Source organism: Nesoenas mayeri (assembly GCF_963082525.1).
Source record: "Nesoenas mayeri genome assembly, chromosome: 15".
NCBI classification, from domain to species: domain Eukaryota; kingdom Metazoa; phylum Chordata; class Aves; order Columbiformes; family Columbidae; genus Nesoenas; species Nesoenas mayeri.
The window spans coordinates 2,761,506-2,832,354 of NC_137559.1; the positions used below are offsets into that span (position 1 = coordinate 2,761,506).

General features: G+C 44.3%; 3 protein-coding genes across 7 annotated transcripts; 2 read left to right on the plus strand and 1 right to left on the minus strand.

Annotated features, from left to right (window-relative positions):
• Positions 1 to 7,126: 7,126 nt before the first annotated feature.
• On the minus strand, positions 7,127 to 30,692 carry IQCE (IQ motif containing E). 5 transcript variants are annotated; one of them, XM_080354047.1, is made up of 23 exons: positions 30,569 to 30,692; positions 29,163 to 29,210; positions 28,467 to 28,509; positions 28,164 to 28,310; positions 27,758 to 27,880; positions 26,710 to 26,780; positions 25,894 to 26,007; positions 25,192 to 25,242; positions 24,595 to 24,665; positions 24,295 to 24,367; positions 23,838 to 23,887; positions 21,060 to 21,217; positions 20,533 to 20,588; positions 20,022 to 20,230; positions 19,155 to 19,259; positions 18,289 to 18,397; positions 15,970 to 16,065; positions 15,234 to 15,257; positions 14,041 to 14,136; positions 12,906 to 13,036; positions 12,076 to 12,209; positions 7,868 to 8,001; positions 7,127 to 7,186 (listed from the first exon to the last, which is right to left on the minus strand). In XM_080354047.1, exons 1-22 carry the CDS (start codon positions 30,608 to 30,610, stop codon positions 7,874 to 7,876), a joined length of 2,079 nt encoding a protein of 692 aa, XP_080210173.1. In that variant the 5' UTR covers positions 30,611 to 30,692; the 3' UTR covers positions 7,127 to 7,186; positions 7,868 to 7,873. The 5 variants fall into 5 exon arrangements, with proteins under 5 accessions (XP_080210173.1, XP_080210171.1, XP_080210170.1 ...); XM_080354045.1 differs by lacking the exon at positions 7,127 to 7,186 and having other exon boundaries at positions 7,369 to 8,001; positions 12,076 to 12,194; positions 28,170 to 28,310; XM_080354044.1 differs by lacking the exon at positions 7,127 to 7,186 and having other exon boundaries at positions 7,369 to 8,001; positions 28,170 to 28,310.
• A 347-nt stretch (positions 30,693 to 31,039) lies between these two features.
• Positions 31,040 to 40,377, plus strand: BRAT1 (BRCA1 associated ATM activator 1). Its single transcript, XM_080354128.1, has 13 exons — positions 31,040 to 31,242; positions 32,025 to 32,179; positions 32,584 to 32,731; positions 33,645 to 34,017; positions 34,112 to 34,231; positions 35,360 to 35,451; positions 35,709 to 35,827; positions 36,322 to 36,508; positions 36,890 to 36,963; positions 37,534 to 37,636; positions 37,920 to 38,018; positions 39,020 to 39,198; positions 39,416 to 40,377. Exons 1-13 carry the CDS (start codon positions 31,065 to 31,067, stop codon positions 40,145 to 40,147), a joined length of 2,559 nt encoding a protein of 852 aa, XP_080210254.1. The 5' UTR covers positions 31,040 to 31,064; the 3' UTR covers positions 40,148 to 40,377.
• Positions 40,378 to 60,528: 20,151 nt separating this feature from the next.
• On the plus strand, positions 60,529 to 68,692 carry AMZ1 (archaelysin family metallopeptidase 1; the record flags this gene model as incomplete). Its single annotated transcript, XM_080354156.1, has 6 exons — positions 60,529 to 60,832; positions 61,464 to 61,631; positions 62,480 to 62,608; positions 62,951 to 63,114; positions 64,376 to 64,552; positions 68,123 to 68,692. 6 exons carry the CDS (start codon positions 60,529 to 60,531, stop codon positions 68,690 to 68,692), a joined length of 1,512 nt encoding a protein of 503 aa, XP_080210282.1.
• Between the last annotated feature and the right edge of the window lie 2,157 nt (positions 68,693 to 70,849).

Sequence of the window (70,849 nt, forward strand, 5' to 3'; positions counted from 1 at the left end):
GCCAAGTGCTGCAGAGACAAATGGATTAAATTACAGCAGAGTGAGGATTTGGGATTACAGAGAAACAGAGGCATCAACAGTTTTAATTTCCCCCCTGCATTTATTCATAATGATGTGGGAAAATACGAAAATGAAGAGTAAAATTAATACAGCAAACTAGGAATAAGAGACAAACCGCAGGATGTGGCACTAGCCGTATTTTCCATGGTAGGGCACTTCAGCCTGTTGTATCACATCAGGAAGCAGTGTTTGCATTTCTTAGATGTCTAGCACCTCTCATTTGATCCTATTCAGGTAATTCTTGATTACATGACAACAAGACAGTTCTCAAGGCTCTCATGTTTAGATTACAGCAGCTTCTTTCCCTCCACACACAAATAGGTACTCTCTGTTTTGCCAAAGCAAAATGAACAAACACACCACTGCTGTGACATCCCAGGAATAAAAACTAACAGTAAATCACCCTTGCATGGAAAGTAGTTCTACGATAACCAAAGCAAACTGTGAATGTCAGCCTGTTAGCTGGTAATCCTGCTAAAAACTAACCCTGAGAGCCATATTAAGTGCTCACTAACTTGCTTCAACTTTGCTAAAGAATCACTGGACAAAACAGGCAAACGAGAGATGCTTCAAATTAAAGACAGCAAAGACAAGACTAGTTTAAACCTCCAAAATAAAGCAGCCAGTGCTGTCTTCTCTCCCCTTGAGACCACCAGACAGTCTGCAAAAGCACCTGTAGAAATGCACCCTTTTTCACTCTTTGCAAGCTTCTCTCTGTCTCCAGACATCCCTACTGCTGACATGCTTTCTGCAATGAGAACACCTTTTAGAGCAGCAATCCCATACCCCTGCCTGGTTTTTATTCACTATGAAATGAAATAATCCAGCTTTTAATATACTGTGAAGCGAGGAGTCTTCTTCCCCCGACTGTCAGACCTAATATGCGTTATGAAAGGTTTCAGCCAACAATACAGATTAAAAAGAAGAAGAAAAAAAAAGAAGACTTTTAACTTAAAGTGCCAGCAGATGGATGAGTTACCCTCTTGAGACAAAGGAGTAAATTACAGGTGGTCAAAGGGAGGTCACCCCGCCGCTGTTGGGCACCGCTCGCCTCCGCCGCTCCATCAGCTCTGCTTTTGGGGCCGTGCTGCCTTCCCGCTCAGCCAGGCCGGGCCTCTGTGAACATTCCCCTTCCTTCAATAGCCACAACTAGGGCCAGCATAAAAAGGTTTAAGCAAAGTCAAAGAAATCATAAGAAAAGGTTAATTCTGGCATTTTCGATCCTGAGGCAATACTCTCTCATGTTCTACCGGTCTTGTCATACTTGGTGAGTTCCAGGGAAATGGGTGGAAGAGGTGGAAATCCTATTGCAAAAGCACCTGCCCGCTCCTTTCCTTTCCCCAGAGAGCAACACGCAGAACATTCTATTATTTAGTTAATTGCAAAGAAACAATTACAAAGGAACTCAGCAAAAACTCTCTAATCGCAGCAAGAGCCATTGCAGTTCAGTGAGTTCAGCAAATTAGCAAATAAGTGAATACAAAAAGGAAAGAATAACACAGCTCAAATTGCACTTTGTTCGTTTGTTTTGTTACTCATAGTTACTGTTTAATTATTTAAGATACCTCTTCATAACATTCTGGTACATTTTGTATAATAATGAAGGTTTACTAGCACAGAAATGCAATATGTGGCTATTAAATATCTGCTGAGAGATGGAAGAAGACTGCCAATTCTGCCTGCAAATTATAGAGGGCCTGTTCAGAAAAAAAGTCCAGGTTAGATAAATAGAAGGTTCTGCCACAATTTGTGTAAGATACAAATAAGGATTATTGCTGGATAATGACAATGCTAAGTAATGTTTGTGCAGAACATTATAACTGGTACTACAGGCATTCAAGGTCCATCCCCTGTTTATTAAAAGCTATTCTTATTTTCTGTGCAAATAACTAGAGGCCATTTAAACATAGCCTTTTTTTTACAACAGCACTGTAATCAAATGATGGATTTGACAGTATTTCCATTCTAAATTCATGTTACAGGAAAGACTCTCAAGCTCTGCTACGTTACCAAAGAAGAGCCTCATCTCTGCAGAGCCGATGGACCGAGGAGCGAGATCCAGGCGTGACGTTATCTGGCTGACAGCACAGGGAGGTCAGACAGCCCTTTACAAACAGGCACCTTGTCCCTCCTGGTTCTTCCCAGACCAAGCACCAAGATTTAAGGACACATCTGTTCGTAATACCAAGAAGAGAAGCCCTAAAAAGGCTTATGTGATACCCAACACAAAGCGTCTTTGAGGCATGCTGGTAAAAATCCTGCCAAACAGAATGGGAGCTGCTATAGTCTGAGCAACATCTTGAGAGGGGAGTGTTGCTTATACCCAGCTCCAGTGAAGGGAACAACAAGAACACTTTCCTGCAGATCAGAAAAGAATGTATACACTCTCAGATCTGAAAAAGGTAATTAGGGCAGCCAGGCAGCGGCAAGAGGAGCAGAGTACAACTTAATCAGTAGACTACAATAGGGTATAGTTAATAAGAACACAGCAACACTCACTGGTCAAGGCTGTTCCTTTGAGCACAGCGAGGACAGAATCAGTGCTAAAGGCCACGTATAAACAGGAGCTGATCTGCCTTACACACATCTAAAAACGGGGCAAACATTCAGGAAATTATGTCAGTGCTGTCTCTACCAGGCAAAGAACCACATCAGCAGATGTTTGAAGGAAATGCCACAGGAACTGATGCAGCACCAGCCTGCCCGCCAATCCTCCCTCAATAACCTAGAGCCCAACACAGATATTTTGCTCTTTGCAGGTCTTAATGATGCCCATAGAATGAATAAAACTTCTTTTTCCCTTAGAAGTTCAAGTGGGGAAGGCAATTAGTTAGCTGACAAACCTGCCATAAACAGATGCTGCAAATCTTGCGAGAGTCAAGGGCACTCTGACTTCAGATGAAGCCAAAGTATGGCTTAATATAACTAGTGTGACTGCTTAATTGCTTTCAACTGAATTCAAGACCAGTCTGCTCCAAGAAATCACATAGAACTTTTCCGTTGGAGCTGCATGGCTTACCTCCAGTGGAAGATTTCAAACTGAAGTTTCTGCAGAGAAATTCAGAGCATATGTCAACGGAGCAGAGAAGAACAAAAACGTTAAATTTAGATAATATATTCACCAAACACAGATTGTTTCACCTTGTACTCCTACAGTTGTTTTAGTCCTACAACAAGGACTCTGCTTGATAGAAAGATGGCTATGGGATTCCCATGTCTTCACAGCAGTTTGCAGGATCTTCTGTGTACATAAAGCAGCACAAGGCTTGTTCTTCCTGGGAGTCCCTAAAGGCTTTTTCAGTGGACCTGGAAAGCAATGCATACATACATCCCAGTTCCTTCCATCAGAGCTTCATCAACAGCGACAATAACCCAGGTAGGAGGTTACACTTTAACTGTAAGCAAACTGTAGACTCCCATTCTCCCCATGGGTGACATCAGAGCAGTGTCACCCCATCCTTTACACATCTACAGCACCACCAAACTCCAGACAGGGAGAGCTCTGTGGCCTTACCGAGTTCAAACACGGGTTATCTGTTCTGCAGCCCTCCTGCAACACGTTTCTGAGAAGCATCCATCGATAACATATTTAGGCAATGACTTCTTTTGAATCTTTTCTCTGAATTTCACTGGTTTGGTGACGGATCAGCACGACTGTTGCCACCAGCAAGCAAGAAGCACAACAATAGATGAAAAGGCATAAATGAAACTTGCTGTACTCAGCACAAAGGCAGATATGTCTGAGGCAGTGGCATGGCTTTTAGTTACAGAACCACTTGACAGGATTTCTCTTCTGAATAAAACGAAGAAACGAAGACTGAAAGCTAAAGCCCATCACCTCTGTCAGTTCCACTAAGCTTGGCTCAAGAACACTGCAATCCTGATAGGACAATCTGGAATGTGTGCAGAAGAAGAAATTTCACACCCTACATGTTTAAGAGTTGTCTCCTCACTCTCGGCTCTGCAAAAGAGCCAGAGGTAAAAGGTCAGTCTTGGTGCAAAGTAAAAATAGAACACGTGGCAGAGGCCAGAGGAGAAATGCGGATACAGCAACAGCAGCAGAGATGCACCAACAATTAATTTACAACCTTGAACTTTATTTGAAAGTTCAACAATTAAGAGAAAACATGTTGCAATTGTTTTAGCTTTCAGAAGACCCCAAAATAAATTACATAAAAGACATGCACAGTTCTAAATACTAAAAGATCATAGAAATTAATGGCTCTCTTATATGCCAAGATCAATGCTTTTCCATTTAGACTGTATTTAAAGTTGCCTGTGCAGGGATTATTTTTACAGCTATGCAGAAAAAAATACAGTATTCAGGTCCTGATGCCTCAGTGAAGGTGTACAGGCATAGGCACTTACGGGCAAAAAGAGATCAAGAGAGATAATACCCCATGAAAGTGAGATCTCTGTGGTCACACACAATCTCTAACACTACTGTAAATTGCATAAGGTTTTAAGTAGGCAACATTATCCCCTATCAGTAGAATGGAAAGTGTGCTGCTAGATTACACAGGTTACACTGGAGTTCAATTTTCATTCAAGACCTTGACGCCCCCACAAGGTTAGCAGTGCTTTCTACAGAAGACGTATTTTTCAGAAACTGACTATGTTTGTATTGGGCCACACCGATTTTTACCGTCCTCAGATCCCTGTTAAGGAAAAACATCATTTATTGGAAAAATTAACTTTTTCTTCCTTCATTGTTCCCCACTTCTTCCCAGATTTACAGGTGCTGGCATTCAGACAGATAACCACAGTATGAAAGCTAATGTCAATTACTACTCCTTTCAACACATTCCATTACAGTATATAACAAAACAACATTAAAGGCTACTAATACAGTGGAGGTTTCTCTTTCTACTCTACCATGTCAAACTTTTGATGTGCAGTGACCACATAGTTATCTGCCAAACTAAGACAGGAGTTTGAAGGCTGACTCCAGTTCTCAGATTTTTGATGGCTATGAGATAGCAGACTCAAATTTAGGAAGCTCTAGACACATTTTCATTCATCCCAGAAAACATCTGCTCTTTTTCACCCTGATTTCTGTCTGTGCCTTTGGGTCACACCAAGATACCATCTCTGCTCTATCCCAGAACTTGTCTGCTGACAGCACTACTGCTCAGTTTGCATGCAAGTCTTTCTACTCTGTATCTACTTCCTAATAATTTAATATTGGTTATTATAGCACAGTAAAGTAAAAGAATGTAATCTTCATTATATTTGCTACCCACATATTTCCCTATAGGGTAACAGCTAGGTGGTATTTTCTATCAGCTCCAGTTACTCTCTGGAGGTATCGGTGACAGAGGCAAAGTTACAGACCTGAAACGTTATACATAAGCAACTCAATATAGTCCCACTCCTATTTAGCAAAATGACTCTTTTTCATAATATGACTTCCAGAAAAAGAGGGCAACAGGTCACAGCTTCTGCCAAGAGGATTCTATCCCTTTTATTCATTTTTATATATATATATATATTTAAATATTTTCTGCAGATGACAGTCATGTGACTGAAGTAGAAGCAGGAAAAATTTGCCCAACAGGAGAATGCCATTCTTCAGACTGCTTTGGGTATGGAGAGCTCCCAAAACTGCCTTTGGAAATAGCACAGGCAGCATTTCCACTGATGGGATTAAATGAAATCAGCTGCATTGTGCTGCACCCATCCAGTTTCCTCTTTGGCTGCAAGTACTGGCATGAACTGTGATAAGCCTCAGATAGTGTTTCATTGAAATCAAAGAACTGAGACAGCTCTGACTTATTAGTATTCTGCAAAACAGCGGTGACTGATTTTTAATTTAAAAAAGAAGAGGGAAAAGGAGATAAAAATCTTAACATTTAAAAGTGTGCTTTCTGTTTACAGGAGGCTTTATTACTCCTTGATGACAAAGACACCATTCGGGTCTCCACAAAAATTCCACTGTATGTTGTAAAATTAAATTCTCCTTCTAGTAAATCTCATATAATTTATCTAGTTCACCTTAAAAAAAAACCAAACTACATGCACATTTTAATGCCTATGAAAGATGTTGGCATGATAGTAGGAACTATAAGGTCCTGCTTCCAGTCAAGAAGTACAGTCTGTATAAAGGATCTGGAAAGACCTACCTGACCGTATTCTCTGCAGCCCATAATGTCTTGGGTCCTTCCATGGACAATGATATTATCAAATGGTGTTATTTCTAGACGCAGTCTTAATTTCTGTCATAATCCAACTGACCACAGAATCACAGAATCGACTGGGTTGGAAAAGACCTCAGAGATCATCCAGTCCAACCCTTGGTCCAACTCCAGTCCATTGACTAGATCACGGCACTAAGTGCCATGTCCAATCTCAGTTTAAAAACCTCCAGGGCCGGTGAGTCCAGCACCTCCCTGGGCAGCCATTCCAATGCCTGATCGCTCTCTCTGTAAATAATTGCTTTCTAATATCCAGCCTAAATTTCCCCTGGCAGAGTTTAAGCCCATGCCCCCTTGTCCTATTGCTGACTGCCTGGGAGAAGAGCCCAATCCTCACCTGGCTAGAACTGCCCTTCAGGTAGTTCTAGAGAGTGCTGAGCTCACCTCTAAGCCTCCTCTTCTCCAGACTAAACAAGCCCAGCTCCCTCAGCCTCTCCCCATAGGTCTTATGTTCACTTACGTCCACTTCTGTTCCTAAACCAAACTGCATGGGTTTTGCATATTATGCTCATCCTAATGCGCACCCCTCAGAACAGAGCGTTTTCAGCAGCCAGCCTTGCAGCTTTACCCGATGGCAGAAGGTGATCCTCCTCCCAGCCTGTGACTGGACTCACTGAGCACTTGCAGTACAAACATACATATATATACACATATATTTATAATGCACACGTGCAAAGTAGTACCGAGAAGACAGATCAAAGCAACATTGGACTCAAAACCCCTTAGTGCTCAGAGTATGAGCAATCTAGTTAGGTGAAAGTGTCAGTCAGTCAAGTGACATAAGTGAAAAACAGGACATAAACCAACTCATCTCCTACGTCAGATGTTTTCATGATTAGAGATGTCCCTGCATAATCCACTCAGTTGTGATAGGGAAGCAGAGAAAGGAGTCACAAGGGCATCCTTCGCAGAACGCTCCTGCTGTTACACACCTTCGCTGACAAATACAAAAATTTATGATACGATTGGACATTTCCAATACAAAATGGTACTACACAGATCATAGCAAGCACACTTGGAAAAAGCAATAAATAAGAAAACCCTGCTGATATAGTAGCCCTAGAATAGCCCTATGACAAGGAAATGGCTTTCTAAAAGCCTTTACAAGGTCTGCGCAGACTGTAAGTGTTCAGTATGAAAATAAACAAAGATATTAAAATACGATACAGTAAAATTTTTAAATAGAGAGGACCTGGTAAGAAACACAAGCTGTTCCCCTTCATGTAGACAGGCTGAAAATTGAAGCCATGTCATTAACAACTTTCCAATTAAATGAATTATTTTAGTCAACCTGAACCAAAACTTTGTTTGACAGGAAATAGCTTAAGGCTTTATTGCTTTCATTTAAATTTGGCAGTTGAATTTATAATCCTCACTGTGAGACAAAACTCTCAAGTGTTCTGTTTTAGTTTTTAAATCCAAACTCTCTGCATACCAGGTTAACAGTCAGTCAGTGGCTTTTAGCCATGAAGTCTGATATATAGCTGAAATAATGACAACTGTCATTAAAAAGGGGCTGATATTCCTTCCCCCTTTGTTCATCTTTGATATGCTTTATCTTGCTACGAATAATTTTGTGAATCAAATAACTCAAGATCACCAGAGTCTGTTACCAAAACTTAAAAGTGGGCGTAGTTTTTCTTCATCTGCAACAACGGCGACACAATAACAATATCATCTGAATCGTCTGAGTGCGCTTCGTCCGCAGACAGAGGAGGGGGCTGCGACCGCTGCTCAGAGGACCTGGCTGAAATAATTACAAAGGAAACAAGGTCATCAATAAACAACATTGACAAAACAACAAGCCCTTGTGAGAAGTGTAATATTCTCTGAGCCATTAAGTTTCCAGAATTACCTACAGTTATGAATAACTCTGCTCTATCTTTTTCTGCATATGACTATTCCCATCCCTCTTTAATGAAAAAGCACACGTGGCAAGCGTTAAGTTGACATACTGACCACGCATGATTTGTCTTATTGTCTTTAAATCTTTGCCAGTGGTTCCGCACCGCAACATAAAGCAATTCGATACTGAAGCCATTTCAGGTCATAAAAAGAAATATTTATTAGATGGCCAGAAAAGGAAAAATTGACTCAAGCAAGCTTAAGCTAAGCAGAAAGGTCATAATGAGAACTTCAGTCAGATATAAATAGAGAAAACGAAAATCAGTGAGGAAAGAAAAGGATACACGCTCTCAGTGATTGTATTTCATACTTTTATCTGTAAAATACTAAAAATATTATTCACATGCTGGACTACCTTACTTTATGACAAGAAAAATGATTCTGGTTTGTTGCAGTTGTTGTGTGGGGGATTTTTGTGTCGTGTTTTGTTTGTTTGTTGGGTGTTTTGTTTTCTTTTGCTTCTTGCCTGTTTTTCTGGATGCATCATTTGATGCAGCTCATTGATTCCACCATTTGAAGAAATGTTCAGGGCACAAATGTATAGAACCCTAACAATTTCAGTAAATACTGGAAGATCAGAAAGCTAAAACCATTACATACAAGGCCCCTAACACCTGATGAGCAGAAGCACCAGCTTGTATCCCCCTCCTCTGCAAGAGATCTATGAACGAAATGATGACAGCTATTAATACCTCCTAGCCCAATATCCTCCCCTCAGCTCCACTTATTTTTCAGTTTAAAATATCAATTCTCTGAAAACACTGTCTGCCAGAGAAGAAAACAAATCAAGAAGACCCAGGGCAGAAAGAGGAAACAGCCAAGTAAGAAGCCTACACTGAGATTGACACTGAAATGGAAAGGAAAACAGACAGCACGATGAGAATATTACCTGGGGAGAAGAACATCCATGCCACGGGTCTCATAGGGAAATAAGAGGGTCCTGACTCAGGAAAAAAACCTTGTGGTATGGAAGAGGAGGCACAGACAGCAGCTGGAATGTGGAATAAAGAAAGGGGGCCGCAGCCAGCCCAGAAATAGAAAAAGATTGACAGACAGACGGCCTGTGAATGGTAAAGAGGAATGCAGGGAGGCCATGACATTGACCTCGATCTACAGAGGCAAAGAAACATGACTTTCTAGTTAAGTGAAATTCTTCTCTGCATCAGTCACCAAATAACGTAAAGAGTTGTTCAGGAAGATTTATGAGCCAGTAATACTGGTGATAAGGATGAGCAAAGAGAACTTCCAGAGGCAGGCATGACAACCAGAAGATGCAACTCCAACTATAAACAGATATTGTATATGAAATAGCTTAATACTGTCTAAGTCACTCTTGATTATATCCTGCTCTTGATGTTGGAGGTTTTCTTGTCCTCATTTTCAGTTTAATATACTTCAATTTGTTCTTGTGAAGGGGCAAGCGCTGATTAGAGTAATGGGTTGTATGTAAATTCATTATGATTTCAAAAAAACCTCAAATGAAGTTAAGAGTTGTATCCAGAGTGGCTAGTGATATGCAGGGAGAAATGCTGCCCTTATTCAAGATTGCTTTGCATGTACAGAACATATTCTTCCTTCCTGCCGCTCACCTGGCAGAAAGAAACAAGATCCCAAGTTTCACAGACTGAATTGTTATTATCTGTTCAATTTCATGGGAAGCAGCAGGAATGGCTTTACAAATCTCCGAATACTGTCCACATTCTGAAGACAAGCAAAGCAGCACTGAATGCTGCACCACTTTAAAAAAACCCACAAACCACCATGACAACAAATAATAACAACAAAAACCAACCAAACAACCAACCCAAACCAAAACAGCAACGAGACATCTAACCTGATGCAAAGAAGGAATTAAAAGGCTGCAATGCTAGGCCAGGATGACATAAATTTACTCTGGCAGATATATAAGGTTCTTTGAAAAACATTTTAATCTTTCCCATTACTCTCAAAATAATGCTGAAAGGCTAGGGAAATTAAATGACTTATTGCAATATATACTTTCAGTGAAAGTTTAAGATCACTGCAAGATGTAAAGGTCATGAAAGGCAAGTTTGGACTTGGGAGAAATGAAGCAAGAGCCTGTTCCACAGCTGGATGATTTAAAGCTAAAGGAATTTGATTGCTTTAAATCACTCAGCTGTTAAACAAGCTCCTTGTCTTGCCTTTCCTACTTGGTACTTGTCTCATGTACTTTCCAAGCTGCAGGATGACCAGTGAAATACATTACATCAAAACCCAATTTTGGTAGTGGATTTTTACATCAGCAAATCCAGTTTGTCTCTTCACAAGCTACTGAGATACATTCTACCCTCATCCCAGATTTTGAAGACGTCTCCCATAATCTTAAAATCAGCAGCAAATATAACCTGGTTGTAACCTCTTTTTTGATATTCACCAGAAGAGGACTGCAAGGAAGAAAGTTTGAATACTTATCGTGTCCTCTCTTTCCTTTCCAATATAAATTCTTCCCAGAACTTCTTCACTCATCACTTTGTCATCATAATCTGCAACAAAATTGAGCTTTGGAGATTTCGTAGCTAGACAGTGACTGTGCTCTATTAGTATTCATACTATTGTGTTTACCAGACCAGTTTCATATTACATCCTTCTTTGGGTCTTAGAAGCACTTCAGAAGCACAAAGCATTATCTTTAAGTGATTCTTTCTCTTTGGGTGGAATTTCACAATAGATTTTCTCTGGGTTTAGACTGACCATACCAACAATGACCACTGCAGTTGAGCCCAGGCAAAACAGGATGCTGCAGCACTTATTTTCCCCCGGATACTGTCACTAGACATAACTAAAAATCACTCAAAACAGTAACATCTTCAGAAGTGAGCGTCACCTACTTGTTCACAAATACGCTCCTGAATATGGAATACAGCAAAGTTTCTTAAACACATTTTCCTTCCCTGAAGGGTAATTCTGTATTCACAACCCTTGCAAATCTGGCTTATTCCCCATCTTGTATCTTAGCGGAACAGCCTCAGCTGCTTACAGCATGTTATTTCTGAGTGACTCTGCAGAGACTGTCAGGTTTTCACTGACAAAAAACAAGTCAATGTTTCTCAGGTCACCCTCAAAGTTGCTCTTTTTTTCTCCAGCTGGTCCATAAAAGCCTAAAAATCTCACTCTGGTTAGAATCAACCTTTTCCAGTTTGTTTTTTAACTCCTTTTAGGCTGCATGTCTAAGGTTGTCTCATCTGCATCATTGTTTTGCCTTTCCTACAAGGTACTTCTAACATCCTCTTAAAAGCCTCTTTGGCTTTCACTCCTCACAAGTAGCGATGAAGAATTCAAGGAGGAAACCAAACGGCCTAAGAGCCATAAAAAAAGAAAGACATTTTCCCAGTTTGTATTATAGTAGCACTAGTTGGCAAGGTTATCTGGGACTTCATTTTTCCTCTTACTGCAGCAACTGAAGACTTCAGTAAAAATGGGACTAAATGCATGTGGCTGACTAGGATGGTTCTTTTTATCAGATGTCTGTCCCCCTCAGGAACTGAGTCAGGATGGTGAAAATGCTCTTGGCTTGTCTATGGCTTTGGGCCCAAAACATAGTGGAAAGTACCGTACTACAGCTACAGGGCCGGGGGGATTGAAAAAGAGTAGAGGGGCAATACAGGAGAACACCGTGTCCCTTAAATAATTACCACTCGCACCAGAGAGAGACCTTCCAATACCACAGTTGTGACAGGCAGGCAAAGCACTGCGGGGAGGCTGGTACTCATACTGTCAAAGCTTTTACTTTATATTTAAGGGACTGCATTTGCCAGCATAAGCAACACAACATCAAATTAAAAGAACACACACAAAGACTAGTATACATTTGCATGTGTGTGTGTATGTGCAGATGTTCTCTATAAAACTGTATGTGTACCCACACAAAACTGAACACAGAGGGAAATGAGATTACCAGGAAGAGATGACGTGAAGATTGAAGGAGGTCTCTGGAGTGCTGCTGAGACCGGTTTCTTCTCGGTAATGTAAACTGCAGAATCTGCTTTCTCACTTGGTGCACTGGACACAGAAGGCCTGCAAAAAGACACACTGCAGAGCGTGAGGCACAGAACAGGAACTGCACTCTGTCTTTAGAGGGCATGCAGAAGAGTTTCTTGTGTTGCTAGCCTCCACGAGGTAAAAGCTTATCACTGCAGGAGTGAACTGGGAACGCTAAAGTGAGGTGACAACTATGTAGGTCTCCTTGTAACTATGCCAGCCAATATTACAGACTTTGGAGCAGTAAACCCTGGAGAGAAAGGAAGTATTTTTCAAGACACAGCCACCAAAATCACTGCATTCCTCCCGAGCTAAGTCACTACTAGACTGTATACAGGACAGTATTCTACCCCTTCTCTGTTCTTCCTCCACATGACCCTTCTCTTTTCCAGGTCAGGGCTTCAGATTCACTAATATTAAGTGAGTGTACTAGCAATCAGTCCGATAGCAACATTTTTTTTTGGCAAATACTAACTATTTTACTTCACTTTTGCCTCATTGCTACAGAAGAGAACATGCAACAGGATATGGGAAGACTACTGCTGCAACAAGAAACCCTTTTAGTTGCGTACCCTTTGCGTTTTCTCAAAAGCAAGCTCTCCCTTGTCTTTCCTGGAACTTGGAGAATGGCCTTGTTCTCCTTCTCTGCCAAGGAACCCACACTAAAATTCTATAAAATATGACCCCTCTCCTGAATAAAAACAAATTTGCTACTGCATATTGTAGAAATACCTATTTTTCACTTACCTCCCCTCAAGCAGCACTGTTCGTGCTAAGTGAGCCCTGAAAATGGACTGGATGAATGTCACAATCTCATCTTCCTCTTCACAATCAGAAGACAAGCTCAAGGAGCTCGACACAGGAGACATGGAGGAGATCTGCAAAGCAATCAGATTAAAAAAACCTGACCTTTTATAGATTGTACAGAAGCTTTCACAACTTTGTTCCTGATCATGAAAGTGGTAGTAGAGCAAATATTCCCATCTTTTGGTCTGCCATCTTTAAGGTTCTATAAGACTAAATCAGCAGGAAATGCAAATCTGATCATCATACAAGCTCTGAAGCATCTGTACTCAATTAATGAAAGAGAAGACACCTGCAAGGAAAGTTCATTTATTTTCCAGGAAGGAAACCTTTTGAAGTCGAAGGAGATAAGGCAGCCTTCATGATGGATGTATCTTCTGCTTGTATCAAGCAGAAGTATTCAGTCCTACTACAGTGGGCCAATTTACTGAAAGAGAAGTGCACATAAAGGACAACCTGGGTGGAGAATTACAAATTAACTCCAGCTTGCTAAAGGTCCAAAGGATGTTCATATAAGTTGGCAAATGATTTACAGAAACTAAATGTATGTTTGGTAAGTGATTTTTTTCATATTCAGAACTGAGTAATCTGGAGTGAGTTTGACATGACAGGACACTAAGTCTTTGGTTGAGCATGTCACACACAAGACTCCTTCACTTTTCAATCCAATCGAAGCTGCCTTCCAAATGTTTATTTCTGAACTTCAGTGACAAAGGTTTGTCTATTACTACAGTGATTCAGTGAACGCTTGAGAGCAAGTGGTTTTCAATAGCATTCTGAATTAAAGAGTTAAAGGCTACATTATTAGCTGATGTGAGAACCAGAAAAAGAGAGGAGACCTAGTTACAGTCCATAATGTAGAGAAGTTACAGCTTTACTTCTGAGAAAAGCTGTAAGCTAAAGATGGAAAGGGAGACCAGAGCACGAGTTCAGTATCTTTCTGCAATTACAGAGGTGCTGCCAACCAGTGCATTAAAACAACATCACTGGGTGATTCAGAGAATTAAATCTGGAATTACAGTACTTTACACAGTAAGCATCATGGCATTCCTGGATACCCATTTGCCCCAACAATTACCTTGTTGTGAGATTTTGCATCATTCATTCTGTTATTCAGTAGCAGTTTCTGTCGAGCTAAATGTCCTCTGAAAGCTGCCTGAAGCGTAACAACTGCCTAGCAGGGAAAGAAAGATGTTAGCTCCTTTGAAAGATGGCCGTTCTAAATCAAAACAGGACTCTAGAGGGAAGAGCCACATGGGGAAAAAGAACTTCTCCCTGTGCAATGGAAACCCTTTAATGTCTTGCCATTTTGTTATGTTTAAAGGATACGCACACATCCCCGTTACTTCACCGGAACTCTGCTGCAATCCAGAGAATGCCCAGCCCATGACAACCAATAGACATACACCTCTCCATGGTTTAAATTCAATTTGGGAGGTGTTCATGATGGATCCTATCAAATGCAGTTAAGTTCTAGCTGCCAACACTAGCCTGTATTTCACAAATAGAGCAACATGGTCCCATTCCCATATTAGATTCTGGCTACCCAGCACACTCTGTGATGCTCTGGTACAATCAGAAACCAAGCCAAGTCCGGCAGACCATTGTGATTACACTGAACATAAGTCTTTCCTCTCTACTTGGAGATTTTCCTAGATCCTTCTCAACAAAAAGCACCTAGATGTAAAACACCATGTTTGCATTATAGAGTTAGAATTTGTTCTAATTTCTGAAAGTAGGATTGTTGATGTTCTGGAAGAAACAAATGTAAGATGCTACATTATGCTATTTGAAAAACAGTTTAATAATCTTTTGTGCAAAACATTTATTGAAAAGCGATAAGTTTGTCAAAGTCAATTTCTTGATAATACTCAGAGACGTTTTTCCCTAGCAAAGGCTTTGAATTCCTACTTTGAATCTTTCTGAACTCTCATCATAGTGAAAATGAAAGCATCATCAGAATTATCCAATATAGAAAAACCTTCCTGTCTGTTTGTAACAGATTTTATTCAAAATTTTCAAAAGGATTTATCTTGCAGAAGGTACCAAGTACAGAAAATCTGAGACTGAAAGAGGAACAATTGGACAAGATATATCCAACAAAACCAGGATGTCAGAAGGAAGATCACGAGCCAGCCCGGAGAACAAACACGATCTTGGTACAACAGCTCATATTACAATATAACCTCTTGAAAAATACAGTTATTTGTTTGTGCTTTCATACAAAGTAAACGTTTTACTGTTTTATTGGGTGTCATAAAACATGCTCACCTCATCCAGAGCAATTTCTTCTTTCTGAAATGAAAAATGTCTAAGTTAATGGCACAAATATATACAAGTTTTATCTAATAAAGATTTTCCAAATTTTTCCCACCAATTAAAACACACAGAAAATACCTGTCCCGCCTCCCTCTGAAAACTCAAACAACAAACTTAAGGAAAAAAAAGCTTTTCATCTTTGAAAGATGTGTGGATAGTTCTTTTTGTCTTTAGTTTTCCAAGAAGCAATTCCAAGGCCCACCTCACACTATATGTCCTATACATGGAAAAATGAGCTTTATGCTGTTGCATATAGAACAAAATTTAAGGTTAACAGATCTTTTTCTAGATCATTTTATCCTAGCTGAGTGTAACTCAATACATGAAACTTCCTGCATTGTTTGAAGGATTTCTGCAAGAGGAATTTAATTTCTTGGTCATACTCCAAGGGGAAAAAGCAGCTGCTTCAAGCACCACAATGCTTCCTTGGTTTCTCTGCTCACCCAGACTCCCTCATTAAGAAACTGGCTTTCCTGCAGCAGAAACAACATGGTATTAAGCAGCAAAGGCAAAAAAAAGCAGTAGGGAGAACTTCAACACAATCAGTGGAAGAGAAGATGGTGGTAAGGAATCATACTGGGAAGCACTGCTGCAGCTCCTGCAGCCCAGCAGCAGGTTACTGAGATGCTAGAACAGGAGCAGGATTCAGAGGAGGATTCCTCACTGCTCCCTGACAGGAGAATCTCACCTTGTTTCGATACATCTTCCACTGTCTCTGGATGATTTTGGCTGCTTGTTCCTTCCTATGATCATCTTTGCCTTTAACCGTGCAGACTGGTAAAGACTGCAAAGGAAAAGCTTTAACTTAGCACACTAAAGACGCAAGTTGGAATTCTATGAGGGAAACAGGTTACAAATGACTCAGAAAAATCAACACCAGAGTCGTTAAATGTTCATCCTGCCTGCAGAGTGGAAGTTAAAGGAGAAACTTGGTTCTGAATATTGCTCATGGTCAAATTCATCATCTAGATGAGCATTAAAGTGAAACACGTTCCTGTTCCCATTTTAGCTGCTAGCTCAGCATGGGAATGGAAAGGTTTTCATTTACACATAATCCTCTTTTTCTATGCACTGCAAGAGCAATAAGAGCTCCAAGAGTGGAACCCACTGATCATAAATGTTGATCACAAATGTTTTGTGTGTTATTGACAGACTGAGTACAAATGTCAGCATAACTCATTCTGCAGCTCTTCTCCAGGAAAGACTGGGGAGCTCTCTCACGTCTTATCCTGGCAAATGTAGCCCCATAATCATCTGTTGAAGCTTACTGATGAGTTGGTCATCATATGACAACAAGACAGACAGCTTGTGTAAATTGGCACGACTCTACTCTTCCATCTTGAAGAAATTAATTAGAGGAAAAAGAAAGAAACCAAGAACAAAACAAGATTTTGTTCGAGTTATTTCTTCTGAGGTATGGTTGCATATTCCACCCCTCACCATCTGATCCTTTTGATCTCTAATTATCCCTTACTAATTGTCATACCTCACTTGCCAAACAAAAGTTAACTGCAATTTTAAAAGACTAATTTAATTTGTTGGTGTAAAATTCTAAGTAGAGGAACAAGAGATTTGATAGACTCAGAAAAAAACCTCTTGATTCTGTGAAAAGGATTTATTTATAACCTAAAAACACTGAGTTACAGGCTTAAGTCTAGCAAATGGATCATGTTATGTTAAAAATGAAAACCTACTATTAAAATGAAAAATTGGTAGGAACTTAGTGATAATTAGAAAGAATTGGAACATTTCAATAAGTGGGTGGTTACTGGCCAAGAATATATATAGCCTGCAGAGAAAAAAAGGAGCAGTTTGCTGGCTGGTTTTAAAGACTCGAGTTATTTGGTACTCGAAACATCATCTAGCATCCATCAGCCTATAAGACACAATAAAGAATCTAAAGAATCGCACAGTGTATTAAAAACCAGCACCCTCTTAAGCTAGTGGACATTTTTATTCCTATTTTTTACTACCTGTATTTCATGGTCTATTTATTTTTAAGTACAAATGATCAAAATCCCCAGTAATAACTTTCAACTATTTTTTAGTGAAATGAGATTAACACAACCACAATGCATGTGAAAGCACGTCTGCCAGTGCCCATTTGTCTCTACTGGGCACTTACAACATTTGGCAGAGGGATGGAAGATGGCAAAGATACCAAATTCAGTCATATTTCATGAAAAACTGACTACAGAGTCCATTTAAGACTGGCCAGGATTAACAGATGCACAAATATATTTATTGGCTATCGGAAAATCCAGAAAGAAGTAGTTATGAACACCTCAACTCTAGAAAAGCTTCAGTTCAAATGGGATAAAGGTTTATTTTATTGTATTGACACGTTAGATAATTCTTTACTCGGATATTGTATCCCATCAGCTGTGGAATAGTGCTCTACATCCCATGAAAAAGCACCCAGCTTCCATCCTCCAAACAGAAAGGCTAAGGAATATTTTCAGACCAGACAGCGCATGTGCCCTGATTACACGACCAGCACAAAAACCATTGAGAAAGGCTTTTTGCCAGTGAGCACACTTACCTGTGTCTCTACCCTTTATTTAACTGTCAACTCCTGCAACACCTCCCTAGCTGTGCAAAATTGGATTGAAATTAGCTAGTGGGTTCAGATGTTATAAGAAGGTATATTTTTTTTTGCCTCTTAAAAAGGCAAAAAGCCCTAAATGTTTAAAAGTGTAAGCTTTCTGCAATGTTCCACTTAATAAGAAAAGAAACAACGGTGGGGCAGATAATCACTAAGAGAACAGCTCCAAAAAATACCACTGCAACGCAGGGTTAATTATTGAAACAATTTATCAAAAAACGCTGGGAACTAACTGCCACTCAAAATCTCTATGACAAGATTTAATGCCTCCCTGAAAAGACAGAGCTAGGAGCTATTTAGACTATTAGCTCAATTTGCAATATTTTAGTTAGATTCAAGGGGAAACAAAACAAAACACAACACACCACAAGTTACCAACCAAACACAAACATATGTCTGTACCTTATTAAGCTTTTCCATTGCATCTTTGGCCATTTGTCTCTTCTCTTCCTCCAATTTTGACTCCAACTTCTCTACTTTTAGTGTCAGGTTCTGGATTTCTTCACTATGCCTGGAAAAGCAAACATGATTATAACTAGAAACTTTCTGTTGCTCCTGCTTTGGATGTACCAGAACTATGTGCTTCGGTTTTTTAAAGGCCAAAGTGGGAAGCTTCTCAGGATAACACATTACATGTTCTCATAAGAACTGATGTTCCATGTCTGTTACTAAGTTGTAATAGTGCAGTTGTGTGTTACCATTTGGAGGGGGAAAGAAACAAAAAGCGCCCAAGGTTACAATGGCACCCTTGATACTATTAAAAATGCATCTAGATCTGATGACTGACAAATACGAAACTGTAGCAGAGTCCTTTCTGACAAAGCAATAATGAAATCATTATATCACTTTTTTTCTTTTTGCCACCTTTGCACGGGATTATTATCAATCCTACAGAATACATGAAGTAAATAGACTGGTATATTGGCAGTGGTCTAGAAGCGCAGGCTAAGGTAAGGTAAAGATACTACAGTATTTTCTTAGACGAAAAAAATGTCTCTGAGCGCAACATGGTAACTTTCTTTTTCCATTTATCTTATTAATTTTTATTATAATCTATACTACTTAGTCTTCCACTTCCTCTAAAACCTATAGAATTCTTCTCTTAGTAACTTACTCCATCCCTCCAAAACAGTTCTGCTTAAATGAATTCCCAGTTTCCTGCTGCTCAGATGGGTTCCTATGGATTTTGAGCCACTTCAAAAGAGAATTATACTTCAACAGGTTTTTTTTTTGGTTCTGAAAGGATCTTCTAATACAAAATCCGATACCTTAAAGTCTGCTCTTCTGTAGTCTTTTCTTCCTTCTTATTCTGCCACTTCTGCAGCTCCAGCTCCAATTCAGCCTTAGCCTGCAGTAACTGCTTGATATCTAATCTATATAGGTATAAGGAAATTAAGCAATACTTAAGACATGCATACTTCAAAGTTATTTTTTGTTTAAACTTCTACACAAAATAGGTTCTCAAATTTGTAAAGTAACCAAACGTTTACTTTTGCCTTTTAAACAAAGCAAAATGCAAGCAGACATCGTTCAGAAGGAAAAGGCCTCTTCCTGTGCTCTCGCTATGCATTTGTGTTCAGAGGTGCGTTGACGCAGGAGGCAGAGCGTCTTCTCAACAGCACATAGTGGTGTGTGCATCTCTGCTCATCATCAGATTAACCTGCTGGCCCTCGTGCACTGACACACCAAACAAGTCCAGGCAACACAAATTGCAGATCAATTGCTTACTGGGGAGAAAAGAAGTCACAGTGCGTCACAGGGCAGAAGGCAGGCTTAGACGGAGGAAGGGGTAGATCAGGACAAAATACTTGCAAGAAGTACTGCGTAAAGTGACATATAACCCTTCCAAGGCTGTTCAGTGTGGTTGGCAAAAAATTACGCCTTGAAAAATGTGTTAAAAACAAGCAGAAATTCTTATTTTCCATCCTCTCACCAGCTTTTTTTCCTGCAATGTAGTTTTACAACACTAGGAGGACTAGAAGAAGCTTTTGAACTGAAAGCTGAAAGGACCCTCAAAACTCATTTTCTTGCTGAAAGCATGAAAGACTTATTATGTTGTTTCATAGTGTGATAGGAAACAATTAAATAATTGACCCCTGCAAAAGAACATCACCTTGGACAAAAGTCGCACTTACTCTTTACTGAGCAGGAGATTTTGAAGCGTCTCCCTATCACTCTTCAGTTTCTTCACCAGCCCTCGGAGGTGCCGACATTCCTCAGCGTGGTCTACCTGTTGAGGGGCTGGATGGTCCAGGTCTACAGAAGGCGAAGATGACGCAGCAAGCGACTGTGACGACTCACTATCTGCTGACGACACCCTGGTGTTCTCCATGGCACAGACTTTCTAAACAGGATAAATTGGCACCAAAAAAAAAGAAGAAAATTAAATTTAGCATAAAATGATTTTATTTAGGCCACAAGAAAAGATCAAATGGAAGTTAATTCTAAAATGTGCATCTATATGTAACGAGTATGAGAAAATAAAAAAGGGAGGAAGGGCACACGGTACAGACATCAGTTTACATGTATGAGCCAGAATGCACAGGGCTGGTACACTGAAGGACTACATGCCATGAGCACAAGCCAGTAGTTCTGCATTTGCTGCTCAAAGACAGGTAAGATGGCCACATAATTATAAATACTTACTTTTTCTAGTTCCAAGATCCGCCTCACCAGCCTCTGTTTGCTCCACTCGCTATAATCTAAATACAATAACAAAGCTTTAAACACGAAACTATATCAGTTAGTCAACATCGTTCTTGCTTTTTGAAACTTCTGAACCCCAACTTTAAATATGCAGAATGAGAATGGTTTTAAAATATCTAACTTCTACAGCAATTAGCACAGAAATCAATACAAACCATTCACATTCATCAGTTTAAAACAACTGAAAACCAGTTTTCTTGCTTAATGTTAAATCTTCAAGCGATTCCAGCGCAGAATTCTCAGGGATGATAATAATAAAGGAAACCCAGGTCTGACTGGAGCAGCATATCCCAAAGTCAGAGAGAGATGCCTGTAAGAAACTTCTCATTCCAACCTTTTACCCTCCTGAATCTTCACCTTTTGCAATAACTCAGTTATTTCTACCATTGTAGGGCCCTCCTCTCAGCCACATCTTTCAAATGTACTTAAATCCCTTGCCTCACGTTCACCAACTTTTCAGCACATACTTTTTGTTTTACTGGAAGGAGAAGAACTGCTCAGTACATGATCTAGATCTTCCTTCAGCCTCCGATTCTCATTCTGCAACTCCGTGATGTTCCTGGATAACCTCAGGACAGCAGCATTCAGTGTCTTGAGTCGTTTTTGGGTATCTCTGCCCTCTGTACTTGGAAACAGGGTCAAAACCAGAAAGTTAACTTAAAAGCAGAGAACAAAGAAGCAACATTAAAAAGAGTGGAACAGCCTCCCTATTCAAGTCAGCTGGCTAATTAACTGTCTCAGCTCACCACAGTAGCGTTTCTCAACATTTTTTACTTGAGGAGTTACCTATTCTTTTAGGAAAAAAAACATGCAAAGAGCATCACGCTCTACACTTTGACAATTATTTTAATTTGCACCAGAGAAAGAAGATACTTAGAAACGTTGAAAGTTCACTTATTACTTCTAATTCCTCCCCTGCTCTGTTGCATTAACACATAAACAAGGGTGCTTCTACGAGTTTTACTTATTTGGTTTTCTATTTGTTTTGTTAACCAGCCTTATAATACTTTACCAGCGCTCTATGGACCACTAATTTAAAAACACTTATCTTCAGTCAATTGGGAGACTCCTCCAAAAAACTGTTTGGCACGGAAAGCTAACCTGCGTGTTCTGAATTGCTTTCTTTCACTTAACAAATAGATTGAAACTGAGAGAGAGAGAGGGGGCTATACATAGATGGAATAACTCTCAAACAAATCTAACACACAAGTGTATTTTCAGATAACTGTGAGTGCTGCTCTAATGTAAAAGAAACTATTCCTGTGAAAGTAAACCCCAGAGGAATTTCCTTCTTCATTTAAGATACATTTCAATCGATGGAGATTTAAAACAGATTTGAACAATACAGTTAATGTTGATGTGATGGGAATAAAAGGCATTGGAAAAGGGAAAGCCTGCTATGTGTTAAAACTGTTTTAAGTATATTACAGTGATTCAGCCTTTTTAATTTTTCTAATAAAAGGGGGAAGAAAACTCAGCTTCTAGACACAGAAAGTTGTAAAGCCTGTTCATGAAATGGATTTCTAGTGAGATGAAATACTTGTTCTTTATTGCTGTGAGAAAATTCTTTAAAAGTTATTTTGGAAACAAATGTCTGAAATAAGTGATGGAACGACTTTTGGACAAATGCCACTGCCAATGACAATCACAGAAGAGTTTGTGAAGGAATCTTACATCTCATCCACTGGAATAATCCCAAGGTACAGGGGAAGACAGTCTACAATTAGCCTATCAGAGCAAAAAATGAATCTAATCTACCTTTTGGAAATTAAAAGGAAATGAGGCCATAAAAAATTACAAATAAGACTGTCCATATGTCATGGGTAACTATTCATACAGCTGGCCCAGGCAGGAGGGGGAAAAAAATAGTAAAAACAAACCCCAAAACACATCACCAAAACCAGCAAGTGACAGAAATGACAGAAATCATAACTTTATCACTGAGTGCCATTACTTTGGGCAGAAAGAATTGCAGACCATTTTGAGGACCTGAAACGCTGCCTAGTTTCATGTAAATAATCATATTTCAGCTTTAACACTGAAAAAGAGGAGCTAAATGCCATTCATTTCAGCCAGAAATAATGGAAACAAGCACCATGAAAGAAACAGTCTCCTACAACTCTTTCTATGTGCCAGAGTCGTGACCTTCAACATCATTTATTATTTCAGTGTTTGGCCTCTCAAGAAGAGACTGACAGTCACATAATGGAGAGAGACTGCCCTGACCACTCTTTTTTGAAGCTATGAATAAATGAGGACAAGGAAGAGACCTGAAGGCTCGTTTTCACCTGTAAATAAATTGGGTGTGATGGCTTACAGCCTCAAGAGGCTAGTCACTGCCTGCATGAGCCTAAAGAGACCTTTGTTTTTAAACACTGACAAAACAAATTGCAGTTTTCAGTCCACAAGAGACAGTGAATTAGAGAAACACAAGTAGTACACATAACGACCCATAAAGAATTCTCACGTGTTTCTATCAATCTAAATAATTACATCCAAAATTAAGATTTAACACTCGGAGGGTGAGCCTATTTTAGAAGTGGTGTAGTAACAAATTTTCCTGTCCCACAAGACTATTATCCTCTTCTCAGTGCAACTAATACTCACTTGCAGAGATGCTTTTGCTTTGCTCTCCTACTGGAGCTTTATCTTTTGCCTTTGATTTTTATTTCCTCTATAGACCTTTTACCACTGGATATACACCCACACACTGGTGACAAGCGCTGGTATGAGCTTCTCTGACAGTGTCTGACTAGTGCCGCTCACTGATAGCTCACAAAAGCTACCCTGAGCTGTGGATCTGTCTCTCTGTACCACAGGAAAATAATGTTTACTCCAAAATACCTTATTTTCCAGCATAAATCCTAGAGCAAAGTGCAGAACTGACTCAAGAGTAATATGCCAAACATCTAGCGAGTTTATTTCAATCACCACTGATGTCAGAATAGGTGTGAAGATGGGATTTTATTTAACAGAGATAAGTTTTCAGAGCTTTCCCGTACTTTTCAAATAGCTCTACCACTCTTCCACATCCACAAAATGATCTATCTACAAGAAAAATAGACATGACTAAAACATATGCCAAGGCTGTGAAGCCAACCAAAGCAGTACCAAAAAAGCAAATCCAGCAATCCAAATGACAAAATAAACTGTTCCCATGTAGCTGTTTTACATCAATTACAGTATATGAGTGATATATCTAGCACATCCTATGCAAACATTTGCCTCAAAAGAATTAAACATACTTTTTCCTCATAGTCTCAGATTTTGCCAGCAGGAGTTGGAGACGATGAACCTGTAAAATATGAAATATAGATTCCATTAAGGAGCTAGCTGTGGAAGCTGGCATTGCTAACGCAACACATTCGTCCATTAGAACGACACTCTCCGGGTAGCAGCAGAGGCAATGATGCCATCACTGAAAATCAGGCTACTGTTGTACTGGCTTTCATCTAGACACTACACTTACAGATGTACATTAGTTTCTTTATTTCCTCTTTTTGGTTAACACACTCAACTTATTGAAGAAAAAGCATTTTTCAGTGTGTATATAGTTGAAGCTATGAGAATATCTATGAAAATCTGATTGCAATGAGAGGTGCAGCTGAGCTGTAAGAAACCTATCCAAAACATTCCATTTATACTTTGACTCAACAACAACTTCCTTTCCTATATGCACACTGAAGGACCTGTCAGACGTACCTCTTCATAGTAGGTTTCCATAGCTATCCTCACTTCTTCCAAATTAGTGGTCTTAATGTCTGCCTGGAATTTGCTGAAAATAGAATAATACAAAAAAAATAAACCAGTCAGACAAGCAAAGACACTGCAATACCTGTTGGTTTATAGTTCCTGGGTGGGGGGGTCCTAATTGCTAACATGTTCTCAGAGTTCATTAAAACACCTTAAGGAACAGAAGAATATGGATGAAAAATAACATAGATTTCACATTCCCTTTATTATCTCATCCAATACAAGCTGCTACCCCTCCCAAAGTCATACTTAATAGTGTTGTCTTTCTCCTTGCACTGTTGTTCTAGCTTGAGAATCTTCTGCTTTAATCCATTAACCACCTACAGAAAGGACAAAGAATTCATGAGCACTGGAATAACCCATCTCTTCACGGAAGTTCTCTTTCTCCATCATCTTGTCCGGTCACCATAAATTGCACCTAATCAGATATACTTACTCCTACTTACTTTGGTACTTGGTAAAGGGTCTGCTACCCTGTGACAAAGAAAACACTCACGAACCCAGATCCCTAACTTATGTCTGTAATAACTTAACTAGCTTAAGAATATTTATACACAATCATTAAATAAAAACAACTCTGTCCATTACCCTACTAAATTCAAAGCAGCAAGTAACAGGGAGAATACTCCATGAACATGTTTGAGACAGTGACAAAGACAGCTAGCTTAAAATAATGTTCATTCCAGATCTTTGTTACTGGTTTCTTATTATAGAAATAATGGTTATGTGATTCCCTAATTGCCTACTCTTTCTTACTTCATTTTATTTATATTAATCAGTAGTGTTTCAGCTCAGTGAGAGGAAAAAAACCAAAAGGATAGCAAAAGGTAATGAAGAAACTATTACCCATCCATTATCAGTCCTCTTTTCTGACAAAGCTCGTGCCAGCTCAGAGCCCTGCAAGATAAAACAAAACAAGTGACCAATCTTGCCACTTTCTTCTACTGCTGGCTCTTTCCACAGAATTTTCTAATCTACTAATTCCACAGTCATGTCACAGTCCAACAGCCTAAGTTCTGAAGTCCCTACATTCATTGTTTTATATTAGCACACTTCTCCCAAGATGTACATCCACATACAGAAAATGACAACCACCAGAAATTCAGGTCTTCTAACTATGACCCTAAATGCTTCTCAGCCTCGTGGGTTTGACAATAAGACTCATCTTTTGCTTCCTAGTTCAGGACCACATGCATCAGGCACCATGCAAGAGGTTAACTCCCTTCTGCTCTCAGGCAGCATATTCAGCAGGTGCACCGCTGAAGAGACAACCGTTTCATTTTACCTTCAGAAATGAAAAGTATCTTTGCTAAATAAACTTATTTGTACGGCATGGCATGATCTTCCTTTGAACTCAGCTGGAACGTTGAGCTGAGATACGTAAAACAGAAATCCCTTAACACCAACCAACCAACCACTTCTCGTATTCAAGCTCATCATTCCTAGTAGCCAACACACTACAGTCCTGAAACCTAGAGAGACAAGGAGAAAAGGATCACACTGCTCAGCATCCTCACCCTATTTTTATCCCCCCCAAGAAATAGTCACCTTGGAAGGATCCAACAGCTGTTCAATCTGTTTATTCTTTCTATTATTCTCTTCTTCTAGTCGACGGAGCTTCGTTTTCATTCGATCTCCCTCGTTTTTCTGAGCTTGTATTGTCTAAAAGAGGGGAGAAAAATCATATCCACATTTCAGAAACAGAAACACACTGAGTTTTCACAGGGAAACATGTTTTGATGTCAATAACAATTCAATTACAATGGTCAGAATGAAGCAAAAGAAATAAAATAAAAAAAAGAGACCATCACGCTGGACCAGGGCTGACAGATACTGACAGATAAGGGAGGTGACAGTGTAAAGATAAAACAAACAGGTTTAACAGAAAGGCAACCTTGCACAAATGATCTACAACAGCCAAGATATCTGTCTGCAGGTATCCCTTACGTTCAACATGCCCAGTCCTCACCTTTCATCCACTGCACTGTTAAATTGTTAAAATGTGATGGGTAACGACCAGGAAAGGAAAATAAAAATTAAAAAATAAAAAAAGGAGGTGGAAGGACAAAGAATCCAAACACAATGAACCTTTTCAGTGTCCAGCTAGGGCCATGGCTGGGGTTCAGGACTGGGTATACTTCAAGGCTTCCACATCCAGTACTCAGAAGTATCTATCACACCATAAGAACAATGAAATTGCCTTTAACAGACACAAGTTTAGTTTAGCCTTACGTTACAAATTCAAAGAAAAGGTGGATGTCGCAATTGTAGAAACCAAAGTATTCTGAACCAATAAGGCCTGGACATCTACAGGTGGATGGAGCGACACTAAGACTTCCTATGTGATTGTCAGAGAGACTGTACCTTCTTCAGTTCTATAATTTCATCATACATATCTTCTTTTTCTTTGTAGTCAGGAGTTCCAGGAACATAGCCTACAAAAAATTGTATGTAAAACAAGCAGATCTGAAGGAGGTATTTTTAATTAACCAGAAAACTTACAGTTAAAAGAACATATCTAGAACAGCACTAAACTGGAAAGTAGGCTCTCTCTTTTTCTTTTTAGAAGAAGAAAAAATCAGCAAGGAAATTAATTTTAGAAATGGAGGTGAAATGGAAATGTCACTGTATGAAACTTCTGCCAGACTTCACAGCAAATTTCTCCTAATTACTTCTCTGGTGCTAGATTAAAATATCAGTCTCAAGAAATACACACTTCACAGAAGACTGTAATCTTCTCATCCCAACAAATCAATTATTTACAAAAGATTTCTAAAAAAAAAATGTCCACAGTACATTTTTCTGTTTACACCTAATGTGTAAAAATCCATCATCTTTTAAAGTTGTCAGAACCTGCATATTACCAACAATAAGTGTAATTTTAAACGGAAGTGGAATTTTTAAGTTTACAGTTCTGCTTTAACAAAAGCAGAATAAAAGTTTTAAATTTTGCTCTTCTCATGAAACTCAATTGATTTTAGTCTCACAACCACATGAAAAAACACATTCTAGAGAAGTAAAAGGAATCAATTACACAGAATTTCAGGCAAGCAGATGGTTTCTATCAATGGTTCCTAAACTATGTTTTGCAAAGTCACAATAAATTGTCTACAGCTGGCCCATTGAACTGTATTATATCTGCAACGTTTTCAGCTGCAAATGCATGTCAATTTGCAAGAAGTTCTGAAAGCTAATAGTGATTCATTGCTCAAAAAAAAAATTGGAAACCCCTGTCTTATCCAATTTAGAAATCTCAAAATGTACCTCAGATCGTATTTTGACACATGTATTTTAATACAAGCTAAGCTGAAATGGTTCTCACTTTACTAAAGCTAAGCTCTTAAACAACGTGTGTTTTTACACAGAAAAAAATATCATTAACTTTGATCTGCCACACCATTACGTAGTTTACCATTACTAGAAGAACGGGAATGTTTTGGCTTCTTCATTCCCAGAGCTTCCTTCAAATATTCTGGGGTGCTACTAGAAACGTTAGTTCGCATGTCAACATCTGATTTTAGAGGATGGCTCATTCCTGCCAAAAAAATGGAATAAAAATGCAGAAATCAGGGATGATTGTGAATTCAATTTGTGGATTTATTCTGAGCAAATGCAACAAAGAAAGCTCCAGCTGCTGTTAATTACTTCCCTCTATAAATTCCAGTGCTGAAGATCAGATGATTCCAACCACCCTAATAAGAGTGAAATGACTTCCTATGTTGCCTATAATCAAATACAAATCTATTTTTTATGATTTTATATGTTAAGCTGTCCACAGCACTGAATTTTATCCATATATGCAGATGAAGTTTCCATACTAATACCTTGTTTCAGTGATCCCAGCCACATCTGCCTTGGGTTTTTTACAGCTGCACTCTCGAGACATGCGCTGCCTGTTCCCTGCAGAGATCGCCAAAGTGCAGCTTTTTTAGGGTACAGTTGTGTGCTAGAGCTGTATGGGGACTCTGTAACAAAAGAAAAGATCTCAGTGTTGCCTTAGCAAGCTCAAGGTCACAAAAATTCAAAAAAACTCTTTTGGTCTCTTATCCAGGTTTTGTTTCCCATAAATCTATCTTGTTCTGCAATAACAGAAGCAGAAGAAAAAACTTTGGAACACTTACTTGGTGATTTTGGAGGCTTGTGAAAAATTTTCTTCTTCAATTTCTGGAAGAAAAAAGGAATTGTTTTATGTATTTACAATATTCCACTCTTCAAAGATTTCAGCATATAATCTTAAAATTGGCTTCAAGCTACATTTTGTATGAGGATCATGTCTTCTAATAACACAAAATAGTCTGTGTAGGAAAGAAAAATAATAGCATTACGTATATGCAGATTTGGCCAGAGCAGTGGTCACGAGAATTAAGTTGGTACCTATCAAAGTTTGACACTACAGATAAAAAGTAGTCTATTCATGCTCTGAACACCAAGATCTTCCCCATCAGGATTAAATATGAGTAGCAGCAAATTCAAGATCATCAGAGAGTAGAAGCTGATCTGTGGAACCATTTAGCTAAAGGAAAGACTTACTCAATTGCATTAAAACTCTCTAAAATGATTACTTAGGTCAGTAACTTGATAGAAAAGCAAAATGAAGCCAAACATAATTTGTATCTCCCAGTGCTGAGAACTCGGAAGCCAGAATTACATCTGGAATTAGAGGAGGCTTTTAAATCAAACTATGTTCAAATAACATTGTTAGTTCTCTGAACGGTGTCTTGTTGATCAGGCAGCATCATGTGGATGTGCAAGAACACGGTGAGGGCCCTTTTATGGTATTCACCAGCAGCGTGCCATTAATCACTAATAAAACTCACCTTTTCCGTATCCGATTCACAGGTTATCACAGACAGGCTGTCATCTCCCTGGGAAACAGAGACATAAACTGTGATATTTGGTGTTAAGTAATTGGTTATAATACACGTCCAGAAAACTTCATATCCTGTTACTATCATAATAAAGTTTGAGCATAATGTATTCAAGTGGTAAATGTGTCACCACTGTTGCAAAAACCACTATCATTTGTTCTAACACAAATGTTCTGTGTGACAGAGTGCAAGTCACTTCAGACTCAAGCCACAGAGACTTTAGTGCACAACATGACAACAGCTGAACCTTCAGGTGCCCCATGTGCCATGGTGCTGGTTCTGCATGAATTCCTCCATCAGTAGGAGTCAGGCAGCAACTCATCTATCTGTCCCCTTCCTCACTCACTTGCTCCTACCCTTGCAATGCTATGGGAATGTTCAGTAAAATCGACTGGATAAGTAATCAAGCTGAGGAAAAAACCCCAAACCAAGGAATCCAAAGTGGTTAATTTTTTCCTCAGAATGAGTTGACAAGTTTCCCTGCTTCTCAAATGTGAGGATATCTACAGCAGAAGGAAAACTTCCATTCTCCTTTCAAATTATCTGAATGTATGCAGCTCTCTCAGGAAGAACATTTTCACTTGTTGCTGACTCCATGGTGCTAACAGCCACAGCACCATCCTTTGGAGAGATGCACCGCACCAGACGGGGTGGGGTGAAGCATTTTGAGGACCCTGGCTGATGGGAGCTGGAATTGACAACAACAGAGCAAGTTAAACAGCTTTTTGCACCGGCTGAGAGCAAGAAGGTTTACACCTCACACACCATGCAATATAGTTTTTAATTTCCTGAGGTAATGTCCCTTGTAGCACACAGATTATTTTTGTTTTGTTATTTAAGGCATTTTTACCACTCTGGGAGATCTCTGTACCTAACTGCAGCTATCGCACAGTAATCAGAGCACGGGGAAGGCACCCAGCCCTGATCGGATATGGGAACAACAAAACATTCACCAGGATATAAATATGTAACAAAAACACCCCAGTCCTGAGAAACCTTCAGAGCACCTTCCCCCCTGCAAAACAGGCCCAACAAGAGCCACCTACAACAGACAAGAGAACATGGTGGCTCCCAGCAAAGGGCCTCAAAACTTTTATCTGGCTGCCCAGGGGAGGGAAGCGACTGCTCCCCTCGCCCCCGAGACACTCCGGTGCTACCGGCCAGGCAAGACACGGGCAGAACCCAGCGAGCTGCAGACAGATCGAAGCCGTCCTCCTCCCCTTCTCAGCCACCGCCTCGCCGGCCTGGCGAGCCCGAGGGGGCCCAGGCTTTGCCCCGCCCCGCGGGAGTGTTTCCCAGGCAGGCCCCGGGCCTCCTCCTCCTTCTCCTTCTCCTCCCCACCGCCTGCTCCTTACCAGATCCCCCTCCGCGGCCGCCTCGCCGGCCCCCCGGGCCATGGCGGGAGGGCGGCGGGGAGGCCCCAGTGAGCAGCGGGGCTGGGGGGCGGCCGCGGCGGCCCGGGCTGAGCACCGGCCTCCACCCCGCGGCACTTCCGGGTTGCGGAAGCCATGGCAACCAGGCGCGCGGCGGCGCGGGGCCCCGACCCTGCTGCAGGGCGCGAGCGCCGCCAAGCGGCCCCGAGGGGCAGGAGATCCCGGTGGGCTGCGGACCCGCCCTTGGAACGAGCCGCCCGGGAGCGCGGGGACAACCTCGGGCAGAGCACGGCCCGGAGAGCAGCCGCCGCAGACACCACAACCCGGGACACCGCGGCGGCGCCCTGCGGGTTGAACATCTCCCGTCGCACCGCCCGCCTGCCCTCTAAGCCACGCCCCCCGCCTTTTGACCACGCCCCCACCTTCGCGACAGTCGCTTTGCGGCCGCGGCCGGTGACGGGGCCGGTCCCCGGTGGCCATGGCGCTCTCCAAACAGTGGTTCATCGAGCGGTCGCGCCGCCGCTTCGCCATGACCCGCGAGTGTGGGGTCCTGCTGCCGGGCGTCTGCGCCACCCTGGCCGACCCACGGCGGCCCGGCTTCGACGACACCTGCCTGGAGAAGCTGCTCGACTGGTTCCGGCGCCTGACGGCGTTCGGTGAGTGCCCGCCGGCCGCGGGCCAACTCCCCGCCCCGGGGCTTCCGAGGGGAGGGCGGCCTGCAGGCCCGGGCCTCGGAGGTGCTGTTCCCCCGCTGAGACGCTGGTTTTAGGGTTTGAGGCCTGTAGAATCAGAATCGTTTTGGTTGAAAAAGACCCTTCAGATCATCGCGCCCAACCGTCAACCCAACCCCCGGCACTGCCCCATGTCCCTGAGAACCTCATCTCCACGTCTGTTCAACCCTCCAGGGCTGGTGACTCCAGCACTGCCCTGGGCAGCCTGTTCCAATGCCCCACAGCCCTCTCAGGGAAGAAATTGTTCCCAAGATCCAATCTGAACCTTCGCAGAATAACAGAGTGGTTGTGGTTGGATTGGGTCTTGAGAGATCATCCAGTGCAATCCACCTGCTGAAGCAGGGTCACCAGAGCAGATCACACAGGGTCATGTCCAGGTGGGTTTGAATGTCTCCAGAGAAGGAGACTCCACAGCCTCTCTGGACAGCCTGTTCCGGGCTCTGGCACCTCAAAGAAGTTTCTCCTCCTTCTCAAATGGAACCTCCTGTGCTTCAGCCTGTGCCTGTTGCCCCTCATCCTGTCGCTGGGCACCACTGAAAAGAGTCTAGTGCCATTCCTTGGCTTAATGTGGACACAGATTTGTCTGTAATGGTTGTGAGGGTTTACACTCAGCTCAGGCGAGCACCTTAGAGTTACAAGACAAGACAGAAATCCTGGCAGTGACCCTCTGTTTTCTGGCCTCTTTTTGGCTCACACCCGGTCGCTAGATCCTTCAGTGGAGCTGCTGCAGAACAACCCCTGTCTGACAGAATTCATCACCTCCGTGCTGGCAATGCCAGAGCCCAATCCGAGCATCCTCTCCTTTACCCTGCGCTTAGCTGGGATACTTGCATCTTCTGAAAGCCGCTTCCAACACTTGCAGGTGAGTTGGCTGCCCAGGTACGTGCTGCCACGTGTCTGTTTCCTCCTTCTATACAGACAACAGCAGAAAGTGTATGTATTCTACTTAAAAAATTTCTGGCATACATCAAACAACTCAGCAAACAGTGATATGGTAATTACGGCTTACAATCATACCGTTCCTTTTCAGTTCTCATCTAAAGCTGCTGTCTTCTTACTTCTGTCTTGCCACAGTAGTACTATGAAGGCTAATATGTAATTGCCCCTAGCATCCTAAAAACAAGCAAATTTGGCTTTAAACGTCTCTATTGCTTAGTCTGGGAAAGAGACAGAGTTAAAGCATAGAATTCTTAAAATTTGGATGACAGAGCAGCCTCTCCACTCCCACCCAGCCCCTCTGCTTACTGTGTTCTCCTCTGGCCACAGCAGGAGAAGCTGCTGGCCAGGCTCTTTGGCACGGATGGGCCTCTCAACAGCACACTGTGGGAAGATGCATCTGTGCGAAGTGGCTGGGTGAAGGGTGTGCACAGGATGGCACAGCACCAGCCTGCCCTCCACTTCCTCTGCAATGGGGGTGAGTACCTCTAGCACTGGGAGCTCCCCAAGTCCTCTATGTCTCTTCCATCCTAGGCTGTTGCTCAGATGTCAAATGAGAAGGAGTTTTCATTTATTTAAGATAAAAATAATCAGTTTGTCAAAAACACAGAAGTCTTTGAAAGATGGTGGGGGTTTTGTTAATTAGTTAGACATTTAATTTTTTTTAATTGTTCTTTTCCCCAAATGCTAAAGATGGTGCCCTTTTTAGAGAGAAAAGAGGCACATCTTATGAAACACATAATAAAACCAGCTTATTAAAAGCCTTCTGTACTCTTATTTGTAACTCTTACTAAAAGGTACATTTCAGTATGATTTTAGAACGGAAAAACTAAGGAGGAGCTCATTTATCTCTTAATACTTGCACATTTGCAGTCCCATTGTTGTTATGCAGGTATGTAAATTCTACTGTTAACACTGACTTTAGATCCTGCGTACAGAGGGGCCTAAAAGACCGGGTTGTTATTAACATGCAGCATGCGCTGCTGTCCTCATAATGGAAATGTAGTAATGTTGCTGTTGCTCGTGTTTTACCTACTGTTTGTGTCCAGAGATGATACAGGCTCCCGCCGTAAACACACAGTGGGTGTGCTGTCAACTCTTCTAATTTTACTAATGTTACATTGAAATCCTCTTCTGTTCCTCAGTTATTAAAACACCTGAGGATCTGAAAACAATTTTACTTTCTTCTTTTGTTTGCTTGTTGTGAAGGACTGGCTGACTTTGAAAGGCTGTAGAGACTACAGAATAAAGTATAAAAACTCCACTGATGCCGTTTAAAGCTGTGTGGTACTTAAATGAGAATGATACATGGTTGAAGTGCAACAAGGCTCCACCTCACAATAGGAAGGCTATTGTTTTTCCCTCCAGTGACTTGTTTTGTTTTCACACAGGAGGCATAGATGTTGTCTTCACTCTGCAAGGGGATCCCAGCCTGTTCGTGGCTTCAGCTGCCAGTAAGCTTCTGGTGCACGTGCTCACCTTCTCTGTGGAGTCTGAAAGTACTAAACCTCTCACTACAAAGGACTGTGACTGGCCAGCGTGTGCCCAAATGATTATAAAGCATATAGAAGATTCCCTTCGGTCCCGCTCTGCCTCTCACATTGAGCAGTCATTAAAACTGTTAACTAGTGTGTTTGACAGTTGTCGTGCTATGTGGACTGCAGTACTTTGGTCGGGTGTAGCAAAGCAAGTTGAATCCTTTTTGACAGAAGAGACTGTTCAAGTACAGCACATGCTGGCGAGGCTTTTGCTTAACGTGGCACGGTAAAGACCTTCTGGGACCTTGGATCCAGTGATGAAATATATCCTTTTTCCGCCATCTGATATGACAAATTACTTATGCTTCTTTTCTTCTCAGGTCTCCCGTGTTTCGTGACACTGAAGGTAGCATTTGGCCATTAGTGACTTCTGCTCTGAAACACTTAACCCCAGTACAAGCGGGTCCTTTGGCAGCGGGACTTCTGAGGTTCTACAAATGGTAGGACTTACTGCAATGGAATTTTAGCAGTGTTTCTGTACTAATATCTCTGATGTCTTTCCAAGAACTGCTTTTTTCCTCACTGCATTTTCCACCGCATTCCTTAATATGTAAGACTGTTTGGCAAGAGCCGTACCAGTAGCTAACAAACTTGAGGCACTGATAGTAAGAATAATACAGTTTCAAAGAGAAAGAAATGAAAGGAGCCAGTATCTCATTTGTACGTGTATACTTGCATCTTGCCTATAGCCAGCCTATTTCAGGAAGAAATAGCAAACTCCTTTAACTTTATACTGCCACGGTTGATTAAGATGGACACAATTTGACTACCTGTCCAATCCAGTAGCCTCTGTTCAGTTTTCACTTCTACAAAAACACTGGCTAGTGTAAGAGCTTCCACTGCTGTCCAGCAGAACTGTGCATCTGGAGACTCTGTCAACATTTGTAGACTAACTTCGGTTAGAAGGAGCCTGTAGAACTGATTGAATTCAGTCTCTTGCTCAGTGCAGGGCTGACTTCAAAGGCAGGTCAGGTTGCTCAGGGCCTTCGCCATTCAAGTTTTAAATATCCCCGGGGATGAGGATTCCACAGCTTTTCTGGGCAACCTGTTCCAGTGCTTAATTATTTTCTTTTCACTATGAAAAGTATTTTCTGTATATCCAGTTAGAATCTGCCCTGTTGCAATTTAAGATTCTTGTCTTGTGCACCTCTGAGAAATCTGCCTGTATCTTCTCTGTAGCTTCCCATTAGGTAGTAAAAAGCATCAAGAAATCATCAGATGTTAAATTAATACAGCTCATATGGATACTGATTTACAGGCCAAGTAACACTTAGATACAAGGACACCATTTGAACTAGAAATACCTCTCTCTAAACCCCATTCTTACACAAAATCCCACTATTTGCAGAGCTTGTTAGGGCTGCTTATAAATTCCAGAGCCATTTCTCCTCTACTTTCAGTTAGCCAGGGAAGCCTGGAAGAAGGCTTGAATTGTGATACTGCTTTGTCATTGCTGGCTTGTTTAAAAGCCTGTATGAAAAACATTATTCTGCTCAGCATTTAGGGGCAGATGTTTGGGAAGGAATTGAAGTGTTCTCGTTTTGGTAACTGCTGTTTCCTCCTTGAAGCCCACAAGATGTGAGGATTCAGGCACTGACTGTTCTACTTCAGCCAATGGACTGTATTTTGAGAGCAGCCTCCCAGCCTCTGGAACATGCAGGTACAGTTGTGATAGAAAAGTTAGAGAGCAGTCAGCTTGCCAGCATTTTAGGTGACTGGTGCAGACAAAACTGGAGGATGAAGAGTAGAAGAAGTCAAGGACAGTGACAGTGTTTGCGGTAAAGTGCAGCATCCTACTGACAATTGCATTTGAAGGAATATTCAAGCTACATCACCTGCATATCTTGATTAACTTTAGAAATCACAGTCCTTTGTATCCACTAACAACATGAGCTCTTCCCTTCTCTGGTCCTCTAGGTTTGCTGGATGAGTCTGTTAGTGATCCCACCACTCTGGAAAGTCTTCTGTCCTCCAAGTCATCTTGTGTTAGTCTCCTGTGTCAGACCCTCGCTCGTCTGGAGGAGCTGCTTACTCTGGTAACACTCAGAAGGAAAAAAGCCTGGGGGTCAAATTGGGCCTTGAAAGACGGTGTTAAGATTGGTTGCAAACTTTTGCAGTAGAGCTTAACAGAACATGGAGAGGAGTCGAGAGTGAGGGCTTCCATATGTTAAAGAAATCTAGCACAGTAGACTCCAAATAGGAAAATGGAGGAATACTGAGGCTTATGAAGGGGAGCTGCATTAGTTTTACATGTCCTCACAAGTTTTGTTACCAAATCTTACTTCTACTGCAATTATTGATCCAGTGAAAAAAACATAAATTAAACTGCTTTCCCAAGCAGTGAGAAGATTCTTCTTCCATCTGTGTAATAATTCTTGAGAAAGAGGAAGATCATTTGTTGTGGTACCTTGAGAACACACTAGAAATTGCAATTTTTGCTGCCTTCTGAGCAAAAACTCCTGTTCTGTATGCATGCTTGAGATTTTTGCTGGAAATTGGTTTTCCTTTTATCTTTCGCCCCTCCCGTTAGGCTCGTTCGCGAGTGGATTTACCCCATGCATCTTTGCTACGCTCTCTCATGACACTATTACAATTCTGTAATGGCTTCCTGAGTCCAGCTTCTCCTCTGGGCAGCACAATAAGCCGAATCTTGATCAATTGCTTCAGAGTACAGAGATCAGCTCTTGGTGTCCTAGCAGCACTCTCGGAGCGAAAGGGTGAGTTAATATTTGCTTTTTTTTATTTTGGAAATACTTAACTCTTCTGTAGTTGCAGAATTTTTCATTCCCCTTCACTGATCTTTATGAATGAAGACTACCACTTCAGTTTCTGAAACTTGCTCTTTTTTTCCAATTCTTCCTACTGTCTTGGCTAACCTTACTTTCTGTTGATGAGCCAGGGTAGGTAATGTTGTAATTAAAAAGTTTTTAGTGGTTGTGAGATATTGGATGTTTCTCCTTTACTCTGAGGACTGTACTTGCTTTCTTTTCTGAAACAGTTTTATGATCCTGTGCCTTTCTGTATTTCAGCAGTTGAATTTTGATTCACCTGCTCCTTTCCTCAATACTGGTCCTTTAGTTTTGTTTTCTGTGCTTCAGGCTGTGACGCCCTCATAGAAAGTCTCTTTGAGGTCCTTCTGGCATACCTGGAGAGTCCGAACACCAGCCCTACTGTGAGTGCAGAGACATGCGTGTCTATTAGCTTGTCCCACTGGGACGTGATTCTGAGAAACTGGCTGACAGTAGTTTTTCTTAGCACAGTTTGTATTAGAATATGTAGGAGACTTGTCTTGGTTCTGAGTGGCTTGCAGGAAATAGCTCAAATTCTAATGAGCGAGTAAGCCACCAATACATTGAGTGTTCTTGAAAAGACAAGAGCCATCACATCTAAGAGTAGCGCAAACATACTCAACTTGACATGCCCCTTAAGTATTGAATTCTTTGCATTAAGGGGTTTTGTTTTCTTGCTTTGTTTTGTTTGAATGAGACTGATGACAACTGCAAATCAAAAGCTGGAAGTACTAGAACTTTACAATACTAAGCTGAGAACTGGCATCTTCTAAGTGTTTGTTAGAAATGTTGTATAAGCACTATTTACATATGACTTCTTAGTAAAGCAGCGCATGTACTTGTTTACTCTGAGAATTTCTCTGTAAGTTTGAGGCTAAAACAAGTTTTATCTAGCATAAAGACAACACTATCTCCTCCTGTACTAACGTCTCCCCTGCTTTATATTTCTTTAGGTTCTAAAGAAGACGTTTCAAGCTACATCCAAGTGGTTGGTGCATTTGCAGGAGCCATCCTGCTCCAACAGTCAGCAGCAACACACTGAGAAGATTTTGAAAGGTAATGAAGCTGTCCAAGTTGGGACGAACAGCAGGTAGTGGCATATATGAAATCTGCTCTTGCCTGCCTTTCCAGCTCAAAGCGCTTAGGATTCCTTTGTTCACAATTACGCTGAATTTATGTTTAGCTGCCCAAATAGTGCTTTGAAGAACTCTGGGAGAAGCACACAGCAGCGGCAGAAGGGATTGTATGAGATAAAATGCTACAGAGGTTGTACGACAATTGCTTCAGTAAGACTCGTTGCGTTTCACATCCATTCAAGCTTGTAACTTGGCTTTTACAGATGTGTTTCTGGTGCTGCAGAAGCATTTGTGCAGTCCTTGCTGGGAAGTAAGAGATTCTTCTCTCGAGTTCATTGCTGTCGTGATTAATCGCTTGAAAGGTAGGTGCAGAGGTTGAACAGTTCAGGTTGGAGGAGTATTTCTTTTCATGTTATGAAAGTCAGTCAGGCTTGTGAAGCATCCTCTGACCTGTAACTGAAGGGGTAAGAAAAGAAAGAAGTGTCAAGATTTTTACTCTTAGATCATAATCAAAATCTGACAACTCAGATTTGAGTTGAACTCAGATTGCTGCGCCCTCCTTAGTGACATTTTTGGTGCGTTAAACTGGAGGGTGCTGAGAGAGTCAGAGATGTTGAGACGTATGTCAAGGCAGGTGACATTGCTTAATGGCAAATAATACTTGTCCTTTTTTCAGTTTGCAGTGGAATCTGTTTGGTTTCACTCAGCAGGCTGGGGGCTGGGATTTAGTAGGCTAAAAGCCTAGATCTCTTTACATGCTTTGGATTAATTACTGATTTTCCACGTTATTGGTAGCTCAGGCTTTGCAGCAGGTAGCACTAAGGCAAGGTTAATTCTCCAGCAGTAGTTCTGTCATGTTGGAAGAGAGGGGGATGTTGTCGACTACTGTTGTCCCCAGGTCACAAAGGAAGTATCCACCACACTCAGCTACATTAGCAGTTTCCCCCGCAGCCCCTCTCAGTGCTGCGGTTGCATTCTTTTTCTTTGCCATATGCCTTGACAACAAGAAAGGAAGATTATTTCTATTAAGCAAATGCATAAGTTTGATGAGGCTGAAACCATGTCCCTGCTTGCCCGCAGACGGTTTTTTCTTGCCTTTAGAACAACTGTAAATGGATTTTTCCAAGTGTCATGCAGGGCTTGACTGAGAGTCACCAAGCTGCTGGAAAAGGGGGAGCCTGACACAGAGCGTCTGTGCTCTTGTGAGCACCTGCCTGGGCTCTGCGGTGGCTCAGCTCACTGGCAGCTGTCCCTGAAGTCAGTGGGCATCCTTGTATGACGCAAAGAACTGTTTGCATTGGAAATAGCTTCATGCTCCGAGAGAATAAAGCCACACTTCTTTGGATTGCTGTCTTGTTTACAGACCGGGATGAGTTCAGGCAGTCTCTCCTGTCTTCAGCGGTGCCAAGGCTTACAGAAAATCTTCTCGAGGATCCAGAAAGCTATGTGCGAGCAAGTGCTGTGACTGCTGTGGGACGCTTGGCCTTCATTACTCACTTTGCTCCGGAGTCACCTGTCGTAGGGAATCAATATAATAAAGAGGTATGATGACTTTGTGTAGCCCACTGCAGAATCAAGCAGAACTCCACGTCAGTTTACTGCTGTACTACTACTAACTTTATTCACAAGTTATCTGCAGTCTCACGCAGGCAGGTTTCACAACCGGTAGTTAAGAGACTAGATTTTTTACTTCCACAGTTCTTGTTTCTTTGCATATTCCTCCCCTCATTGTGCTTTCTCTTTGTCTTTTTATGTTTAGAACACTGTAGCAAAGCTTCAAGAAATCTTGTCAACTGACACGGAGGCTTTTCCTAGGAGGGCAGTGATCAGCGTCTTCACCGAATGGCTGACGCAAGGCTGCGCAGCTCAGCTGGAAGACACGGAGCAGTTTGTCTCTAGAGTGATCCAAACTGTGGAGCATGACTTAGACTGGGAAGTCAGACTTCGTGGTTTGGAACTGGTTAGCACTTTCTGTAATCAGACAGTTTCCCGGCTTGGCCTTCCTGAATGCCCATACGCTCCTGTCCCATCCAAAGTCACTAAATCCATTCATCCGCTTGAGTTGCTGCAGATATTTTGCCGAGCAAAACTGTTTGGCTTTTTGTTTAGGTCTTTGTGTGACTGTGACAGAGCAGTAGCTCAGAGAGCCTGTGATATTCTGATTATCTTAGAAGGTCATTTCTATCCAATTAGGCACCTGAAGGAGTCACAAATGACTGTGGATTCAGCTGGAGGACAAGGCATTGCCTGGTTACAAAGGACACTCAGGCAGGGTTCTCTTGCCCAGAACTTCCCCACAGATGGTGATAGTGGGGTGGATTTTCAAGATGCAGAGAGCATGATGCTAGCTTTGGGTACAATAGATTTCATAGAGATACATGATGAGGTAAATAAAAGCAGTGCCCATGTGGAGGAAAGTCCTCAGTCTCTCTTACAGGACATCCTTGCTACTGTGGGCACCATAGAGGACAATGAAGTTGACTGTTACTGAAAACATCTTTTGCTGAGGGAGCAGTTCTTAAGCAGTTTTCTTCTGGAGGAGATATTTTGCTACCAGTCAGGAAGTCGTTCTTGAGAGAGGATAAAAAGAAGTGTTATGCTGAATGGAGAAGGGGATAGTTTCATGAGCTGTTATGGGTTAGAAAATCTTTGCTTTAATACTGATGTTTTGTTAAAAAGTGTAGTCTCCAATAAACTGGTTTATTTTTCAAAGCAAACACATTAAGAAGTGCATTTGTTCTTTTTTAAGTCCTGTGTCTGTTAAGAAAGCACCAGACCATGCCTACATAAGGAAACATTTTTAAAAGTGCCGAAGACTGGTTTTAAGGGACACTTGTTTTGACCTTGTCTGTATCCACAGAGTTCTCAAGTTCCCTGTTGCATTTTGAAGTTTAGAGCACAAGGTGGCATTTAAGGAGTCAAAAGCTGATCATCCTTAACATCAGCTTTCTTCCGTAGGTAATATACTTGTTTGACCTCAGCAGTGACACTAAAAAGCTGACTTTGTTTTTAATTGAATAATTCTTGTGATTTTAGGACTGTGCCATTTAGGAGACTCCAAGGAATTATTCAAATATCAGCAAATAGAAAAATGACTAGTTACAGACGGGAGACTTCACTGCTTATTATCAAGGTCTCTTGACTCCCAGACCTATTAATTTTTAATGGAGCTTTTTTTCTTTTTTCTATCAGCTGGGGTGATGGTGACATTGTTAAGTTTATACCATTTGCCTAATTGCAGCCAAAAGTCTTGTTTATACATAGGAGATGGTATAACACTCCAATGTACAACAAACTGGAAGGGCTCCCTATCTTTAGAAGAGGAATTAAGGACTCCTTTCATCTTTCATTAAAAACAGGCCTCCACCTCCAGCAATTAGGTGACTCAGGGCTGATTTTGTACTTCTCTCTCTTCTGAGCTCACTACATTGCCTTTGTTTTCTCTGCCGCTCTAGTTACTGTAGAGTCTTATTAACACTGCGATTCTTGAACTGACATCCTGCACCTGATAATTGGGAGAAACATGAAGGGTCACGAAAGTCTGAGCAGCGCAAGGAACAAATGCCAGGAAATAAGAGAGTTCAAGAGAGATGAAAGCAAAATAAAACCCTCATGGTTCTTTTTTACAGATGATGGCAATGGGATTTGCAAGCTGAAAATTTAGCTACCAAATTTGTAAATGTGCACCGACAGCTACTAAAGTAAATCATCCATTGTGCTGGCATACCCTCTAGGATGCCCATCTTTGCACACTGTTAAGAACTCATGCAAACCCTACCCCACTTATTACTCATTTTCAACCCGCTCCTTACCTACCAAAGCTGCTTTTGTACCTCCACAAGGTTCTGATCCCAGCCGCACAGCTTGGTACCAGATTTACGCCATGTGGTGGTACCTCTTGCCAAGGAGCTGTGGTCGTGGTGCCCCTAGGGATTTAATTCTTAAGAAGCCAGTCCTGAGAAGGAGAGTTGTTACCCTCACATGCATATTGAGCATTCACTTCAAGTGCTATTGCTGCTTACCACTTCACAACATAACAGCTGTCCCTCCGTAAGCTCTGCACACGCAGCTTGCTCCTGTCACCCCCTGAGGACTCCAGTGACACAGAGATGGAGGTGGCTGCCCGGCCTGCTGTTATAGACACAGAAGAAAGTTCAAAGTGGGCTTTTTGGGGTGAGTTTCAGTGAAAACTGCTGCTTTCACACCATCAGCACATGTAGCTGCGTACAGTTCCTGCAGGAGGCAGGCACCACCGAGGGAGTTTTTCACACCCAGACAGACAGACAGACATTGGCCTCGTTCAGCACAAGAGGCACCGAGGCTGAGAACTCGTTTGCTCTGACACAGGTTGTGGGTAGCAGGCAGCAGCAATACAAGTGTCATCAACACAGAACATCACAGACTAGAAAAATTGATGTCTCCGATGGCTGACACTATAAAAAAGATTACAGAGCTCATTTCAGCTCTTCATCCGCACAGGGAAAATGTAAGTTCTGTTGCCCAATCTATACAGAGTTATGAAATTCCTAGACTCGCTTGTAACACATTTCAAAAAAGTTCTGAAGAAAGAATTTATCCTTTAACTGCTCAGACTCAGACACAGTACAGAATAAGCATCTTTTGCTCAGCCCTACACTAGTAACGACTTTATAAAAGCTGCCAAAAGAATGGCTGTTAATTTTCTGGTTTAATACATTGGACATGTAAAATTCAAATAATATTCTTTGAGTAATTATACTAATTGCACACCTTAGTAAAAAGTGGGCCATAAATATCTAAGGCTTTCGCTTTAGCTTAGATATATGTGATGTGTGACTACAGATCACATATATGCATATTTTTGCAATTTCTTTTGTCCATATCTCATAAAAATTTGCTCTACCTTTCAATGCATATTCATCAAGGCTCCTCAAAAACCACCATGTGTTAGAGAGGAAACTCATCAGCGCGCTTCTCTGCTGAAGTTCTCAGCAATTTACAGTCGAAAAATGTATCAGTAGCAACACCTCTGTAGTCTGCATCATTTCCCTTTGGTGCAGTGGTTTTTGTCCTCTGTGGGGAAATAAAGCGTCACCTCGCACGGCCAGACCTCAGCCTGCGTCGGTCGCTCTTCCACAGACAAGACAGATCTCGTCTATAACCTCACAAGCTGGCACACAGAGAAATGGAAGGACTTTCAAAGGAGTTGCGCATCTGTGGGAACAAGGTGGAACAGAGCTGGTACAGCTGTAACGAAAGCGTTCAGGGCTCTGCGAATACACCATTTATAACTCAGCCCCATATGCAAGGGAAAATGAGCAGTCCCTGCAATACTACAGGTGCAATTACACAACCATTTTAGTTAAAGCACAATGAAACTAAAGAAAACAGTAATTTTACCTGTAGTATCAATAGCAAGTCTCTGCTTAGAGCCCAACAGCTTAAAGGACTGTATTATACCACAAACAGAACAGTGCTGGGAAGGTGCCATTCACACGGCTGCCTCCAGAACAAACCCATCCAAACCAAGTTACTCCCCAGCTCGTTCTGCAGTTGCCCAGTTGTTAAACTCTGTGCAAGGGCAGGAACATGATGTCTGGGACTCAGGGTGCACCCATTACCCCATTAGACCAGATCAGGTGTAAAGTAAAACCATGACCATTAACAGCTCCTGTAGAGTGTTAGGGATTGAACCATGGTAGGTCTGCTCTGTTTCACTCCTTTTGAGTGCAAGACAGGTGGGAATTACCCTTAAGAGACAGATAGACTTTCAGGTCTTTGATTCTCACATTTTACCATCTATTGGTCCTCAAATTTCCAGTCTCTGTTGATCCCATATTCCCTGAGCTTTCCGGCTGGGTCAGCAGGAGGGAGCAGGGAGCATCAAGGCTTTGACTCAGCTGGTCCCCAGCACCCCCTGCACAGGGAGGTGACAGTTCAGCCACACTCAGAGCTTTGGCCTCTAACCAGCTTGTGGGCTGTGACCAGCACGAAGGAGCTGCACAGCCTGCTCTAGCAGATGGCAAACCCAGGCTGTACATCTTGAAATGCAACTGGGCCCAGCCAAGCCAGCTCGAAAATAAACCCTTATTAAGCTGTGTTATCCATCACACATGCAATTCCTCTGATTTAGACCTTATATAGGCTGGGCAGGGGCACAGGTGAACCCTGGAGCCCATTGTTCACAAAAACAAACACCCTCCATGGGACTGGTCTCACCACTACAACCCTCATTACATGCCAACAACAAAAAGCTGCAGTTAAAATACAAATGGCACCGGTTGCTAAGTGACAGCATCCATACAGGCTTGTCACAGATGTGAGACAAACAGCTGGGGCTGCACAGCGATCCCATCTTGTGCATGTAATTGAGGATAAAAGTGCTGTTTTCATTACCGTCTAGTAACCTTAACTTTGACCTGTCAGAATCTTTTATGCTTTATGCTTTGACAAAGAGCCCCATGAAAAACAGGCTGAAGCCTACACTGAAACCAGTGGAAGTGAGTTTCATTCAAAATACCTTTAACATTGCATGCTTTTTCAACATTTTTTTTTCCAGTGAGCTTGTACACAAGACACCACCACAGCTTTCTTGGCTAAATGGTCCGTTTCTGAAAAACAGAGAGCTACATGACAGTATTTTCAATGAGGGTCATTTAAAAAAACAACAAACAACTCAACACCCACCTGTCAGCTTCTGCAGGAAACCTGTGGGCTCTGTTCAACTCTGACGGTTTCTGCAATATCTGGAAAACATGGCAACTTTTTCAGAGCTGAAAACAACATATGTCCTTATGAATAAAGTATCTAAACTGAAACTTTAAAATTACATAAAGTGATGGTTGAGTTGTTAAGGAATCTGGGGTTCAGCAAGGTATGAAGGGGTCACTTGCTCCAGTGCAACAAGGGTGGGAAGAAGCTGCAATAGGTACTTAAGCACCATTTTGCCAGCATGGAGCATTGTAAATCCCTAAAGTAGAGACCCTATTTAGCACAACTGGAAGCTCAATGCATTAAAGGAAGATGCATTTTTTAAAAAGGAGAAAAAATATAGTATTGCACAAGGCTGTGTACAACAGCTTGCTCTACCCTACGTACTCTTATACGCTGCAGAAAAACCTGTCTGAAGCCACGTTGGCGGCTCAGACAGAGGATCTGTCAACATCCTGTGAGCAGATCAGAAGTGACCAGGAAAAGCCACCACCCGGCTGCTAAACGGAGCGAGAAACGCACAAGCAGGCGTGCACAGCTCAGCACGCCGGGCAGGACACAAGTACATGAGCTGCAAGGACTCAGACACGAGGGATCATCTTCAGCTCTCAGTGCCGCGCATCTTGCCGTGAAACATCCTACCAGAGTGCGTGTGACCATTGGCTCCAAGCAGCAGTTCTCAGCAAACACTGAAGCCAGTTATCCCCTCTCCTAACGAATTCTCTTCTGGCTCCATCCACAGAAGCCTCAATTTCCAGCGCCAGGAGCAACAGCCCTGATCCTGCCGACAGCTCTAACAACACATGAGTCACCGGTGCAGTCAAAGCTCATCCACGTGGATAAAGCCAACTTGACTGTTGCCTTTGGTCACTATCTCTACGTCAGCATATTGAACACTTCTATTTTGCACATTGTGCCAGAGTAAAATATGCTTTGGGGTTTTTCCTCTATATTTTATCCATAAATGCAGCCGTTTTCCTATTTGTTCTTATTCCTCGGATTGCGTCACCACAATCAAGAAAACAAGCGTGCATCATGCTGGTGTTAAAACCCTGTGTTGCTGCTCTCTAAACCCCGCAGCGCGGGGTGAATATTGCTGTGCAGACAAAGGTCTGACTTTTCAGCAGCATTAAATTAGCCAGCTCAAAGGTGTAGCACGCCGGCCGGCTGGGTGAAAGGCACGTCCTGCGCGTACGCCGCAGCGCTGGCGGGCACACAGCTCAGCGTCGCCGCCGCTGCAGACATGGCAGCACGGAGGACAAAAGAGAGGCCTCCTGTCTCCCTAATTCCTGGTGAGGACTACTGCCCCGTAGGGATCAGCCTTGCCGTCTCCCTAGTTTGGGAGCATCTTCTCCACCCTTAATGTATTACAACTAGATCAAAGACTCATCTCCATGGAAACGTCTGAGCTCAAAGAGTTTCTGCGCTACGGCTTTACATCTCGCACGTAGGTTTTGGCACTGTTTTCTGAAACAGAAGCTTTGAGACGATCAGCATTCAGGTCTCCACAGAAACAGCTTGATTAGTAATAATCAATAACCTGAGCGGCATGCATATGCGTGTAGATAACACGCACACCGCTGAGCAGAACTGAGGTTGCATTACAGCATCTGCAGTCCACGAAGCTGGACACAGAGACATCCCATGCCCTGGCTCCTATGACTTCCAAGCTGTTTCCATCCTGTCCAGAGTAGATGATGGGCACTGCCACACTTGTTCTTCAGTAGCTGGCACCCCAGCACTTTGTCCCCAGATCTAGAGACCGGAGCCACGTAGGCAGAGCTGCTGGAGCCCATCACCGCCCAATCTGTGCTGCAGCTCCAGCCTCAGAGGATGCAGCTGTGGAGCTGCTTGGACTTACCCGACACAGACAGCAAGTGACCCAACACCCAGTCCAGCAAAGACTTCATTAATCCTGCTTTCAAACCGTCACCTGGCTGGGACACCGATGCTGGGTCATTCCCTTCCAGTACCGCTGAGCTCCGGTTCATTCAGAACAGTGACTTCTGCAACTGATTCCCAGGAGAGGGAAAATAAAGCAAAACAGAGGTGGTTTGTGATATTTTTGTTCCCTACTCAGCTCACCACATGGCCACACAAACTGTTGAACTGTCGTACTGGGGGCAGGAGCGACCAACTGGGAGAAAAGCCATTCAAACAGCCATTGCAGCTGCTGCCAACAGAAAGTGGAGCTGCGGCCTCACAGGAAACCCAGGATTTGGCTTAAACCTCTTATGAAGAAAATCCAGGACAAGAAGGAGTGAAAAAACTCATATGCAAGACCCACTTTTTCATGGACGGGTCCCAAGGAGGGTGAGCAGGGAGTGGAGAGCACACTGGGCTGTGTCAGCACCAAAGCACCAACCTGGAGAGCACCTGGGGCAGGAGGAAACCTCATCTCACAGCACTGCTGGGGAAAAATCCCGCTCCCAAGGAATTCAGACCATGTGTCACTACTGCTTGTGGCAATGGCAAGCCCCAAGTTGCCCGTATGCACGCAGAATGTGATTTTTATAATCATATTAAAAATCAGAATAGCAACTGTGCAGAGAACAATCCAGCTGCCAGCATTTAGCCTTATCTCAGGGCATGGGCAGAATTTGCCAGGCATGAATTAATACTGCATAAGATGCACCATGCTGAGTTTTATAGCTTAATTATAAAAGAGAAAGCAATAATCAAGGGATCTGTGAGGCTAATAAGGGTTCTGAGAACACCGAATGTGACACAAGAGCCATAGCTAGTGTGACAGGACATGAATGCATTTAAAAAGCACATTCATCACACACCCCCTATTAATTCGCAGCTGGTTTCCAATGACAGCCCTTAGCTTTTAGCCACCTTCATAGCATCACTGGGCACAAGCGGATCACCCCCTAGCCCAGAGCAAAGTGGGCTGTAGTCAACCCACAAGGAAAAGTTATTACAGCCGTGCATCAGCCCAATGAGACACAGACATTAGGTCTGGCTTAAAGCTCGGCAGCCCTGTGACTGGTTTATGCCTAAGCTCAGTTTAGAGCTCGCACCTGTATCGGCATTTGGAGGTTTCTGGGTCAGCGGTGGTGTCCATCAGGCTGCACAGTGCGATTCACCTGGCGAAGGGCAGCGCAAGGAGCAAATCAGGCCCCTGGCAAATTCTCCCATCATCTCTGCAGTAAAATACTGGAAAGTGCTTATTTTTCTCAGCACCTCCAAATATCTCTCTTGTCCATCTCATATTTCATCTCCCTGCAGGTTTTTAGTTAAGCAGACAGCTCATTACAGGGCTTTGCTTCCATTCTTCTGTATGGAGCACGTGTTTCTACAGAGGGTGCTGTCTCCAATTAGGTTATTGCCTGCGTGAAGCTGAATGTCTATATGTCCCTGTCTTAGGGAAAACTCTGATAAAACTTAAAATGGAAACACCATCAAACAGAACCCCCCACGTGAGCTATCACACCGTGATCCCTGATTTTTGCTAGACCAAGAACATGACCCAGCTCTTTACCAGTTGCTGATATCAGTGAGATCCTTCCTGGGTTGAAATGCTGCAGGACTGGGTGTCAGTGAGGGCTGCACATATAGAAACTTGAAACACTCCTGAACATTCACTTCTGCCCAATAATTTACTGCATCAGAGACAGTTTCCTTGCTACAAATGCCTCATGCTCTGGCACTCCGCAAAGGGCAGCTCTTTGCAGTTCTCTGCCCAAAGAAAGTTCTATTATCAAACCAAAGCATAAAAAAACCCCCAAACCACACACAAAACCAGCCTTACCTTTCTTCCTTTACTAATAATCCCAAATTTAACTATGTCCTACTTAACACCTCCTCTGAAACAAGGAAGCAGATGCTATTTCTGTTGGCCTCAATAAGTGGACTCTGCTGAACTCCAGAGAACGTGCAGACCAGGTACCAGACTGAGTTTACAGCCTGGGGTGGATTGTTCAGGCAGCAGCTTCCTTCATCGTTCCTAAATCTTAGTCAAGGGCCAGGAGGTAGAAACCATTAAAATTTTCAATAGGAAAATAAAAACAAAATTGAGAATCACTCTGTACCATCCCCAGATATTCCATCCCAGGCCAAATCTATACACTGAAGCTCATTCTCCTTGCTGTGAAAACATATCTCTGCTCCCTCCTCTACCTCTGCAGCCATATGGGGACCTGAAATCACATTTCCTCATGGGAATGAATCATGGAGCTTCCACACTGACTTCCTACAGGGAAACTTCAGACACAGTGTCAGTGGTAAAAAGGGAAGATGACTCTGCATATATGGGACAAAATAAATCTTGGACCAGCTATTGCCTAGATCTGTGGGGCGACAGCCTCTTCTCATTGGTAAGAAGTCTAAACTCTGAATAAAGCCACAGTATTAGAGGTTTGATCTAGCAACTTATTTGCAAATAAATGGTTTCCTTTCCCTCCCCCGCAGAACTTCTGCCCAGTGTTTTCATCTTCACTCTATAGCTGTTCTCTTTTTCTCTCTCTTTTCTTCCAGCATCAGCTTGTAACAGCAGATTGCACCCACTAATCGAGGAGAAGCTGGGATCTTTTTGTTTGTTTCTTAACAAATTAATGCTCATTAATGTTCCCCCCTAATGCTGCCAATAGAGCCAGGACTGTGCCAGGACACAGCAGAGAGGGACAAGTTTGCTGGTCTGGTGTGTTTCCAGACCAAGGACGAGCATCGCCTTGGGGACACCAATGTCATCACTCCACCACCTACCAGAAGGCGCCTGATGCTTTCTTCTCTTCTACCACCTCCTGCTCAGGGAACCTGTCCTTCGCTGCTGCCGGTCCAAGCTGTTTTGCTTGGATTTCTCAAGGGAATCACAGGAAAACCCAAGTACCACACTCACACACCTCCACAAGGGTCATCCATGGGGCTGTTTTGGGAAGGGTGATGGATGGGGTGCAAGACAGCATCTCAGAGCGTGTCCTGGCACACAGGTGGGGACCACTTGGGTAACACCCAGGGCAGCAGTGGGGTCTTTGCACCATTCACTGTATTTTTAAGGGTATCGTGGGTGAATGGAAGAGATAAGGAAAATTTAATCTCACTTTCATACCCTCTGATGCATATATACAGAGACAAACCAACGAATTTCAGTGAGGGAGCACAAAGCTCCTATGGCCTTGTTGGATGAGGTCCCTCAGACCTTCCTGTTCAAGTTGAACATCTGCTTTAATAATCCTATTTCAGACCCTCTGTCTACCATCAGACACACGACCAGATCTTCAGTTTGCAAAGGAAGTGACCCTGTCCCGGGAAGGGCCGTCCATGCCACATCCTACCAGTAACTCCCAGGAAGGTAAATCTCAGTCTCCATCACAAACCAGTCAGTCCTGTTTCTCCTCTTCCTTTCCATCACCATTAATATGTAGCAGATATTGGCTTTTGTGCCTCTCCCTGCTAGCAAATTTCACAGCCATCTCACTCTTTTGTAGAAACAGCAACATGAGACTAGGTTATTTTTGTGTGTGTATTCCCTAATTCTCCTTGTGAGCAGCACAGTCCAAAGGTGAGATTGCTCCTTGCCCAGCTGTGGCTGCAATTGCATTAAGACCAACAGCAAAGTAGTTGCTGATAGTTCTGCAGTGCTGCCCTATTGTAGGTCAGAGCTTTGGGGTTGACCAGCAGAGAGAACAAGAGCTGAACCTCCACTGCTTTCTCTAGAATGATACCAATAACCAATCTTCAAGCTTATGTGTATTTACACTTTGTGATGGCAGCACAGCCCCTTCAAAACTGCCTCAAGATTAGAAAGATACAGAATTAACACTCTGACTCTTGAATAGCCAGAACTCAATCACAAGAGAATAATCCACACCTGCAGCAAGCAGTTTGCTTTCTGAAAAGTAACTGCACAGATATTCAGAGTGCAATCCCACCAGGAGAGAGCCCCAGCAGAACCGCTGGGTCACACTGGAAGTGCAAGCAAGGCTGGAAAAGAAACCCCAAGCCAGAAAGAAAATTATTTGCCCCAGTCACACTGCAAGTCAGTGGCACAAACAGAAATGTCCCAACCGCCACCACAGAGCTCGCTCTTCATCAACTTGGGGCAGCCAACTGATGCTGCCTGGGGGTCACCGACCTCCAGCTGGGCATCCAGTAGCCTCATGGCAACCAGGGGTGGTAACACAGAGGGACTTGACAAAGGTTCACATCACCAGTCACGTACACACCCAACACCCAGCTCAGCTGGCAGGACAGGGCACAAAAACCCACCAGGCAGGCTGGGTCTGAGCAATCTCCTGGCTGCCTTTGCCCAGCTGCTTTTCAGAAGGGGACAACCCAGTGCAGCACCATCACAGCTCTCCAGGAGGGATTTAGAAATATGCGCCAAGAGTCTTCAATTCACTTCCTAAAAGCCAGGTGGGACCATGAGGTCACCACTTCACATAGATGGGAGGCCACTACATTTCATCCCATCGTTGCTCTGCTGAACCCAGGAACAAGTGCTTGGCTGAAGCCCATATTGTAGAAAGGCATCTTATCTTGATTGGAAAACACTACCACATGGAAAGAGTTTCACTTTCCCCAGTAATTTGTTCCAGCAGCTAATCAACTTCATTCTTAAAAAATTAACGCCTGATTTCTCATTTCAATTTGTCTGGCTTCAGCTTGCAGCTGTGAGTTTGGGTCATGTCTTTTCTCTCTGGCTTTAACAGCTCTTGGGTACCTGCCTTTTCTCCTTGTGCAGCTATTTATGTATCCCTATACAATTTTCTTCAGCTCAGCAACTACAGATGCTTAAGTTGTAGTTGTAGGCATTGGTTTTGGCATTTTTTTTCATTCTGTATTCCCCTGAGGATGTGCTGCTCCATGAGTTTCCTACACTTACCTACCCAAGGCATGTGTCTCTGTATTTACATCCTTCTACGTGGAGGCAATGGATCGTGCCCTCTCTAGGAAACGCAACTCGGCATAAACAATTGAGTTTAGAAGCAGAATAATGATTGCTGCTGCTCACTGCAGATAAAGGCCACTTGTGGTGAGCATCACATCTCTGCTGTGACCAGCTTTAATCACAGCTGAGCTAATGCTGAGCACAACCATCCCGGCGCTCTTCCACTCCCTCCCCAGCCTCAAATCTCCATCCCTCCGATTTACTGCACGTCTGCCCTCTCTAATTCCCGGCTGTCTTCTCCTCTGATTTTTGACCACCTCCTCCTCTCTTTTCCCTTTCTCATTGTACCAACCTTCTCTTAATAAAACCACTCGCCTCCTAAAAAGTCACAGAGTGAACGTGTGGCTGTTTCCCCACCATTCGCTCTGTTCCTGCTCTCCATCTCCACCCCTGTAAGCTCTCTGGGGCACAGACTGCCCGGTTCCTCCCGGGTCTGCCCAGGATAAATGCATCTTTATAAACATTCAATAACACCACCAGTACCGGTTACCTGTGCTGATCAGTCAGCGGCCTGACAGCTAAGCCAAGTATTAATTATTACGTTTAAATGCAATAGGTTTCTCAGAGCACTCTGTACCATGACAGTGTTTTCGTGTGGTTCAGCTCATGGCTTCCTTTGAGCAGGACCTGGCTCTTTGGGGCCTGTATTGTTCTAAATACGTTGATGGTGCACTACGAGCAACTCACAAATAGGTGATTTCAGTTAATTAATACAAATAAACTCTAATTACGAGCAGCAACCAGTTAAAACAGCACAGAGGGCATGTCCTGTGTTTGGGGTAGCAGCCAAAGGGGAAGATGATGCTATTGCAAGGCTTCAGGACTCCCTCCCACCCTCCCTGCTCTTTGAATCTCAGGAAGGTTTCCCACAAAGAGGCTTCACGAGCAGCTGTCGCTGCCAGGGGAAGCTGCCGCTTCGTTTCTTGGCCTGATTATGATAGCAGCAAATTAGGGCAATTTTTCACTGGTGATGCTGTCGGTGTCTTAAGAGCAATGCAGTTGCAGGGCCAGCAGGCTGCAGCACACAGTGCTGGTCTTGCTCTGGCACTTGCCAACCCCTCAGGATGGCACATGGTCATTTGTCCACTTCTGTGGCCACCTTGGCTCCGGTGGGGCATTTCGGCTGGCCTTTGGTGTGCAGATGGGGCATTTGGGCAGCCAGGACCACTACAGCTGTAACATTTTTCTTTCATTTTTCCCCTAAATTCAACTTATGTCACATAGGGACATGCCTGGGTCCTAGCCAGGGTATTACTTTTTCCTTCAATCTAGGGATGGCAGAAATGAGGGATCAAAGCACTGGAGGAATCAAAACATGAAAGCCAGAATAAATGAAGCCATGAAGAAATGGGAATGGAGACCTACTCCCCTAACATAATTAACCTTCCTGTTAAAGAAGAACGGATAATATTCCCAAATTAAAGGGCACCCTGGGATGCAGAAATGCATCCAGGTCATGTGGGAGCGACATACTGAGCGAGGCAAATCAAGGCAAATAAATGCAAACAGAGTTCCCATGGAGGAGGTGGCATCAGTTGCCAGCATAACCACATAACTACTGCTCTGGTCTCCAGACACCCACTCTTTCATTCATTTCTTATTAAGAGCAGAGATTAAAGGGCTTTCAGTCCTTGTAGCGCTGTCATGTTGCTCAGCCCCAGGCTCTTTTTGGGGAAGGCGCTTCCCAAAATCAGCTCTGACTTTGCTCTCGCTCCTCTCTCCCAGGCTCCAGCGAGCCAGGAAGGACCTGCCGCTGCCACCAGCCTGTGGGCACCCGGGGACACCTTCACCCCACGCCCGTCCCAGGCTCGTCCTGCTGCCCCCAGAGCACCCCAGTAACCTCCCCCCTCCCTACTCTGCACGGGGAGGTGCCGCTGTCCCCCGCCTTGTGCTGCAAACCCGCCCCCCAGCACCGGGACCTGCCCCCCCGGCAGCCCCGCCCCGAGGGCGCCCCCGGCGGTTGCCCCGCGCAGCGGCGGGAGGCGGCTCCGGGCGGCTCGGCGAATCCCGCGGGCTCTCGGCGGAGGGGCCGAGCTCCCCCTTTGCTCCCCCTTTTCTCTTCCTTCTCCTCCTCCTGCTCCTCCTGCCGCCGCCGCCGCTGCCGGGCTCCGCTCCGCCTCGCCAGCCCCGAGCCGGGTGCCCCGGCCCTCCCGCACCTCCCCGGCCTCTGCAGCCCCGGCCCGGCGGGCGGTGAGTCCTGCCCTCCCGGGCAGCTCGGGTGGGCACGGGGGGAGCGCGGGGTCGCCATCGTGGCGGGGAGGGCACAGCCCGGCGCGGCGGGAGCGGGGTCCGGCTGGTCCCGGGGTGCGGGGGTGGGTCTCACAGGTTTCGGGGCATGTCCCCGGTTGATGGGCATCGCTCCCCGGGTGCTGGTGGCCACGCTCGGCGCATCCTTCCCCGGTGATGGAGGATCGTGCTAAGGGCATCCCCTCCGCCGGGATGCAGCGGGCTGTGCTTGGGGCATCTCCCCTCCCGCGCCGGGGTGATGGGGGGTCCTACTTGGGGCGTCCCCCGCCGGGGGCTGGGGCATCATCCCTCGGGGCGCTGGGGGTCCAGCTCCGGGCACTCTCCTGGAGTGCCGGGACCGTCCTTGGTGCATCCTCCCGGGGGCTTGGGGTGCCGGGGGCTGAGTTCGGGGCATCGTCCCAGGGTGCTGGGGGACTTGGTCCTTTCCCACCAACCCACCCGTGCGATCCCCATCCCGAGGATCAGCCTCAACTGCCCCGTTGCCAAATCAGCAGGGCCGGGGGATCAGATGTCCCAGGAGCGGGACCTGCTTCTGCAGCGTTTCCAGAACATGTCCCTTACCCAGCAAACCTCTGGGCTGGCAGCTGGGGTAGAGCTGGCCACTAAGAAACCTTGGATTTGGGATCTGTCATTGTGCCCCCTCCTTCTCCTTGGCTGTAAAATGCACATAAACATCCCCTACCCGGCGGCACCACTTAAAGAGCACTTGATTTCTTGGGAGGAGGCACAGCATTACAGTGCATTTATACTGCATGATGAACCACTTTTATAATGCCTGTGCTCAAGGGAATATCTACCCATAGCCATACCTGTTTGAGCGTTCATCTGTGTGGAAAATGCAGCCTCTTTCCTGGCGAACACTGGGGTTGTCTTGCAGAAACCATTTAGTCTGTCTAGACAAGTATGATGAAGAGCAAAGTGTCTGGAGCTGTGAATTATTAGAGCTCGGGTATCTCCGCAATGTTAGGTTTGTCGTACAGCACTGATGGGTGTTGCTCTCTGCTTTTGGGTGCTTTTGGGTCTTTGGTTAGCAGATACAGAGGAAACAGGCAGTGGATTGTAGAGGTTATTTCATGTTAGAGCACGGGAAGAAGAACGCAGCCAGTTCTTCATCATACATGTGCATGGGAGAGGCATCACAAACCACTTAACCAGACTAGACTGAACAGAGAACTGGAAATGATGAATAAATGGGTGATGAGGGGGAGCAGGGTGAGAGGCATATACTGTCCACCTACTTTCTGGAGGGTTGCACTGAGAAGCTCATGAGAAGGCACTTAGAGAGCCTCAAATAGCAGGCACCAAAAAATCAGTGTCAATATGCATGAGAATAAAACAAATAAAATCCTTAGGACAGAAGACTGAAACTAGAGATAATGTATGTCCTTAATACATATTCATATGAAGAAAAGTGCATTGAAGAAAGCAGGCTTTATCATAAAACAAAACCAAGGCAAAAGCGGATCTGCAGGTGTTCTCAAAAATTTAGAACACTTAAAGAAGAATACTTCAATAAGGACAGATGGAAGCATCTGTCTCCATCTCAGGTATTTAATGACATTTATAAATCTAGTCTTTAATCCTGCAAACCTTTCTGCATATGAGTTGTCCATCTGACTTGTCCAAGTAAATTAATGAGGAAGATTCATGTGAGGATAAACTTCCAGGACTGAGCCTTGCAGCAGTAACGTATCAATCACAGATCCGATATGACAGGTAGATTCTCCTCCCAGTAAAAGCACATGTGAATCCCTGAAGGTTTCCACAGCACCAGGAGTGACTCATTTTCAGAAAGACCACACAGAGCATCAGTTTCTGTGTCACAAATGTATTCTAGAGACATTACACACAAATGTAATTGGGATCTGGCATTAGGCCAGAAGGTTTTATCTAACTTTACGATCTGGAACACACACAGGTCTGACTCAGTGTTTTGCTGCCATTTAATGCAAAGTGAACAGAAGATGCTGCAGTTTCATGTGGGTACACATTTGGGGACCATCAGGTACAGAGTCTGTTGTATCCATGAGCAGAGAAGATCAATTCTCATAAGTGCTGAGCATCTTGAAATTCAGCCCCCCGGCGCTGGGAGTTGCCCCATTTCAGGCCTGAACCTGGCAAAACAGATTGGGTCTGACCCCCGCAGCTGAGCTTATTGAGCTCGCAAAGCCCGGCTTTGTGCACGGGGCTGGGTGGAGATCCCCGAGGAAGGAGCTGGACTAGCGAGAACTGTGTTTGGACCAGAGTTAAATGCTCTCACACTTTGGTGTCCTCTCTCTGTCCCATCACGCTGGACTTTTTTACCCATTGACAGTCCAGCTTCTCAGCCAAGAAAAGTCTCTTTCTATACCTGTCAACAAATAAACTGAGAAAATGGCTTTCAGGCTGATCCTAGAGCAGCAATAGCAAACACCAACTGCACATCTCAGGAAAAGAGCTATTAAGCAGCTAGGGCATGTGTTGATAATTAGTTAATGCTTGTTATGTTTGCTCTGGGCTTTTCATTTATGTTGACTGGCTATGAATTTTCCGCGCTATCACTGCTTGTTTACAGTACAGCACCTAATTTAGGCAATTAATCAGTTTTAAGAGACTCTGCTAATGTCCCTCTGACATCTGAAGAGCCCGGTTAAGTGACTCTCTCTCTAAATACTACAAAAGAGCTGAGAGGGGAAGGAAGCAGAATGAATCTCCTTCTGTGCATCTGCAGCATGTGTGAGGGAGTCAGCGTTAGAAATTACAAGCTGATTTATAAAATACACAATCTCAGAATAACCAGCTTAGAAACAAAACCAAAAATACGTATACATGCAATGTGTAAAATGTTAGGGGCAAGTTCCATAAAACACCAAACAAATCTATTATGTACTGCGTGCTCTTCTCTAGACCTGTACACACAGATTTTCTGCTCACAAGACGATTTCTATCTTGTCAGAATATCCTGAACGAACTCACACCCTGTGATATTGCCTTGGCTTTTGAGAATTACACTGTTACTCTCAGCCCCAGGCATATCCATCCAAGAAAGCAATGTCAATATAATAAAGAATAAATGCCATCTCTGTGACTTTCAAAAAGAATAATTCATAGGTAATCTTCAATTACAGAGCATAATTTATAGGTGCCTGATTTGCAAAGAGAATAATTTATGAGTAACCTGAATTGCATATAAAGCGTGTTTGCAGGTTACTGTAAGAAAGGAGTATACTGATTGTCATGTCCTGACACTAGATTTTGGGGGCATTTTTTGTGAAAACACTCACCGTGAAAAAATCTGTCAAATTCTGTAGTAAAAAGATTTGTGTAATATTCCCAAATCTAATCTGAGATCTCTATATGTTACCAAAAGCCAGATGTATGGCCCACAAGCAGAAGGACCACAACCAGATTCCTACAATGTCAGCGTTGGAAAAGGCTGTTCCCAAAAGCAGACAAGGAGCCACGTGCCAAAACCTTTGGGTTATGTGTGTCTCCAGGGCCCTGCGTGGGTGTGCTGATGAATAATATGAAGTAAATAAATAGGAGAAAAGAGGGGAGGTCTCCATAAACTGGATCGGGGTTCTCAGCATGGGCTGACTCCTTCTCTGCCCTGTGGGGGACACTGGGTGCCAGGAGGGCACAGGCTCCTTGTTTCGTGCTGCACACATGGGCATCGCTCCTTCCTATGATCCAATACATGTGCTCCTTGTTTTGGAAAAAATACAAATAGCCGTAAAATGACAAAATTCAGGTTGGGAATAGGATGCTTTTCTCTACTGACAGTAGAGAATGGCACACCAGGGGATGTGCTGAGTGTCTCCGCTTGTAGCAGAGCTTTAAATTAATATTTTGCTTAAAGCATTTCCTTGAGTGCAACTATAAGTTGCTTTTTAAATAGAGTTGTTCTACTTTCTCCTCCTTGGGACTTGCTAGTCAAGCCCTCCGGCTTGTCAGTAAACAAGAGGCCAAATTAGCTGCTTTTTAAAGATATGATGTCTCCTTCCTATAGACCTGAAGGGCATTTGGATGCATCAGTGCTTCCACTTCTGCATCACCACCTTGGCATCTTAAAAACTGATGGGAAAAAGAATATCCAAGCTAAAGTGCCATTCCCTACTGGAGGACTGCACCAGGAGTTACAGGAGGCACCCTCGACACAAGAACTAAAAATTGCAACGCCATTTTGCACTACTTCAGTTAATGAAACGCTATATTCATATATTAGACCAAGCACAAATGACATCTACAATAGTCAATGTTGTAAAACATTCAGTTTTTTAAACTGCTAAAGTTGTCCATAAACATTTTTCTGAAGCTTTAATTCTCTCTAATGAAGTATTTTAGAAGAGCTTGGTAAAGAGAAGCAATTATGTTGAATTTGGAGAGCATAATGGGTTGCTGCTATTCTGCTGGAAGCAAAACCAGAGTCTCCAGGAGGAGACACACGTTGCTCCAGACTCTGCATTGCGAGTGAATTCCTGTGCTTGAGCTTTCAAACCACTAAAGCATAATTATGGACATCCTTGGGCATGGTGGGCACCACAAAACACCCATGGTCACAGCTGGGAATGTCTGGAGCTGGGTGAATGTCCCCTTTTACGAAGCCTTGGGAAACAATGTATATCCCGTAGCTTGGGGTACACACTATATTCCATGAGAGAGCCTGGGGGAACACACGCTAAAAGACTGTGCACTCATTGTATCTGCTGTTGCATACATCCACTCTTTGCTGCTTCCCATTAGGAAAAGAAAAATCCATTCATTTGGTAACCAGCTCCTCCTCCTGCAGAGCCGCACTCCGTTTATTGCCAGGAAGCACTGATGAAAGCGGCTCCTGCTTCTCAAAAACCTTCTTGGACCAGATCATTCTCAACCTGGACCAAGCACAAAGTCTGTCCTTGATGTTCCTGGGAGCAACAAGCGGTCACATCCTCAGCAATTTTAACATTGCTAATAGTGTCCAAGTGTAAGTTCTGCATATGACTGGAAAAATGATGCTCGTATTTAAAGTCTGGGCAGAACAAGTGAGATATTGGCACTGGACAAAGGCAAATGTTCTTGTTAGCCCAAGACAAAACTCCTGATGACCTTGGTGGGGTCAGACTTTCACTTTGTCCTCCCAAATCTGGAAGAAAGTCAGATATTTGGGTGACAAAGCACAGAACAATCTCACACGAACGCTTGTTGCTACCTATAAAAACCAGCAGCAGCAATTTGGGCATCTTTTGGGCAATAAGAAGAGGTGGCTGAGAAAGCATCGCAGATTTGATTTCTAAACTTTGAGTGCATTAGGGCCCCCATACCACTTCAGATCGCACCGTGCTGTCCGCCGTCGGCCTTTAGTGCCAGCGAAATACAAAGCTTGCAAAAATAAAAGAACACTGCTTACTCACTCCCTCTCCCAGGCTATATCCCCTTAGCGCCAACAAAGATCATACAAAACGAGTCTTTTTTAAGGACTGCTTATACCTACACATGTGTTCCCAAGGGTTAGATGTAAAGAAATTCCTTGTTCATTTTAATGGGCTGCCACCTTTTTCTTACGGTGCAAACTACCAGAGCCTTCTCTGCATAACTTTGGCTCGTGTTGATATTATTTTTTAAACATTTAATTTTTTCGGTGTTTTGCTGTCCTCAAGGTCCACTTGAATGTCACTTACCTGACAGAGCTAGGCTGTAGACCTACTTAAAATATAGACCTAACTGCTTCCTCCCAAAAATATTATACCTCTTTTTTTTCTACGTAGTGGCGATGGCCAGCAGCTGGTACATTTGCTTATCCCCCCCGAAAACACCTGGTTTCTTTTAATTTAGTATTAACTTGCCTAATAGAAGATACTACTTCCTAGAAGCCCTGTGCTTTTGTGTGTATATACCTGTGTATTTTTCATTCTGTTGTATATAGGTGGATAACTTACCTGCGGCAGGTGGCTTTGCCCAGAGTAATGCTCCAAAATACTCTAGCTCTACTTGGCGTATTCTCCTTACAAAAAATGAAGGTCTTTGGAAAAATCCAGACATAGCGTAGCCATAGGGGTTGTACTTTGTCTCCTCTTTTTCTTCCCTTTTGCCAAGACCTTTACTGGAACCTCCGTAGGTGCATAAACTGCAATGGGAAACAGGTGCCCGATTCCTGCAGCTTTGGAAAACAGTGGCCTTAGGAAGGATGCTGGAGAGGATATTTCTGAGATGCTCAGACTTCATTTCTTTTATTTGCTCTTTGTTTATGACTTTACATCGTTCCCAGTATTCTTGATGATAACACGGTGTGACACGAAGTTATTCATGAAGTGGCGTGATGGCAACGGGGCCGTATGTGTCTTGCTAGAGAGGCAGCAGCAGCAAACACAGGTCTCGCACGGCACGTCCCGCCTGTGGATCAGGTTGGGCAAACCTTCCCACGTCTTGTAGCCTGACAACAGCACTGGGAGCCGGTGGATGCTGCGGGTCAACACCTAAAAGTGAGGTTTTAAAGCTGTTAGAGGAGGTTGTCAACAGCAAACAGGTGTCTGGTAAGTCAGAAGTTTAGGCTTCTGATGGATAAATAAAGATCTACCTTTTCTGTGCTGCCATGGACCTATGCAGTTGAGAGGCTCAAGGAGTGGGGTTTAGCCCAAGCAAAAAGGAACACCACCCTTTGACAGCAGGTGAGGGCCAGGGCAGGCAGTTGTACAACACACAGCGGAGTTTCTCGTGTTACTGGGACTTTGGGATGGAAGACCCAAACAGACAAACAAAAAATCAAACTGATTTAATCCAGATATCTAGTAGCAATAATAGAGCTATGCATTCTTGAGCACCATCTACTGGTACATTGTCCATGAACCACTGACATACGCTCAGATGTGGAGCACCCTATAGCAGCTGCTCTCACATACATGCATAGGAGGCCTGGCCAGTGCTAACCACAGCGTTTATAAGCTCCCAGTCAAACCTTAGAGCAGGGATCTTGGGGCAAACTGCTCTGAGAGCAAAGCGTGAGAAGGTTTCCCGGTCCCTGGCGATGCTGATGGTCGTGTCCCCTCCCGCAGGCAGTGCCACGGCCGCTGGGGTTCTCCGCGATGCTGCAGTGCAAACACGCTCAGGAATTCAGCTTCGGGCCGCGAGCTCTGAAGGACGCGCTGATCTCCACCAACCCAGCCCTGCAGGAGCTCTATGCCAAGGCTTTCTCCAGGGCAGAGAAGCTGTTCCTCTCCGAAGCCTACAACCCCCAGCGAACGCTCTTCTGCACGCTGCTCATCCGGACGGCTTTCGACTGGCTCCTCAGCCACCCCGATGCCCCCGAGGACTTTGAGACGTTCTATCACGCCATGCTGAGGAGGAAGCAGAACTTCTATCGAAAGCACATTTACCTGCAACCTATAGGTAATGTGGGCATCTTCACTGAGCCACCTGGAAAGATACGGGAGGGAGATGGGTGGTGCTGAACACTACTACTATCTTCTTCTAAGGACTAACCTGCAAAATGCAATTGCTGTAGCAAAAATGAGCCTGTAATACTGAAGGCTCTGACAGTCTGGAGCCACCAGCCATGATGACAACCATCAGCAGATCTCCCCTGTAAATGCCATGTTTGCCCCTGGGTGAGACTTGCTAAGAATATATGTATGCATACATATGTATCTATATGTAAAACAATGCTGGATAAAACAGCATCTCTGGAACTCCACCCCTCACGGTCCATTAAAAGCAGCCACCCGTTCCCACATTAATCTTTCTGCACAACTTGAATAGGAGACAACCTTCCTAGCACATCTCTTCTGCTGATGAGAGAGTGTGCCAATTCCTCGAGCCACCTCTCAGAAAGAGCCCCCTCTTCTCCTCCGTATCTGTATAACCATCTAGAGATGTCTGCCACATCCCAGAGTAAGCAATTAACTTGAGAATGAATCAGCCTTCCTCTTCCCCAGCCACTGCGGCCAGCCCCACAAAACCCCTTCAGACCCTGTGGTTCATCCTGGCTTTAAGGAACTGATAATAGAGCTTTTCTTCTTAGACTTAACTGAAGGGCCTGCCGGGCTCTCACTGCTGGATTCCCTCCAGAGCTGTGTCGAGTCCTTCTTCCTGGGTCTCCGTGTGAAGTGCCTTCCCTCCATCCCCATCTCCTCCATTCACTGCTGCTACCGCCACAGCCGGGACTCGGACAGGGTGCAGCTTCACGCAGGTGAGGACCTGGGAGCAGGGACCCTGTAGAGACATCACTATGGGACATGAGCACGAGCCCTCCCCTGGGAAACGCCTGAAATAGCCCTTCATTGCCTGAGCAGGGAGGGGACGAGGAAGGGAGTGAAAAGAGAGAAATCCTGTTCCCATGGAAAACCCAGAACTTTGGGGCTGGAAACAGGAGTGAAAAACAAAGCAACTTTCATCATATTTTCCTCTGCTGTTTGTATTTTTTTGGTGCTATTACGTTTAAGTCCAGCTCTGCAAAGTGATGGGACCGGCTCTGCGGGAAGGCACTGTAGGTTTGGTCCCATCTCTTGTCCAGAGCCAAAGTAAATCAGTGGCCTGGGTGGTGCGGGTGTGGCCTTTCATAATAGGAAATTTGGGTTCAAGTGTCACACAGCTCCACAGGGAAATGGGTTTGTCACCTGCCAGGCTCGCCCTGCACAAACATCCCTCTGGAACAAGCTGTTTGCAGGTACCGCGGGCAGCACGTGCTCAGCACGGACCCAGCGCTGCAGCGACGTGGCTGCTCCAGCTCAGGTCTGAAATACCTGTAGGGAAAGTCTTCTGCTTCCAGGTGCTTATTTCCATGGGTTAGTACTGAATTTACCTGCAGCTCTTCCCTTTGCTTCGTTTTAACTCTGTGCTCAGCACAACTTCAAAAGTCAGCTCTGCTCATACTCCAGTTTGAGGGGATGGTTCTCCACCCGCGGGGCTGAATCCGGCAGCTCTGCCTGTCTGTGCCTTGGGTTATATCCTCCTACGCATGAGCAGCAGAAATTCTGTCTCTTGCATGCCTTCCAGGGATGCTCCATTTTAACGAACATCTCCCTTGTATTTGTCCAGATGGGATCCTGAATTTCCTGAAGAACAACAAGCCCATGGATGCCCTGTGTGTCCTTGGGCTCACTCTGCTGGACCTGTACCCATGTGAGACCTGGAGCTTCACATTCAGCAAATTCCTGCCAGGACAAGGTGGGATTGGTGTCCCATGATCTCCTAGCGCAGCGTGCGAATAAGACAGCACTGCACCAAAAAGACTTCCCTAGGAGACTGGAATAGCCACATCTCATCCTTAACATTTTATTCATTCCCTGATAAGAGGAACTAGGTTTTCTCAATTTAAAGTTAGGGGAGTCAGGGCTCCTGATCCAGACAATGGTAACTGAGGTGCTACAAACCTTTTGGGAAGTGCATCTCATCACACCCTGTGTTCTGAACTGAACTGTGCTACAGCAGCTCTCTTTTCATGCTGCCTAAGCTGAGAGACGGTCATAAGAGAGCGGATGCTTAACTTGTATGCGCTTCTCTTTACAGAAGTGGGAGTCTGCAGCTTTGCCAGATTTTCCGGGGATTTCCCCCAGGCTGGCTGCAGCAGCTTGAATCCAGTCACGCAGAAGGAGCCGTTATGCGAAGTCAGCAAAGAAAGCAGAGACCGGACATTGCCGTTCAGCGCCCAAGAAATGGTCCAGTGCTGTAAGGTAGGATGAGTGACCTCCTGCACCCCGTATTTCTTGCCCCGGAGGGTTAAATATTCCAGGGCTGGACAGAATCCATCTGTCAGCCCAGTGATACAGGCAATCTGTGCTCCCAGAAGACACAGGCAATCAGCTAAGTCCACACACACACAGTCCTAAAGAGCTTATGTTTTGGTACACCACATACACACATTTTTCTCCCCTTACTACTGGAGCAAACTATAGTACCAGCCGTATAGCGATAATACAGATTTGTCTTACGTCACGCAGCAACACTGAGACAAAAGTCATGCCCAGCTCCCAGCTTCACGCTTGGGACATCCCAGTGTTTTGCTTGTCAGGTAAATCATGGGCTGTACGATCTATTAGCTGATGTAGTATTGAGAGATTAATCAGAATAGCCAGTGAAGCTGGGTGTTAACGAAAGTGCAGCTGGGAAGGCGTGACTGTGTATTCCTCAGACATTGGTATCCATAAGGGGAGAGAACCGCTTGCCAGACCCACTCACATGGATGGATGAAAGAAGTACCTCAGAAGCGTTTTCACACATATTTATATGCAGATGCCCTTAAACCCCATCCACGTCCAACACAACTGATTCACTAGTGCTGTCATCCCTCATCCCACCATCTCCCCTCATCCCAGCTCCGCTTGTAGCATTCCTCCCAAAGCGGGCCCACGCGGAGCCATTTCTGTCTGCCCACCCTGGTATTTGCTCAGGATTGTCTAGTTTGAGGTCTCTTCCTGTAGTAATTTCAAATTATGTTAGGTAGCCATGGGAGGAGGAGGAGAAATCCTCCATCCTCAGCCCCTCTGTGGCTGCAGGTTCCCAAGGCTGGTCCAGCTGACTCTGGCTTAATTTTTTGCTTTGACACAAATGTTTAGAGCGTCTGCAGCGGAAGGACCCAGATCTGGTATTGCCAATAGCTTCTTAGAGATTTCTCGCATGGAGTGTGCTGCTCTTTTCAGATCCCTGGGGGACTGGTTTTCTCCTTAACACATAAAGCTGTCCTTGGGGAAGAGAGTGACAGCAGCACTGCCCTCTGGCTCTGAACGTGCTCTCTGCAGGGTGTCCCCATGTCCACCACCCACACATGGATGTTGGGGTACCTGGGAAGAAGGGAGCCACATTCCCATCTCAGAAAAGCCCAGGCAGGAGGTTATGAGCTGGTTAAACTGTCGGCGAGAATGGAACAGCAGAGGAGGAAGGGGCAGCAGAAGCAGGAGTGACCGTGTGCTTCTGTGATATTTGCTTTCCTGCAAGGTGACCTGCCACGAGATCTGCCACCTGATGGGGCTGGGGACCTGCCGCTGGCTGCAGTGCATCATGCAGGGCGCGCTGAGCCTGGACGAAGCGCTCCTGCGGCCCCTGGAGCCGTGTCCCATCTGCCTGCGGAAGCTGCAGCACGTCGTGGGCTTCAAACTCGTGGAACGCTACCGGGTGAGAGACAGACCCGCCCGCAAAGGGGACAGAGCGGGCAGGAGAGCGGCTCCTCACAACCCACGGAGCTAAACGTGCCATAGCAGCGTGTTAAATGCAGACGGTCTCGGTGCAAAGTGCTACGAGAGAATATTTACACTTAAATAAGGCTGGGGCTGTACACACGGTCTGTGATGGTGTAGCGCTTTGCACAAGCTCTGGGGCTTTTGGATGTTCACAACAAGGCACAGTCCAGTCCAACTGCATTTGGCTACCCCCAAAATTGAGGTGGGGAGCGCAGGCAGAATTCAAGTCCCAGCAGCAGTGAGAGTGCAGCGATTCCCACATCTATCCCTTTACTATGTGCCACCGTGGTTTTCTGCCTCTCCGGGGCTGCTGGTAACAGGGGGAAAATATTAGGCAGGTACTTTGCTGCAGTTCCTCTGTTTAAAGATATGTGAAAGAATCCCAGATTATTACTCCCTAATAAGTGGAAGGTCCCAGACTCATCTTTTGCCTCTTCTCTCCCACCCATAGAACTGCTAACATCACATTTAGACATCGGGAATAGTGCTGAGACACCCTTAGGTCTAGAAAGGGTTTTCTACCTCTGCTGTCTAAAAAGCAGGATTCAGTAGCTAAAAGGCTGGTGGGATATAAATAATTTCACCATTTTCACTCAGCACCCTGTCTTCTCCCTGGTTATAATTCCTGTTTAACACACATTGCGTTCAGAGATAGGATTTTCCACAGCTGCCTATTTAAAAATCTGTGGGTTGTATTTGTAGCAAGACACATGCAGAATGAGAACGGGGACGCCTCTAGTTTCATTCAGCTTGGAATGGGACACACGGATGCACAGCAAAGCACGTGGGGGAAAATCACTCTCATACGGTTTTGCTGCTTGTCTGTGTCTGCGGTTGTGTTGGACCCATCACTAGTCCCTACTTTAGTGTGAGAGGTTCCTAAATTGCCCAGAGGAATAAACTCTGGTTTATTCAGCACTTGACCCGTCAGCATTCAGCTTTCTAGAAGACAATTGCCATCCACATTAAGCTTTTCTAGAAACCTTTTTTTCCTTTACACCTGCAGTAAATATGGCAGTTGTCTCAGCATCCCTGGCGGCAGCAAACACAGACCCAAAGAAAAGCTACACTTGCCAAATGTCACATCTGCTTCCTTGACAGGGAAAAGCTCAGCTAGATCTAGTACAACATAAGAGAGGTGTGATAATCTGTGCAAGAGGCTTCGCTATAGCATGGAGAGAGGAGATACAAATGCCAGACATGAATTAAATAGTTAAGGAAACTGACAGAAGAGAGCGCAAAGCATTTGGAGAGAATATCAGATCAGAAAGCAAAACGACTTGCTAAGCGCGTTTTGAGAGGCCGTGGCTGGCCAAGTGCAAGTCTGCAGTCACATTTCCCTTCGGAAAACTCACACGCATCCCCACCTGCCCCATCACAGCCCCAGACGCTCATAATAAACACAGGAAATGCCAGACACAAAGCTGCTCCCGCAGGAGCAGGTAATGCTGAGGTCTGTGACTGAGACACGGTTACGGGCAGAAGAGCAAGTGGGGCAGGAAACCAGTCCTTGTGCAGGAGGAAGAGCCCCTCCATTGACTCATCTGGGCCGCGCTCAGAAACACGCTCCATTTTTTCCATCACAGCTACTTACTTTAGTGTGACTCAACTTAAAAACCGAAAGCAAATCAATTGTCATGGTGTTTCCCTGCCACAACCAAAGCTTCCACCTGCTGCCGCTGCAGCGCCCCGGGCTGTTCCGCACGTAGCGCTGAGGTTAGTTTGCAATGGTCACGCTGCAGAATGAAACAGCTCTCAAGCTGCTCTCGGAGGTTGGGTTAGTACACCCTCACCGTGGTGTCAATGTTAATACCTGCTCTGGGGCACGGGGGTGCTGCATGGCCACCAGCATCAAACCTGGAGCCCCTGGAGGTGCCAGCCAACAGGTTTCATTCTTAGTGGCTTCCTTGGGCTGAGCATCCATATCAAACGCTCCTGCCCGCAGGTGAGCTAGACCTGGGAAGAGGTTGTCCCTTCCTAGTTAAAGATAAGAACACAACAAGGGGCTGCAGCCCTACAAACCCTTCCTCAAACTTGAATCAATAAACCACCCAGAGGGTGAGAGACAGGAAAGATTTTGGGGTTTTGGTAGGAATCTCAAGTCAATCATCCCCTCCTTTAGCCTTAAATAATCCAGATACACTCTTTGAACACCCTTACGTCAGCAGCTTTTCCTCTTGGGAATCATGGTGACTGTTGGGATTCCTTCCCAGGTTCACTACTCTTGGGAATTTTAAGAGACATTATAGAATCATGGTTGCACCTTTCATTTGAAAGGCTTTGGCAGCTTTGCTGTCCCCTTTCTTACTCTGGCTCCTATAGCAGCTTCTGATGCCGCCTTTGTTTTTTAAACCCAGAGGGAGGGAAAGGCTATCGGAGGTGGGATGAGGCAGGAGAAAAGTTGTGCCTTTACATTTTCTCTTGCCCCAGAGGGAGGGGGCAGGGTGCATTAACTTAGCTGAAAGAGCCCATTTTATTCTTGTATTAAATTCTTCCCCGAGGCTTCATGCGCAGACTGAAATGGGAAACAGGGCTGATTTCTCCCACCCACTCAATTTGAGCTCTTTATCCTTTCTGTCACTTGCCTGAAGAGAGAGCAATAGAGGAGGGAAGGGGGAGAAGGGGGCTCTGCAGGGCTGGAAATCTCCTCCCTGCTTCTCAACCAGCACAGCTCACCCTGAGCTGAGCACATACGGACCCAGCACAGTATTAACACAGGTTAATACTCCATCGCCTCTGTTTTTCCCAAAGAAATAGCGGGGATTTGCAAAGGGATCACCCGGGAGCTGCAAAGGTGAGGGGAGAGGCCACAAAGGTGTGAAAAAGCTGAAAAATATACAAAAACCACACACGGGCCAACAAGGCAGACAAGGAGATCACCTTTTATCTAGCAACAGCTGGACTACTGCGATTCATTCCCAAAGCATAAGGAATAAATGTGCCAGAAGCAACTCATTATGTGCCCCATTGTAGCTTTTAATATTTAAAAAGGAAATGGTCTCAGACATTTTCCTTTCATTAATTCTTTCCTTGAGCCTGGCCTTCCCACTTGTGCATTTCAGCTCGAGAGGGGAAGAGCTATTCTTAGGAGTAAAATGCACGTTACCACAGGAGTTAACGACACCACGAAACAAGATTCTTCACCACCGTCTCAGAACTTTTATACCGACACAGCTTCCTCTAGAGAAGCACTGGTTTGGCTCTCGCGGAGATCGTATTCACACAGCGAGGAGTGAATTTGTGCCATTTTTCTCCTACTGTCTTCAATAATAAGGCAGAAACAGTCCACATTGGGCTGGGGCAGCTCTGCCACAGATGCTGACGTCAAGAAAATGGGGCAAGAGAAAGCCCCAGTTTTGTAGGGTAACCACAGCTCTGGCAGAGAGGACCACGACACCCGAAGCTGAGCCACTCAAGATGAATAGGTTTGCCTGACAAACATTGGGAAACACGTACCTGCTTTATCTCATTCTCTAACACAAAGCTTTTCCCCCTCTCACCACAGAAGCTCTACGCTTGGACGCAGACTGTGTTGTCCACGTGGCCAAGGCAGGAGTCGGCAGACCTGTCCGCCTCGGAGGACGTCCTCCCGTTCAGCTCGGACTCCGGGATGTGCTGCGAGAACGACTCGGAGGCCGTGACCTCCTTGTCGGAGCCGCTGACGCCGGACACGTGCAGCCAGGCCCTGTCCATCGGCCAGGAGCTGGAGCAGGACGAGCGCTCGTGTTCGCTGGCCGAGCTGCACAACCAGCCCCCGCTCGCCGGGCCCACCAAGTCCGCGGATACCATCAAGGATTATGAGCTGTGGCTGGAGACGTGCATCGCTGCCCTGGAGAGGAACGTCTCCGAGGAGGAACTGGCTCAAGTAGACAAGACCGTGGATGCCCTGGCTAAGTGGGAGATGTTTACAGGACAGCTGCCCGCTATGAAGAAGGACCTACCCTTTGCTAGGGACAACACCGGGCTACGGAAAGTTATCGGAGACAAATTTTCCTCCTTGCGGAGGAAACTGAGTTCCAGAAAACTGTCCAAAGGAGAATCATCCCCTCATCGTTGGCGATGGGAGGAAAACTAGGCCGGGTCTGCCTTGGGTCGCGCCAGCTTTGCTCCCACAGCATCGGTTACGTTACTGCCCTGCTTCTGACCTTTCTCACCGCAAGCTGTTCTATCCAAGAGAAACAGCAGCTCCCCACGGGAATAAAAGGTGTTTCTTTTTCTGAGATTGCTAAAATATTTCTGATGTGATCAGTTCTTCTCTAAGGGTTTTTCTTGTGCTGGTCTACACGACAGCACCACTCCAAACACATGTCAAGTCATATGTAGTTGCTTGTATTTTCTTGCCATATTTCGTTTGGTCTGAAGTCAGCCAAGAAGAGGTCCATGATAAACACTAAACACACTCACACAGAAGTTTGGTCCATCTGAACAAGCAAATTAAGGCAGGGCAGCTCTCCCATACACAGAGCTCTCCTCTGCTTAACGTTTCAGGCTGAAGCACAGATGATATTTCCCTCTCTCCATTTCCCCTTGTACCAAATGTTCATCTCTGCTCTGGTTGCTGCTCCGTCAGCTGGAGGTTGCACTGTGCACAGCCAGTGCTGATGGGCTACGAGTAGGAGAGGAGAGATGGAGAAGGATGGACACAAAGCAGAAAGGTCCATAAAGAACAGCCGCAGTGTGACCACTGGTTTTTGGCAGACACTCAAGGGGATCTCCAGAGCTGCTTCAGTTCAAACAAAACCAGGCTTGGAGCTGTGAGCTCTAACTACTCACATCCTCTGTAGATTGGCAAAGGAGAGAAAACCTTTGAAAACAGTCATTCACTCATTGATTATTAACTAAAAGGGGGAACTACACATGCATTCCTGTCTTTCTGCCTTGGGAAATTAAAACCCTGGCCCTTTCCCTCTTCTCCGCTCTGTATGTCACCCACTGAACAGGAACGGGCGTTGTGCTGGCGCCAGGAGCTGCAGAGCCAGCCCTGGCCAGCCCTCTTGGCTATTTATACATGGAGCTCGAGATGAGGGGTTTTTGAGCCCTGTACAGCAGCAGCCTGGGGGAAGGCTGACCCGCTCCATCCCAGTTCTCAGACCTCCACACTGATAATACACTTCAGATTTCTCCTGTCTAAAAATACCAGCAAGTAGGACTGGGTCCAGTTCTGGGAGGAGAGGGAGAATGTTTCCTTCAGAGGAGCTGATAGCTTTGTCTTTCCTGGGCACTCACCCTGTGCACTTGGAGAGCATCGAACCAAGCAATAACCCTGCAATGCATTTTTGGAATGGGAAGGGAGATAATCAGGGGGGAGACATTTGAGAAAAGCTTGAGATTGACTTGTGCAGGTGAGTAGAAAAGATGATCTTGTAATAAATTCATTTGGATTCCGGAAACACAAGCAACTTCACATCTGCGTGATTCATACAGGGAGCAGAAGGGAGTTCTGGCTTCGGGACGGATGACGGCAGTTCCTGGAAAGGTTTGTTGCTGGACGCGGCGCAGGCGCGATGCTGCTGAGCCGCTGCTGCCGCCCTCTCCTGGCAACCCCAAAGGCGATGGGCTTCTCATCCAAGACATTCTTCCCAGCAGCAGCAACTTTGCACACAAATCCTGCTTGAATTACAAGTCCATGCGCCGCCCCACACTCGCTCAGTTGTTGCCTTACTCGATCTACTGTTTTAAGCAAGAGGTTACTTTTTGTTCAGCCTTGTTTGCTCTTACTCGATCCTGTACTAAATCATTAAGCTGAACTTCAGAAAGTTTCCAGAAATAGGCTATAAACTCAGGATGACAATATTGCCTAAAGGAAAGAGGCAGCTTTCTATCATAGCAAAGCCCAAAGACAACACAGAAAAGGGGTGGCACAGAAAATCTGAACTGCTGGCTGAAGTCACAGGTGGGAAACTCCCTACATGACACTTGGCTTATAGGCTCACGTTAACTCTTGGGAAAGCGTGAAGTTCTGCTCAAGAGTTGTTGCTTACCGGTAACAAGTATTTTTGAAACTGTCACTGACAAAAGTCACCGTTTACCAGCTCAGTTTGTGCAGAAATGCTCCAGGTAAAAAATAAGTGAGCAACTCAGAGCTTCGTCTGCTTGCATGGGCAGCTCAGCAGGGTCCGCAGGCTGGATCCAACTTTGCAGCAAGACACAGAAGGTGGACGAATACACTTTAAAGTCCTTAGGCAGCCGGAGGAGAGGTCCGTGCAATGTTACACTGCAGGTTTTTATTCAT

What these genes read in the sequence shown, in the direction of transcription:
- BRAT1 (XM_080354128.1), top strand. Translation starts at nt 31,065, where the DNA reads ATGGCGCTCTCCAAACAGTGGTTCATCGAGCGGTCGCGCCGCCGCTTC. An exon ending in CTTCTGAGGTTCTACAAATG is followed by an intron (nt 34,232 to 35,359) that starts GTAGGACTTACT and finishes TCCTCCTTGAAG; the next exon opens with CCCACAAGATGTGAGGATTC. An exon ending in CCAGCCTCTGGAACATGCAG is followed by an intron (nt 35,452 to 35,708) that starts GTACAGTTGTGA and finishes CTGGTCCTCTAG; the next exon opens with GTTTGCTGGATGAGTCTGTT.
- IQCE (XM_080354047.1), bottom strand. Translation starts at nt 30,610, where the DNA reads ATGGCCCGGGGGGCCGGCGAGGCGGCCGCGGAGGGGGATCTG. An exon ending in CGGCCGCGGAGGGGGATCTG is followed by an intron (nt 29,211 to 30,568) that starts GTAAGGAGCAGG and finishes TCTGTTTCCCAG; the next exon opens with GGAGATGACAGCCTGTCTGT. An exon ending in AATCTCCTGCTCAGTAAAGA is followed by an intron (nt 19,260 to 20,021) that starts GTAAGTGCGACT and finishes ATACCTATATAG; the next exon opens with ATTAGATATCAAGCAGTTAC.